Raw genomic sequence first — 72089 nt, 5'->3', positions numbered from 1 at the left:
CAAAGCGTGAGCCTTGGAATATTTTACCTAGGGGATCCCTGCGTGGCTAAGCAGTTTAGTGCCTGCCTTCGACCCAGGGCATGATCCTGGAGTTCTGGGATCGAGTTCTGCATCAGGCTTCTTGCATGGAGCCTGCTTCTCCCTCTGCCTGTGTTTCTTTTTTTTTTTTTTTTTTTTTTTTAATTTTTATTTATTTATGATAGTCACAGAGAGAGAAGGAGAGGCAGAGACACAGGCAGAGGGAGAAGCAGGCTCCATGCACCGGGAGCCCGATGTGGGAATCGATCCTGGGTCTCCAGGATCGCGCCCTAGGCCAAAGACAGGCGCCAAACCGCTGCGCCACCCAGGGATCCCTCTGCCTGTGTTTCTACCCACACCGCCCCCCGCCCACCACTCTTTGTGTCTCTCCTGAATAAATAAAATCTTTTTTTTTTTAAGGAAAATTTTACCTAGCCAAGCTATCTTCAAATATCAAGCTTATGGAAAACCCATGTTGACTATGCAAGAAATCAGAGAATATAATACTCACAATTCATTTCATTGGGCTAGACTATGTATGGTAAACTTCTTCAAATTAAGATCAGATTAAGGAAATACAGACAAAAAGATGGTAAGAATTGAAGACACTTTAATGTAAATTTAAAGTTAATAGTATGTTGGGATAATAGAGAAAGAATGATTGGCAAACCTTAGATGTCCTAATAAATTAGATATAATCCAACGTTGTTTAAACAATGGTAGGCAAAGAAAGCAAGAAAAAGGAAAGTAGAATAAAGTCTTGGATCACAACATGAGAAATATTTGGGATATCATTTAAAGGTGACAAACCAATTGAAGAAGGCACATGGGAGAAAAGAGAAATGAGAGGTAATATAAAGACAACTAGTAGAATGAAAATGCAAAACTTTCTAAATACCAGTAAAATACCAGTAAATCAGACCCACAAAGCAAAAACTATATAGTCAGAAATATAAAAAATATGATAAAATGTATAAGAATATAATATGAAGTAATTGGTCAGAGCTAAAACATAAAACATCATTTAGATCCCTAAATGGAAAAGGGTTAGCTTAAAAAAATCATGAACCCAGTGTCATGAATGGTGAGGAGGATGATACCTAGTTCTCCCTGATGAAAAGTTTTATTGTTCAGATCTGAAAAGTAATTTTCTATAAGCCCTTTCCACTGGCTTGGTGTATAATCTTATTAATTTACTCTTCCCTATTTGTATCACTAGTATCCTTTCATCTTTTCTCTTTGTTAAACACATGATTGAAAAAAGCAAAAAAATAACCTCTTCAAATAAATATCAAGAGTGCCTTCAAAGAACCAATTTAGACATTCCCAAGATAGTTCCTATCTATTCAGAAATAATTACAAGTATTTTAACATTTCTAGTCTTTATTAACAATCTTTAGATCTCATTTGATTAGAAAAGTCCATATTTACCATTAACACAATAAGTAAAACTGCAACCTTTGAAGAATAAGCTCAGTTTACTCTTTTATACTCTTACAATTGACAGATTCAAGATGAAGAAAAAATAGTAAGGTGTCTTTGGATTTATTGAATAAATACAAGTACAGATTTTAAAAACAAAACAATGTTTTTATTAATATTACTGAGATTTGAATATTCATTAATTTGCCATATAAATGCAGAAAATAAAATCTCTACCAGAGCACACATATGAGAAAGCTAAACATACTTTCTTTTTATTTTAAATTATTAACATAAATGATCCTTTATATAATTTACATGTATAATCACATTCATCTGCACAATAAAGCTGTATTTTTGCATGAAAAGTAGGCATTTGAAATCATTCATTCATATATTTGAGTTGAGAATAATTCAAGCACGGGTGTTTGGGTGGCTCAGTTGGTTAAGTGTCTGACTCTTGATTTCATCTCAGGTCTAGATTTCAGGGTTGTGAGTTCAAGCCCCATGTTGGGCTCCATGCTGGATGTACAGCCTATTTAAAAAAAATAAAATAAAATAATTCAAGCAACATGTGTAGCACAAGATATATTTTAAAAATTCTTAACCTTAACTAATTTACAGACTAGTTGTTTTAATCTTCTCTGTGAAGTACATTGTTATGTACAAAGTGTCATTCTGCCATAGTAGTTGACCTTAAGTCTGGGGAGGGGAAGGCATGGAAGGCTTTAGGGAAGAGATATTAAAAATCTCATGTTCTGTAGAAAGTCATTTGTGCACTTGGAATTATAGTAATTCTGTGTCAAGGTCATATTGACCAAATAATTGTTCAATTTATCACTTTATGCCATGAGTGTAACAGAAGCTCAGAACTGCAATATAAGATCTGCAAAACTACAGTGGAGAATGTTGTTAATAATTTTTGTTTCTATTACTTTGCCCCAATTAAGGAAAGATCAGAGAACCAACTATAGTTTGTGACATTTTGCCTGTTTAAATTATATTAATTTTTTTATTGCCTATTTATTACTTTGAGTCCTAAAATTGTTTTTCTCAAATTTCTGAGTTTAGTTTGAAAGAATAAAATATGCCTTTTGTAGATACAGTATTTTTTCTTTAAAGACAAAAATCATTTGTGGCTTGACATCTGTTTAAAAAACTCTTAAAAACTTCAGGCAAGGTTTTAGAAATAATTTATATTAAGACAGGAATTTATTCTATATTTTTATTTTATTCATCAAGGGATGTGTACAATAAATAAAATTACTCCTTCTTTTCATTTAAAAATATTACTTATTATGATTCTAAATTGAAATCCGTTTTATTTTGGCACTCAGCTGCTGATAAATTTTTATACTTTGTGGTATGAGGGCAAATATCCTACTTCATTTTAAACTAAGCCAAAATCTAAGTCAGTATTTCTTAATTTAGGAAAGTAAGTAAATAATCACAAACTAGTAGTATAACATCTGAGAACCTGAAATTTTAAAGGTGTCTAGGTGATTCTCATGGACCTTAAAAATTGAGAATTGAGATCCCTGGGTGGCTCGGTGGTTTAGCGCCTGCCCTCGGCCCAGGGCGTAATCCTGGAGTGTCTGGATTGAGTCCCACATCAGGCTTCCTGCGTGGAGCCTACTTCTCCCTCTGCCTGTGTCTCTGCCTCTCTCTCTCTCTCTTTCTGTGTCTCCCATGTTTAAATAAATAAAATCTTAAAAAAAAAAATCGAGAATCACCAATGTAGAGTAATGTTAGTGTTTATTGAGATTTATAATACAGTCTTTTCAAATGTGTCAAAACATGTGTTCCATGTGGAAATATATTCAATATTTTCCACTTGAATAACAAATATTTATCTAAAGATAACTTAAAAGTTAACTATTTGTTATGTTTTGAATCAACTCAGCATAAGCTATGTTAATTATAGTGAAGAACACAGAGATAAAAAGCATTACCCCATTCCTGAAAGTGAAAGAAATAGTAAATACTAAGATGCATTAATATATTTCTAGCTGAATGACAAAAATCAGTAGGGAAATGTTTAGTACTGGTTAAATTCAAGAAAATGAGAAGTTAATGTGAATTGCCTCAGTTATTGGAGACTCTAAGAAAGATGGTGGATTGTAGAGTTAATTTTTAACTTAGAGAGTACAGAAGAGAGTTTGGACATAAGAATATCTGGAAGGAGGAACTTTAAAAATTGAGGGAAAAGCATATAAACAAGTGTATAACCAAGGGAGACCTTCCAGGAAATTTCATCATGGACCTTGGAAATTTCTGACCTGTTACATTATGATTTTTCATTCTCATGAGAAGAATATAGGATTAACAATGAGATAACAGGGCAGCCTGGGTGGCTCAGTGGTTTAGCACCTGCCTTTGGCTCAGGGTGTGATCCTGGAGACCTGGGATCGAGTCCCACGTCAGGCTCCCTGCATGGAGCCTGCTTCTCCCTCTGCCTGTATCTCTCTGCCCCGCCCCCCTCTCTGTGTCTCTCATGAATGAATAAATAAAAATAAAATAAATAAAATAAAATAAATAAAAAACCCCACAATGAAATAACAGGAACTTATGGGGTGAGGAATACATTAATTATCTTGATTTTGGTGATGTTGTATATATATATATATATATATGTCAATGTAAAGCATATATAGTTTATGATATGCCAACTTTCCCTATGTAAAGATGTTTAAAAAATAATTTTTAAAAATCCATGAGTCCGGGGATCCCTGGGTGGCTCAGCAGGTTGGCGCCTGTCTTTGGCCCAGGGTGCGGTCCTGGAGTCCCGGGATCGAGTCCCACGTCGGGCTCCTGGCATGGAGCCTGCTTCTCCCTCTGCTTGCGTCTCTGCCTCTCTCTCTCTCTCTCTATGTCTATCGTGAATAAATAAATAAAATAAAAAAAATCCATGAGTCCATACTGATATTTAAATGGATAAATATGAAAGAGGTCAAATCTATTCTTCACAGTTAAATGCTGGCTAATAAATCTTGAGGGAAGGATGGAATTAGAAAATCACTATTTGGCAACAACTATAGCAATAATTCTTTCAAGCCAAAATAACAAATGGGTGTTATAGTTTAATGAGAAACAAGATCTTACATAGCATCAAAATGTTCCCTTCAGGACACTTATTAATCACAAAGGTAAAGATCATAACTTTACAATGAAGGAATGTAGAACCACACCACCTTAACCAAATGATCAAGGTCAACGTCACCAGTCATGGGACTAAAAGACAGCATATGCGATCTGATATGATGCACTAAGAAGAAAACAGTTTTATTTCTATGGTATCCCTACCAAAATAATGCATAAAATAAGTCTTATAAGGTATAGGCATCAGAAAAATACATGTTATAAAATATCTGGTCTGTACTCTTGAGATCATGAAATGAAAGTGACTTAGGAATGTACCAGATCTATGAGACATAAATGGCTTAGTGGTTGAGCGTCTGCCTTTGGCTCAGGGCATGATCCCCAAGTCCTGGGATGGAGTCCCACATTGGGCTCCTCTTGGGGAGCCTGCTTCTCCCTATGTCTCTGCCTCTCTCTCTCTGTGTCTTTCATGAATAAATAAATAAATAATAATTTTTTTTTAAAAGGAATGTACCAGATTTAAAGAAACTAAAAAGACATGTCATTAATGTAATATGCAATCTTGGACCAAAAAGAATGGTATATAAGGTATTAGTTGAACAATTGGCAAAAATTGAGCAAGGTCTTAGATTAAGTATTTTATAACTGCCTGATTTTGATTATTGTACTGTCATTTGTAGAAGAAAGTCCTTGGTTTTAGGAAATTTACACTGATGTGTTTAAGGGAAAAGGAATATCATATCTAAATCTTTTTTCTTTTTCTTCTTTTTAAACTACCTTAAGTGCAATGTTGAAATGAAAATAAACATTTATGTGCCACTTCTAAATGTATGTACCATTTACTCTTCTTTATTATGCCATCGTAAAAGCATTTCTAAAAGTTCTGAAACTTGAGTTACTAAAACTAAGTTATGTATCTGAATGATATCTATACTGACAATTAGATTACAGCTGAATATCAAACTAAACAGTGAAAAATGGGTATTTTACAATTATATAGCACAGAATATATCTTAGACATTTCAAAATTTGACTGAAGCATTTTTAGGGACACCTGGGTGGTTCAGTGGCTCAGGTTGTGATGCCGGATTCCTGGGATCAAGTCCCTCATCAAGCTCCCTGCAGGGAGCCTGTTTCTCCCTCTGCTTATGTCTCTGCCTCTCTCTGTGTCTCTAATGAATAAAAATAATTTTTTAAAAAAGGGAGATGTTTTAAAAACACATTCTTTTCTAAATTTCTATGTATTAGTAAATCTTGTCCAAACCAATTCTTTCTTATTTTTTACAGATCTCATGAAAAAGAAACAAGCATATGAGCCCTATTATGGTAGATTGGTTTATGAGAACATATTTAATGAATGGCATATCCTCAGATATATCTATCTTTAAAGATTGGCTGAGAATAGAGCTGTCTTTATGATGTGATATTATTTTTTTTAATAATAAATTTATTTTTTATTGGTGTTCAATTTGCCAACATACAGAATAACACCCAGTGCTCATCCTGTCAAGTGCCCCCCTCGGCCCCCGTCACCCATTCACCCCCACCCCCCGCCCTCCTCCCCTTCCACCACCCCTAGTTCATTTCCCAGAGTTAGCAGTCTTCATGTTCTCTCTCCCTTTCTGATATTTCCTACCCATTTCTTCTCCCTTCCCTTCTATTCCCTTTCACTATTATTTATATTCCCCAAATGAATGAGACCATTTAATGTTTGTCCTTCTTCGATTGACTTACTTCACTCAGCATAATACCCTCCAGTTCCATCCACGTTGAAGCAAATGGTGGGTATTTGTCATTTCTAATGGCTGAGTAATATTCCATTGTATACATAAACCACATCTTCTTTATCCATTCATCTTTCGATGGACACCGAGGCTCCTTCCACAGTTTGGCTATTGTGGACATTGCTGCTATAAAAATTGGGGTGCAGGTGTCCCGGCGTTTCACTGCATCTGTATCTTTGGGGTAAATCCCCAGCAGTGCAATTGCTGGGTCGTAGGGCAGGTCTATTTTTAACTGTTTGAGGAACCTCCACACAGTTTTCCAGAGTGGCTGCACCAGTTCACATTCCCACCAACAGTGTAAGAGGGTTCCCTTTTCTCCACATCCTCTCCAACATTTGTGGTTTCTTGCCTTGTTAATTTTCCCCATTCTCACTGGTGTGAGGTGGTATCTCATTGTGGTTTTGATTTGTATTTCCCTGATGGCAAGTGATGCAGAGCATTTTCTCATATGCGTGTTGGCCGTGTCTGTGTCTTCCTCTGTGAGATTTCTGTTCATGTCTTTTGCCCATTTCATGATTGGATTGTTTGTTTCTTTGGTGTTGAGTTTAATAAGTTCTTTATAGATCTTGGAAACTAGCCCTTTATCTGATATGTCATTTGCAAATATCTTCTCCCATTCTGTAGGTTGTCTTTGAGTTTTGTGGACTATATCCTTTGCAAAAGCTTCTTATCTTGATGAAGTTCCAATAGTTCATTTTTGCTTTTGTTTCTTTTGCCTTCGTGGATGTATCTTGCAAGAAGTTACTGTGACTGAGCTCAAAAAGGGTGTTGCCTGTGTTCTCCTCTAGGATTTTGATGGAGTCTTGTCTCACATTTAGATCTTTCATCCATTTTGAGTTTATCTTTGTGTATGGTGAAAGAAAGTGGTCTAGTTTCATTCTTCTGCATGTGGATGTCCAATTTTCCCAGCACCATTTACTGAAGAGACTGTCTTTCTTCCAGTGGATAGAGTCCTGCATCGGGTTCCCTGCATAGAGTCTGCTTCTCCCTCTGCTTATGTCTCTGCCTCTTTCTCTCTCTCTCTCTCCCTCATGAATAAATACAATCTTAAAGAAAAAAAAAGAATGGTTCAAATGAGAGGAAGATTTATGAAAATTCAAAAGCCAACACCATTGACTAAGATCTTTATTATCCCCTTCTTCCCCCACCCCCAACTGCCCATGATTCTAGCTAGGTATGTCTTTTGCCAAGTATTTATGTAGCTTAGGTTATATGTATAAGTACTGCTATACCTGACACTATAGCTGTGTTAATTCTAATAACTAATTTAAATTTAAATACTTATTTGTTGCATACAAGGTCCCAGATGTTATGCTAGTGGTGAAGATAAGTAGATAAACAAAACATGGTCTCTGTCTTCAGTCTATAGGAAAACTAACATGTCAACCAAGAACTACAATACAATATGTGGAGTGCTGAAGGGGGATATAAACAAAGAATTATAGGAAGCAAGAATTAGGAAGAATATTAGTCTTCTTGGGGAAGTCACTGAAGGTTTTGAAATGGCAATATTAAGCTGCTTTATTAAAGACTGAGTTTACCAGGTGATGAGATGGGAAAATCTACCTCAGCTGAAGTTAGTGGTATATGCAAATGTACTGAAGCATGAAATCACACAGAAGAGGTGAGAAATCTTTAATATTGCTGGAAACTAATGTGCCTGCAGTTGTCTGGGTTGTTAATTATGGAACGAAGTTCTGGGGGAAGATAGGGACAAGAGTTTGCACCCTGTGGGTGATAGATATCCCATCTTTCAATGTACTACATTTATGATAGGCTTGCTGCCTTAGCGTGTGGAGGAATGATAACAAATGGGACTAGGTGACTATTACATTTTTCCATACCAGTAGTATATAAAAGGAAATTCAGTACAGAGGGATTGAATATTGCAATATTAATTATAGAAACAATAACTTTGCTATACTTCCAATTATTTAAGAAACTTAATAAAATGCTTAATTTTAATGTGTGATGAATCTAGAATTGTCTTCAATATAACAGGTTAATTTACAATCATATCAAATAAGGCTATGGATCTATGCATAAAAGGTAAGATAAGTGATTCTAAATATGCATTGCCTTCCCTAACTTTTTAAAAATTTGTTCTCTGAAGATAGAAACCAAAGGGCTGTGCTATTAGTAGATCAAGAATACTGAAGCAATTTATAGCCCCTAAATAAGAATGATTTTGAATTTTCCACCATAGAATTGCTCTTTTAACAAATTGCTATGTATTTTTTAATTTTTTAATTTGTGTATGTTAATTTCAGATAACTTAAAAATTGCCTTAAAAATTTCCTATGTATTGGGCAGCCCTGGTGGCTCAGCGGTTTAGTGCCGCCTTCCGCCCAGGGTGTGATCCTGGAGACCCAGGATTGAGTCCCACGTCAGGCTCCCTGCATGGGGCCTGCTTCTCCCTCTGCCTGTGTCTGTGCCTCTCTCTCTCTCTCTGTGCCTCTCATGAATAAATAAATAAAATATTTTTTAAAAAATTTTCCTATGTATTTATTTTTTCATATTTCTCTGTTTATTATTTAAATAAATAATATTTATTTACTTCTGTGAACTAAAAGTTCACAGAATTTAACAGCAAATAAAATTTAAAAATTTAGTACTGTGCATTAGTTTTAACTATCTCTATTTTACAGTCTATAAGGCTCGTGTTATATAGTTCAGCACCAAGAAGATCTATACAACTGTCCAACCAGTCTTTTTATTCATCCTATATGAATAAAATGTTGTCTTTTAAAGGTGAAAGTCCAAAGTAATGCTTTATAAATTCTACTTCCAGACCTTGGTATGGAATACTCTTTTTGGCTGGTCATACTATATAAAACTAGGGTTGTACTCTTTTGTTTTCAATGAAAAGATACCACCCTCTGTCCCCCCAACACACACACACACACACACACACAAAGAATAAAGAAAAAAAAAAGGAAAAGAGTACTTACACCATGAACTTAGGTTGTCTGTCTTTAGGTTGAATTGTTCAGTGTTATACACTGAAGCTATTTAAAGTAAAATTTATGTCGTTTTAAAGAGAAACTTTTTATTTAATGATCAGAAAGAAATCAAAATGATTTAATTCTGTAGACTTTCTGCCTTTCATTTCAAGATTAACTTCAATTTTATGGGACCTAAGTGGAAGCATTAGAGTATTGCATTATTTCATAAGCCACTCCAAGAAAACACACACTTACGTTTTATTTCTTTTACTGGAATTATAAAAAGGGTTAAAAAAAGAAAACAGGTTTTAAAAAATCACATTGATAAGCAACAATTTGCTTACTTCATTTTTTACTAACATGACTGGAATGAGGGGAAGGGAATTATAAAAAGGTGAAATCCATTGTTTTCATTTGTAATTGTAGGCAACACTTTGTGGTGCATTTTAATCTTTCATTTAATGTCACCTCTATGTAATATCATTTAATGCAACCTACTCACACTCTGCAATTAATATCACTTCTATACCATTCTAAAAGGAAAAAGAAAAAATAAGAAATTATGCAAAACATTATTTTTGATCTTCATAAAATTTTAGATGCACCGTACTTTGCTTTCTTTGCTTTCTGTGCTAATCTGCACATCACCTTTTGTTATGTATTATTTAGGAAGTTGTATGTATGTTGTAAAATCATATAGAGTGAAAGAAGAAAAATAATACAATTTTATATAACTTTGTTTCAAACAAATAATTTATACTGTCCAAAATATATCATTTGAAAAAATTAAAAAATAAATTTAATAACCAACATCATATTGTCATGTATGAGGTAATGGTAATGATTTACACATTGAGGACAACTTGCTTGGAAATGTCACATTTTTCCCTTGTAAAGTTTCTACACCCGATTCAAAATATGCAGATAGTTCATTCAAAAATCACTTCACTCACATATTTTACTTCTTTCATTTCTTGATCTAGTCCATCTATTCTCCATGCTCCCAATAGCATTTTTAAAAATACAAACCATATTTATTGAAAACTAGTGTGTGTGTGTGCAGTGTACTGTGCTGAGAACTTTACATATTTTTTTTAGCCTCATTTTACAAGGGAGCTAAGCTACAAATAAGTTGCCACTTGTTCAAATTTCCAATGATAATGGGATTCAGACACAAGCAGTTTGACCCCCACTTAGTCATTATACAGTAATGCCTCCTCAATGTCTTTTAAAGCAAAATACAGTGTAATTCTTTTATTTTTTTTTAAGATTTTTAAAATTTATTTATTCATGATAGACAGAGAGAGAGAGAGAGGCAGAGACAGAAGCAGAGGCAGAGGGAGAAGCAGGATCCTGAGACTCCAGGATCATGCCCCAGGCTGAAGGTGGCACTAAACTGCTGGGCCACCAGGGCTGCCCCTAATTATTTTCTTCTCTAGCTTTCACTCTAACCATACTGGGAGCCTTTAGTTTATTCATTTGGTTGCAGAATGCTCATCTGTGCCAAGTGCTGGGAATAAACTAGAAAATAAAAGATTTGTACTCATGTAACTCACCACACAGTAAGGGAAGCAAATATGAAGTACAGGTAGTAGGAGTGCTCTAGTAGACATAAGTCTGTTCTGGACTTACATAGAGGCACACGGAAGGAGCATTGTGTGAAGAGTCAGGTAAGGTTTTCTGAGGAAAGTCATGCCAAAGCTGAGTTTTGAAGAATGTGTAGGTGGTAGCTGGTAAAGGACCATCAAGAGGTGAAAGAACATATCAGGCAGCTGTATTTACCTATTTACGGCTGAGAGGTGAAACAGAGCAGGGAGTTTTGTGGACCTGCTAGTATATAAGTAGAGTTGAAACACAGAGTGCACGTTGGAAAACTGAGGCAGACGAACTACGAAGAAAGTAGGAGACATGTGGAAAGGGAAAGGCATGATCATATTTGCACTTTGGACAACTTTGGAAAGACCATTCTAATTACATCAAGAATTGATTGGGAATGGTTTGGGGAGTGCTCTATATTAGCATGAAGAGGATCTGTTAGGAAACCATTATAGTGAACCAGGAGGAGCTGATGATCCCTTTATATCAAGGGAGCTACATGAAGGGTGGATAGAATGGCCAGATCAGAAAGATGTAAAGAATGGATTGGTAAATATAATTTTTGGTGAATGATTGAATTTGGAGGTTAATGAAAAACAAAAATATGGTAGGATATCCAGATTTCCATCTTGTATTATAGGTGGTGGTGAAGATAGGTGGGGATGTCAGTCACTAAGGTATAAGATACTGAAGAATTAGTAGTTTTGAAAGAAAAGCTAGCAAGTTTAGTTTGGGACAGGTTAATTTGAGATTGATAGGAGACAACTGAGGAGCAATTGAGTAGGTATTTGAGTGTGAAATTTGGGAGAAAGATTTAAGGAGAAATCTCTTTAAGAAGGGATCTTTCGGGATGCCTGGGTGGCTCAGTGGCCAAGCATCTGCCTTTGGTCCAGGGCATGATCCCGGGATCCAGGATCGAGTCTCACATCAGGCTCCCCACAGGGAGTCTGCTTTTCCCTCTGCCTGTGTTTCTACCTCTCTCTCTCTCGCTGTGTCTCTCATGAATAAATAAATGAAAATCTTAAAAAAAAAAGAGGGGATCTTTCATTATATTTTTAACTGAAAGTATTTGGCATATAATAGTTGTACAGTCAATGAATATTGGGTGGATGACTCAATAAACATTACATTTTTACTTTGATAAATACTGGAATTTGTATTTATCTTAGGTTAAGGGTAGATTCTATTTATTTATTTATTTATTTATTTATTTATTTATTTATTTATTTATTTATTTTTAAGAGTAGATTTTAAACAGGAATCCTGCAGGTGGTATAAAAATATTCTAGGGCTAATTGTGTAAGGAAGCAAAAGCTTTGCTCTTTATTGACCCAGGCTTGCATCCTCTTTTTGTTCAGTTCATCTCCTCACTTCTCCTACTGCCCTGTGTCTACCTGAATTTTCTCCAGAGACTAAGCCCTAGTAATCAGATGTAGAGTAGATAAGTGAATGAGTAAACAATCTGATGAAACAAAACAAAACAAAACAAATATCTAAATTGTTTAAGATCCCAAGTCACATAAATTTTTGAATTGGAAGATTGTTAAACCAGTCATTCATATATTCATACAGTAAACAAAGATGTGAGCTCTAGGTTAATATTATGCCTTTGGATATTTATATATTGGATATTACATAGTATTCAACAAGCAGAATAGGTATTCTTAGCACAATTAAGGTTTACTCTTGAGATAGCATGTATCCATTTCCTAATATTAAACCAAGGTAGATGTATGTGCATATGCCCACAGACATGTATATAGTCTTCCAGACACTACAATACAGCGCTTACCAAAACAGGTCATGAGCCCTGGCCTCATTGAGCTTAGAATACCCATTAACTAGAGAATGACCCAAAGGAATGAATGCACATAGCTGTGCTTTGAAGGAGAGTCACATGGTCAGAGGAAAGTATATGTTGATGAGAGCTATGACGGAGAAAGCAAAACTAACCTTTCTTTACACCACTACAACTAAGGAATATAGTAAGGGAGGGCTTTGCATTTCAAGATAAACCACACACATGCACATACACACACATGCACATGCACACACACAATAGAATGCTTGTCTAATACTAGTCCCCCAAGTAAACAAAGCCTTGGTCTCCTTTGCAGTAAGTTGCTTATTTCTTCATAAAAACAAATTAATCTCTGTTCTTTTCATTATTAACATATATGGAAATGTTTCCCCTTGCAGATCTTATTATGTGAGGAAACTGATCTTTGGGGAACAATGAGAATAATTAATACACTAAAACTTTTTTCTCTAAATACTTGCTTTATTGTTTTTTATGAAGTCCAGTTCTCCCAATTGTTAAACTCTCTCGTAAGCATTACAAGTCAAAATGTCTTTACCAATATTCATATTAGTATTTGAGGTTTCTTTTTGTATGTAGTAAAAAAAAATGTCAAGGAAATCTTTCTGCCTCAGAGATGATTAAGCTGAGATCTGAACAATAAGTAAAAGTTAACTAGAGAAAAGAGATTGTGGAAAACTTTTGAACAGGCTAAGACATTAAAATTATGATTTAAACTGGACTTGACTTTTTAATACCTGAAAATGTAATGGTTCTAATGTCTAAAAATGATCAGAAAGATATGGATTTAGGAAGAGACATCATCTAGAAACAAGCAAGAAATGGAGATTTGACATAGCATATTTGAAAGCAGATTTGGGAAAAAGATGCTGATCATATTTTAGAATTCACCTTGTTCAATAAGCAAATTTCATAATAATAAAAATTTCTCCTAAATCTAATGGGAAGATCTTATTTACCCCAAAATATTTATACATGCAAATAGAACTATAGTTAAGCAATGTTTAGCTGGATTATTTTGGGACACCAGGTTTATTCCTGAACTTTACCTCTGTTCAGGAATTGAAGAGACTATTTTATTCCGAGTTAAAGACACAGAGGCTATGGGTACAGAGGATTCCATAATCAGCAATATTAGCAAGGCATTTCCTTGCTTTCCTTTCCATATGTATGCAGGATGTATATATGTATACATATATGAATGTAAACAGAAATACAACAATATGTATTATCAAATATACATATTTCATATATAAATATAGCTCTTCACGGGAACTGGTGTGATATTTTCATATTCGTGCACTAGAGTGGCGAAATTGTAACGATGTGCTTTTTTTAAAGCTTATGAAAAATCTAGATTTGCTTCAATATCAATATGAACAAATTATATAATTTTTATATTGCAAAATGGTCCAGTCATGGAAAACTTTAGATAGCAAATTGCATACATTTTTTTAAAAAATGGGATTGAATTTGCAAAAGATTTGTCAAGCATACTTCTTATTATATGAAGCAAAGTGTACTGTCCAGTAAGTAAGAAGCAGTAGGGCCAAAACTGGTTTCTTTATGACATAGAATGGAGAGAATGCATCCATCTAGGTATACTTAATTGCTTTCAGTGGAGGCATTTAAACATGATTTTGTCCTAAACAAAGGTTCAAATGAACATTCAGAAAGATGCTAGTAAATGAATCAGAGTACTGTTTTCTCTTACTGATCAGATTCTCTTATAACCAATTGCCTTGGCTATATCACAACGACTGTGTTAACACACAGTATTTAACTATCATAGAATTTCATGTAATTTACATTTTGTAGAAGCCTCTCTCCTGTTTTGGTGTTTTATTTTGTTCTTAATCATAAATAAAACTATGTTTTAATTACGCAAATTCATGATTATCTGATAATGGAAAATGTTTTTCCTGCATGTTATGCAATAAATTGATTGGTAAAGAATTCTGTAATCAAACTAGATGCTTTTTATAGTCACGTATCTGCTATTACACAGAAAAGGTACAGTAGAGGCTGGATGAATTGTGTTTCACATTTTATTCAGGCACAGGCGGCTTAATATTATTTAATTATTATTATGGAAGTATAGTTGACATATCTTATATTAGCTTCAAGTGTGCAATGTGGTAATTCCACAAATGTATATATTATTCAATGTTCACCACAACTGGAGTCACTATTGGTCACCCATACAACATTATTACAATATTATTCACTATGTTTCAACTATGCTGTACATTTCATCTCTTGTGACTTCCTTATTTTATGACTGGAATTTTATGCTTCTTTATCCTCTTTGCCTATTTCATCCACCTCACCACATCTCTCTCCTCTGGCAACCACCAGTTTGTACTGTATATTCATGAGTTGTTTCTGTTTTTTGTTTTGTTTTGTTTTTAAGATTCCACATATAAGTGAAATCATATGATATTTATCTTTCTCTGTCTGACTTATTTCACTTAACGATTTTTATTTGTACTCTTAGGCACAGGGAGGAATCAGATTCAATACATGGTTCTTAACTTGACTAATTTAGAAATTGTCAAAGTTTCTGTCTTCCACTAGAAAAAACAGATGATGAACTTAAACAACTGTTTAAGTAACTAGTTTCAAACACATTTTTATTGAAGACAAAATGGGTTTAGGCCTGAATGGTCATGTTTACTGCCCTCACTGACTTAAATCACTAAGGTAAAACTCAAAATCCCATTTCATATTTCCTTTCAGTGTATATTGGGAAATGATTGTTGACTTTTGAAATATCATATTATACACATCATATGTCAACAACCAAAATATTCCTAGAACTTTTAATAAAATTCAGTGCTTTAGAAAAATCCATCTTTTAGTGTGGTGATATGTAGTAAATACCTCAGTATGTTCCCCCAAATGTATTTGGTTGAAAATATAATCTATTCAAGGATGACAGTGCAATTAATTGTGGAAACACAGAAGTGTTAAATTTAAGAAGACTCAAGATATAAACAAACATGGAAGCACAGGAGAAACCAAAGAATGTTTTGTTCAAAACATGTATTAATATATATTTTCTTCTAAAAACATATTTTTTAGATTTTATTTATTCATTCATGAGAGACACAGAGAGACAGAGGGAAAAGCAGGCTCCCTGCGAGGAGCCTGATGTGGGACTCGATCCAGGACTATGGGATCACAACCTGAGCCAAAGGCAGATGTTCAACCACTGAGCCATCCAGGTGCCCCCTAAAATATTTTTAAAAGAGAAATGATAGTTTAATTGTATTTGCAGAATTCTACTTAACTATTCACAAAACCTTTTGTTAAAGTCTGTTCTATCTCATTCTCATTCTCTTCTGGTCTGCCTCTTGTTTATTCATCTAAAAATAAGCTCAAGTTCCAAATCTCTAAAATATTCTTCCCTCCTTTCTAAGCTTCTACTTTCCATCCTCTCTCAAGCCTTGAAAGAATATTTTATGTGCATACATTTCCTCCAATTTCTAATCCCAAATAATCTTCTTAACCTCTTCTAGTCTAATTTCTGCTGTCACATTCCACTTTAATTACTCTTTGAAAGTCACAAGGACATTTTAATTAATACAGCTAATTGCTTTTCAGCACTGGTCTTTATTTTTTTGTTGTTTTTATTTTTTTAAGATTTTATTTATTTATTCATGAGAGGCACACAGAGAGAGGCAGAGACAAAGAAGCAGGCTTCACACAGGGAGCCTGATGCTGGACTCGATTCCTAGACCTAGGATCATGTCCTGAGCCAAAGGCAGATGCTCAACTGCTGAGGCACCCAGTTGTCCTGCAGCACTGGTCTTTAAAGACCGTATTTCACATATTCAATCCTTCTCCTCGTGGTTTTCATGCAATGCCCTTTTGGATTTCTTTTTACCACTTGGACTTCTCTGTCATTGTTTCCTTTCCTATTGCCTATCAAATTGACAACAACATGTAAAAATTGATCATGTTTGAATAGTGGCTCTGAGAATCATCATTAATTTTTTATCTCTATACTTATTTTCTAAATGTTCTATATTGTTTACATTAGTTTTACAATCTTACAATAAATGTAGAAACAGTATGGATAGCATTTATGATTTCTTACAAGATGGAAATTTTGTAATGTTAGTATGATTACTGGACAAAATATAATTCAAGAAAGAATTACATATCAGGATTAAGTGTTTGTTTTTTTAAAAAATGGCACCAGATCACTGGAAAGGGATCTACTATTTTTCTCACTTCTCAAGAGAAACATAAACATTATGACTATTATAACCTTATTTGGAAATTTGCCTTTACTTCACTTAGATTTCCAGTACAACCCAGATTTTGTACTGTTTGCAGATTAAACCAATGAAAGAGGTTCTCGAACTGGTCATGCTGTCATAACCCATTCAGACTTGTTTGAGTCCAGCCATCTCCCAAAGGCCAAATCTGCAGAAATTATGAAGCTTTAGATCTTTCTGAGGTCTACCAGTTAGCTAGAGATACTGAAACAAATGTACTCATGGATAATAGCTATTTTTTTACATGGTTCATTATTTTGATATATTTTAGAAGCGATGTGGCTTCACCATTACAGTTGGTGCTTTCATTAAACATGGCAGCCACCTAAAAGGTCTGTTAAGTGCCTTGCCTCTTTAAAGGAATTAGCTTTAAGTAAAATTGAGAAACATATTCAGCAAGAGTATAAAAGAAAGGGGTAATTCTTTCACAGAGTATAATGCTAAATAAGTTGCTTTGACACATTCCCAGGCTGTCTAGCAAGTCCAACTATCAAAGCGACATGAACTCCTAAATATTGGCATCAAATCTTGAGTCAATTACTGCTTAAGCACCTGATTTTGAAGGAATATGTTAGAATAGATAAGATTTTCTCTGCTCCAACAGCACCAAGATGTCTGCCCTGAGATGCTGAAATGGAAAAATTACAATAAAATTCTAAACCGCTTCCTCAGGAAAAATGGGACAAATGAATGGCATTTTAAAACTGAGACTTGCAAAAATATCCAAATGTGGGACTCTATCCCAGGACTCCCAAGATCACACCTTGAGCCTCCTCGGCATCTCAAGAGACATATTTCTAAAGAACCTCAGATCAAGCAGCAGCTTACTTACTATAGACAGATGGTTTCTACTCAAGACCTACATATTAAGATTCTCAAATGCCAAGATCTACTGATACTCTCTAATCTTCTTTTGCTTTCATTTCTCAGATATCTTTTCCCCTTTCTGTTTTCTAATCGCTAAAGCGAGATTCTCAAGATTCCTCCCCTAATTTTATTACTCTTAGTAATTTAGGAATATGAAAAATTATTATGCAGCTTCTTAATATCAAACCACATCTCTTCTCTATAGTTCTGGGTGGGGCGGGATTTATTATCCTAGCTGATCCCAAAAGCAGCAGGACTTAGCTCAGAGGTGTTGTCCAGTGCTTTCTGATAATTCTTATGTTAATACCTTTTTTTAAAAAAGACTTTATTTATTCATTCATTCATGAGAGACACAGAGAGAGACAGGCAGAGACACAGGCAGAGACACAGGCAGAGGAAGAAGCAGGCTCTAAAGCAGGGAGCCCAACATGGGACTCGATCCGGGGTCTCCAGGATCGCACCCTGGGCTGAAGGCGGCGCTAAACCGCTGAGCCACCTGGGCTGCCCTGTTAATACTTTTTGTCTCAATCTTTGTGTGCTATATTTTGTCCACAATCCTAAATATTTTTGTGGAACTACTCACTTGATGAAAGACTAAAGTTATAGTATGAAGACAAAAGTTCTGAGTCTGAGATTAAAATTGCCCCAAGTGATATAGATCTGACTGATATACACTTACAGTCAATCATTGAGACTATTTCTATCCCACCCCTGACCAAAAAGAGGGATATTGAGACATTTTGTAGGACTGAAAAATTTCTACTTGTAATCCTCATGTCATTAGATTCTGTGCCTACTCCTTTCCTACTTCTCTTGATAAAACCCAAATTGCTCAACTAACACTAAACTAAACTTACAAAAACTATTCCTCTCATTTCCAATTACTTTTTTGACTGTTATTCCAGAAAGAGCTGAACTTTGAATGACCTTTCTTACTAAAGTTGTATAATGTTTTCTCTCTTTCTTAACAGGAACACTACTTTGGGGTATTTTCATGACACAGGGATTCTAAATAAATGCTTATGTTTAATGGTGCTCTGGTTAATTTTATTACACAATATGAATTAAATTGGATCTGTCAATTTGATAATTTTCAAACTTTTCTTTTTCTGGTCAAGCATTTTATACCAGCATTTCCCCCCCTCTGTAATCAGTATTTCTGTGTTACTAATCTACAAAAAGAATGAAAGTATATATTGGACAATAACCAAAAATTCACCCTGTGAATTAAATACCACAGTGGTTGACTGTTATAAAAGCTATTAGAGTGATTTTCACAGATTAAATCATTATATAAATGTCAGCTTTCCTTGTGAATTCAATGTGGGAGAAAGGCTACCGAGAAGAGACTGAACTTCAGAGACTAACATACCTAGGTTATAAATAAGAGTCTTCCATAATATGCCTTTGAATTTGGACACGTTTTTTTTTACTTTGAATTAGAATTTTGATAGCATTGAGGTTATGGCGTCCGGGAATGGTGAAATGACTTAAGGCCATAAGCATAGATGATATCAGAAATGGAGTCTCTTAATTATTGGTTTGGTGTTTATTTTTCCCTCTACCTTATAGTCTCCTATACTGCATAGTCTGAAATGACTAAAAGATATAAAGTTGCATAATTCCTTTCAAAAAAAATCTTGATTTTTTGTTTTTATTATCATCAAATCAAAACAATCTATTAGTAAACTTGATGGCTTTTGTCAAAAGATATTCTGAGTAGCCTTTGTCAGAGGGAAATAACAAGTAAAAATTTTTATTTTTTCAACAAACATTTCTTGAGAAGCTACTGTTCTAAGCCATGTGAAAGCAGTGGTGAATAAAAAAAAGGTAAAGTCTCTGCCCTCATAAAGATGACAATCTAGTGGGGAGACAGAAAAAAATGTATTCTATAATGATAATAGGATTAAGTATAATAAAATTATAAATAAAACAAGAAAGAAAAGAGAAAAAAGAAAGAAAAAAGAAATGGAAAGAAAAAAAGAGGAATGAAAGGAAAAGAGAGTGAGGGGATAGAGAGAGATGGAGGTGTTAGTATAGATACAGATTCAAAGAAGACTTCTCTGAGGAGGTGTAATTTAAGTCATTCCCTAGTGAGGTGAAAGAGGGAGCTTATGAACTTCCAGGGGAATGGTGCTACAGGGAGAGAGGTAAGAGCAGTGGAAAGACCCTGTGAGGAAAGCTGCCTTGTGTATTGGAGAAAGTAAACTGAAGAGAAGTAAAGGAGGACATGAGACCAAGAGGGTAGCTAGAGGATAGTTTATGTAGAACCTTATGGGTCATGGTAAGATCTTTAAATTTTCCCTAAGTATGATATTAAGCCTGGAAAAATAATATGTTATTAAGGGTATCACCTCATACCTGTCAGAATGGCTGAAATCGAGAACACAAGAAACAACAGGTGTTGGCAAGGAATGTGGAGACAGGGGAACCCTTGTGCACTGTTGGTGGGAATGCAAACTGGTGCAGTCACTGTGAAAAACAGTATGGAGGCTCCTCAAAAAGTTAAAAATAGAACTATCCTGGGTAGCCTGGGTGGCTCAGTGAGTTAAGCATCTGCCTTTGCCTCAGGTCATAATCCCAGAGTCCTGGGATCAAGTCCCAAATTGGGCTCCCTGCTCATCAAGGAGTCTGCTTCTTCCTCTCCCTCTGCTTCTCCTCCCTTGCATGTGCACTCTCTCTCTCTCTCAAATAAATAAATAAAATCTTAAAAAAATAAAGAACTACCCTATAATCCAACAACTGCACTACTAGGTATTTACACAAAGAATACAAAACAGACTCTTAACTATAGAGAACTGATAGTTACCAGAGGGGCAGTGGGTGGGGGATGGATTAAATAGATAATGGGGATTAAGAAGGACACTTGTGATGAGCACGTGGTGTTGTATGAAAGTGCCGAATCACTATATTGTACACCTGAAACTAATATTACACTGTATTTTAACTAGATGGAATTTAAATAAAAACTTTAAAAAAAAGAGTATTCAGTAAAACATACACCATTCTAGAGTGCTTTGTGGGATGATGTGGTAGTGGTTACCATTTATGATGTATTAGTCATAATAAAGATATTTTAATGATATTATTTAAATAAGCTCTTATTTTAATAAGTTAGGGTACATTTATGTCCTAAGACCCATATGGATTATGGAAATAGAGAACTGAAGATTCAGTTAATTTTTAGTTGTACTCATACAAACAAAAGTTATTCAAATTCTGTTTAGCTTAAATGTAGAGTTGCATTTTAAAATGAATTTATTTATCAAAAGTGATAAGAGGAATGCCTGGGTGGCTCAGCAGTTGAGTGCCTGCCTTTGACTCAGGGTGTGATCCCAGAGTCCCAAGATCGAGTTCCACATCGGGCTCTCTGTATGGACCCTGCTTCTCCCTCTGCTTATGTCTCTGCCTCTCTCTGTGTGTGTCTCTCATGGATAAATAAATAAAGTCTTTTAAAAAAAAGTGATAAGAAATGATATCTGACAAAAAAAAGCAAAGAAAATTAAGAGGTAGAGACTTCAGTTACAAAATAACTAAATCCTGGAGATGAAAAGTGCAACATAGGGAGAATAGTCAATAATGTAATAGAGGCATCCGGGTAGCTCAGTTTAGCATCCAGCTCTTGATATCCACTCAGATCATGATCTCAGGATCCTGAGATCTAGGCCCAAGTTGGGCTCTGTGCTGGCTGTGGAGCCTGCTTAAGATTCTCTCTCTCCCTCTCCGTCTGCCCACTCCACTCCCCCACTCTTTCTCTCTCTCAACTAATAATAATATGGTAATAATGTATGGTGACAGGTGGTGAATACAGTTACATGATAAGCCTTGAGTAATGTATAGAATTCTTGAATGACTATGTTGCATACCTGAAATTAATATAACATATGTGTCATCTATATTCAATAATAAAAAAGAGAGAAGTGATATTTGAGAAACTCTAAAATATTAAATAATGAACTAGAAACTGGAATCTTCTTCCTGTTTCTGTCTACCATTTACTAAATGTGCATATTGGCAATTTATTTAAACTTCCTGAGCTTTAGTTTCCCCATCTTTAGTATACTGACAATAATACTTTCCTCAGGAGATTGACCAGAGAGTCAATGAAGTAATTCTTTTGAAATGTTTAAAACAGTACCCAATATAGGAAGTGCTAAATAACTGTTTATTTTTCTCCAAAATTTATACAGGAAGCCATAGTCATGATCCTTCCACTTTGTTCTAAGAGTAAATGAACTCTTAAATGAAATAAATCTTCTAAAAGAAAGAGTGATTGAAATACAACCTATGTAATTTGAATCATTTGCTAAAACTGTTTTATCAAACAATGACACAATGAACAGTGAAGTAATTGATTTATATCATTATTTATTAAGTTAATTTCCTGGGTATCTTGTGAGCTTGGAAAAAAAATCCTCCAGGATATAGCACAATGAATGCTTAAAAAATAATTGCATAGAGTATAAAATGTTATTGAAATACATTTAATTTAGCTAAAACATATATCATTTTCTTATGCACAAACCATTTTTACAATATATTATTTAATGCTCAGTCCTTTTGTAATAATACCCATATATGGATGAGAAAATGAAGATTTAAAGAAGTTAACAGTTGGTGGATAAAAGAACCTAAATTTGAGTGCTTGTTAGATTTTGTAAAAGATATTCTAATGAAAGTTACAGAAATATACTGAATTTTAAAGATGAAACCTTAGTGATATTGAAAATAAAGTATACTTAGAAGAAATATTAAATTACAAACATAAGTCAGAATTTTTTAAAAGATTTTATTTATTTATTCATGAGAGATAGAGGCAGAGAGAGAGCCAAAGGCAGAGGCTCAACCACTGAGACCCCAGGCGTCCCATAAGTCAGCATTTGAATAAATAAAGAAAAGATGTGATATTTCAATAAGTAAGATCACTTACCAAAATTTTTTTTTCAATTTATTGCAACATAGATTCATAGAGTGTCTGTTATATGGTAGAACCTCTTAGATATTCATAATTGGTTAATAATTCCAGAAAGCTTTGTAAGACTTTTCTAATTTTGAATGAATATCATTTGAGTAAATATTTTACATGACTGTATTTTTTACTCTTACTGGTGCCATATTCATCTGCTTTCTGTGGTGCCTAGCATAAAGTGAAAATAAATGTGATTTATCTTTTTAAGTGAAACCTTAAGGAGCAAGATTTTCAATTAATTATAATTTTAAAAGTCAGAATACTCAAAAATGAACAAGTTCTCAATTTACTTTCATTTATTTCATAAATAAACAATGATTTTAAAAGATTTATTTTTTTAAATCAGGAAAATATAGCATGTTAATTTTTCAAATTGGCTCTTTAAAGAACTGTGGACCTCTTTCTCTCAATACTTTCTTCAGAAAGAAGCTTTGTGGTTTTCCATTCAAAAACAAAGAAACATAAGAAAAAAAGACAGACATCATGAGAGCACTATCATTTGAGGAAATAACTTATGTAAGTCCATTGAATTGCAATAAAGTTATGTTATTTCATTCTCTCCCTCTCTGGGTTAAAAGTTGTGCAAGTCCAAAATCAGGTTTTAACAGCTGGGTCAATGTAATTCATTTATTAAAACATTTTTTTATCTGTGACTATTACGTTTTTATTTTTGTTTTACCATTGTTCCAGAGAACATAATTTAATGGCCTTATATTTCCTTTTTTTCCTTCTACTTCAAAATGATTTCTTAATTTAGAAGCTGTGAAGAAACTTTGATGGGAGTAATAACCTAGGTCAGAGTAGCAATTTTAAAAAGCTACATTCTTGCTAGATTGGAGTAAACCAAAGTCTTCTATATCCAGATTTGAGCAATTTACCAGGAGCTTAAATCAGCTCCATGTTGAGGTCTGATCATTTTAGACCTTCTCTCGTAGGCTTTATGACTCCGCAGTTCATAATTAAAAGTCAGTCTGTCTTTTGCTGGTTCAGTTACCTGCTTCTAGGAGGAGGACACTTAATTCTAGTGTCTTCCATCTGATAGATGTTTTCAATGTGTTTGATCTGATGAAACCTTATTCTTAAAGATAAAAATAAAATGCCCTTGCATATTAAAACTTGATGGTACTCAATTTTATAATTATTTGATCCCATTTGTTTTATGTGTTTACCCTTTCAGTTCGTTTTCAGTATTTTGTTTAAGCAGTGATTTATATATATTCGTAAATATTTTCAATTTTTAAACTTCAGTTTCCAAATTTTGGTAACTTTAGTTCTACTAATTACCCTTTTAAGAAAGAAGTATTTGAAAAAAGATATTTGAAGAGAATACTCAGTTTCTACTGGTACAATTTATGATAATGTCATACTTAATATCACACTTTCAGCATTTGTATTAATGAATATTGGTAAAAGTCTTATTTAAATATGACCTCTCAAGACCACTAAGCCACCCGGTGTTCCTGTGCTGAGACATTTTCCACACAGACATTTAGTATTGTGTTTAGCCCTTAAATTGTTTTTTGAAGGAGGTAAAAATGGCACAGAAATGCCATTGGCACATTGCAACCTTCTAACACAACTCAGTCTGAGCATGTTGGGTGAAATTTTGTCATGTGAAATTTCATTTTGTCATACTGAGACAAAAGAAAGTAGTTAAATGTGACGCAAGTTATTGTTTGTTTTCATATACATTTTTTTCCAGTATTTTGTGTCCGTAGGGAAGTTGTTCATAAGTTAACATGTTTTAGGGATGCCGGGATGGCTCAGCGGTTGAGCACCTGCCTTTGGCTCAGGTCCTGATCCCCAGATCCAGGATCGAGTTCCGCTTCAGACTCCCTGTGAGGAGTCTGTTTCTCCCTCTGCCTCTGTGTGTGTGTGTGTGTGTGTGTGTGGTGTGTGTGTCATGAATAAATAAATAAAATCTTTTTTAAAAAATTAATTAACATGTTTTAGTTTCCTACTAAGTTCTCAGCTTGTTTTTAATATATTTGTATTTTTTTTCCTTTTATCAATCTGTTAGAAATTTACTAATTTTATTAATCTTCTCAAATAGTTTTGGTTTTAATTTCTTTTTTTCTGTTTATTTTCTATTTTATTAGTTTCTGTATTTAACCTTATCATGTTTTCTCTATGTTTTACAGTCGGTTTCTTTGGCCTTTCTTTAGCATCTTAAAGTACAAGCTTGATCATTAATTTGAGAGCTTTCTCTGTTCTAATATAAGCTTTTAGTGCTATATATTTCTTTCTGGGAACTGCTTTCACAGCTTCCAAAACTTTTGGTATGTTTTGTTTTTATTTTTATTCAATTCAAAATAATTTTAATTGTAATTTCTTCTTTGATCTATAGTTATTTAGAAGTGTCTTACTTATATTTCAAACAATTTTTGGATTTTCCAGGTATCTTTCTGATACTCATTTATAGTTCAGTACTATTGTGGTCGGAGAAAATACTTTGTGTTAGTTTAATGCTCTTAAATTTATTGAGTCTTATTTTAGGGCCCAGAATATGGTACATTTTGGAAATATTTCAGTGTGTACTTAAAAGGATATGTAGTCTGCTGTTGTTGATCTGAAATTTTATATGTTAAGTTGGTATATAATGTTGTTCCAGTCTCCTATATCCTACTGAATTTTTATCTACAAATGGCCCTTGATTTATGATGCTTCAACTTTTGATTTTTTTGACTTATGATGGTGCAAATGTGATACATATCCAGTAGAAACTATACTTCAAGTTTTAAATTTTGATCTTTTCCTGGACTAGTGACAGCAGCATGATATTCTCTCATAATACAGGACAACAGCAGCCAGAGCTTCCATTCAGCCATGTGATCACGAGGGTAGACAACTGATAAACAACCCATGCAACTATCTTGTTTTTTCACTTTCAGTACTGTATTTAACAAATGACATGAGATATCCAACACTTTATTGTAAAGTGGGCTTTGTCTTAGATGATTTTGCCAGCTCTAAGCTAATGTAAATGTTCTGAGCATATTGAACAAAGGCTAGGCTAAGTTATGATACTGAGTAGGTTCAGTGTATTAAATGCTTTTTGACTTAGGGTATTTTCAATTTATGCTGGGTTTATAAGAACATAATCCCATTGTAAGTCACTGAAGATCTGTATTTATTCTATCAATTACTGAGAAAAGAGTATTGAAATATCTCACTGTAATTGTGGATTTGTCTTTTTCTTCTTTAGACACAGAAATAATCAGAGATATGTGAAAGGATAAAGTAAAAAGATCTTTTTTAAAAGTAAAAAGATCTAAGATCACAAAGAAAGGAACCAGAGTGCCTAGAAATTTATGGAAAGGAAAGAGAAGGATTATAATAGAAATATGAAAGAAGAATAGAAAAATAAGTGGATAATAGAGCTTTCAAAAGAGTAGTAAGTAAAAGATCATTGAGTGACAATGGTAAGACATTGATCCAAGAACAGAATATGGAGAACTTTCCTCTTATTTTTATGAATTAGAGAAATAGTAAAAAGTTTGCCCATTCTTTACCCCTCACTTTTGGCAACCACCAATCTGTTCACTGTTTCTATCAGTTCTTCCTCATCTCCTTCTCTTTCTCTTTCATCTTCCTCCTCCTCTCCTCTTTCTCCCCCACCTTTGACCCTCTTCTTCTTCTTAAGATTCCACAAAAAAATGAGATCATATGGTATAGTCTGAATTATTTCACTTAGCATAATGCTCTCGATATTCAACTATGTTGTTGCAAATAGCAAGATTTCCTTTTTATGGCTGAAAAATATTCCATTATATATATGTTAATATATTTTCTTTACTAATTCCTCCAACAGTGAACACTTAGATTGTTTTCATATCTTGGCTATTGTAAATAGTTCTGCAATGAAAACAGAGGTTCATATACTTTTCAAGGTCATGTTTTTATTTCCTTCAAATAAATACGAGAAGTGAAATTTCTGGGTCAAATGCCAGTTATATTTTTAATATTTTGAAGAATCTTCATACTCTTTTCCATAGTGGCTGCACCAATTTATGTTCCCATCAACAGGACATGAGGATTTCCTTTTCTCTACCTCCTTGCCAACACTTGTTATCTCTTGTCTTTTTGATAACAGCTACTCTAACAGGAGTCAGGGAATATGTCATTCTGGTTTTAATTTGCATTTCCCTGCTTATTAGTGATGTTGAGCACCTTTTCATGTACATTTGACCATCTGTCTTCTTTGGAAAGATATATATTTTGATACTTGGCCCATTTTTTTAAAAGATTTTATTTATTTATTCATGAGAATACACAGAGGAGAGAGAGAGAGAGAGAGAGAGAGAGAGAGAGAGAGAGAGGCAGAGACACAGGCAGAGGGAGAAGCAGGCTCAAGGCAGGGAGCCCAACTTGGGACTCCATCCCGGGTCTCCAGGATCACACCCCGAGCTGAAGGCAGCGCTAAACTGCTGAGCCACCTGGGCTGCCCTTGGCCTATTTTTAAATCAGATTATTTGTTTTGCTATTGAGTTGTATGAGTTATTTATATATTTTGGATATTAGCCCTTTATCAGGTATATGATTTGCAAATATATTTTTCCCCCACTCAGTAGGCTGCCTTTTCATTTTGCTGATGGTTTTCTTTGGTATGCAGAAGTTTTTAGTTTGATTTCTTTTTCCTTCTGTTGTCTAGCATTATTTTGCTTTTCAATAGGGAAAATTTTGAACAATCTAAATATCCAAAGATATAGAAATGACTTAGTGGAATCTTAAACCAATAACGATGAGATTTATTGAGAGTATGGTAGCAAGAACATTTTTTTTTTTTTTAGCAAGAACATTCTTAATACATAATGGGAGGTGATAAAATTATCCTGAAATCATCCTATTTCTTTTGCTATTGTGTACTGGCCATCTGTGTTTTGTTATTTATGAAGGTAAAACTGGTGAATCACATTATTAAAAATTAGTGTTTCAATGTATGAACCACTTTTTAAAAGGAATTAACCACTTTTTTTTTTAACCACTTTTTTTCTAATTTAAAAATGTATTATATACATAATGGGTAAGGGTAAAAGGAAACACTATTTAGTTATTTTTTCCAGACTTATTGAGCTATAATTAACAAATAAAATTACATATTTAAAGTATACAATGTGATGATTTGATGTATACATACATTGTGAAATAATTTCCACAATCAAGTTAACACATCAATCTCCTCACATAGTTACTTTTGTGTGTATGTAGTAAGAACACTTAAGATTTTTTGTCTTAGCATATTTTCAGTATAAAATACAATATTATTAACTTTAGACACCATGTCGTACAATAAGTCCCCAGAACTTAATTTTAAAACTATTTACTTATTTTGTATTGGGCTAAGGGTACATCTTCAGCCAAAGAGTTTATGTCATCTAGGGCACAGTAAACCTGCCACATTTGCATTATAAAGATGACTAAGCTGATGTCTAGTTGCAGGGTGAGGGTGGGGGAATAGAAGTAGAGAAGTGAATAGAGCACATTTAGCCTGAATGAGGATTGAGTGGAGAACACAAAGTGCGGGTGAAGGCAAACAATGTTGTTTACTTCAACTATGAATTAGGAGAGTCAGGTAATTCTACAAGCAAAAAATGGTTATTCTCTACTTTCTACTCCCGAGTAAAATTTCCACTTCACTCTGCAAAAAGCTCAGGCTTTGGAGTCTGGCTGACTTTTATTTGTACCCCAACTCTGCCACTATTAAACTATACAAAATTGAGCAGGTTAAGTAGCTACTGTGAGCCTTATACCTTCATCTATAAAAGGCTCAAATAATCACTCTAGGATTGTTATAAAGGTTTATTGATGCTATATATGTGAGGCTCTACTCTGAGTGTTTAGTATACACTAAATATCCAATGAAAGTTATATTCATTTCATTTTTGAATTTATATTTTAGCTGTGCCATTTTCTGATGTTAAACAAGTATCTTCTCTAGAAATTTGGGTTCTCTTCTCTCAAAATTTAATATTTTTAAAAAAGATTTTATTCATTTATTTGAGAGAAAGAGAGAGATTGAGAATGCATGATGGGGGTGTAGAAGGAGAGAGAGAGAGAGAAAGAGAGAGACAGAGAGAGAGGGAAGCAGACCTCCTGCTGAGTAGGAAGCCCCACGTAGGGCTTCTTCCCAGGATCCAGAGATCATGACCAGAGCTGAAGGCAGACACCCAACTGACTGAACCACCCAGGCACCCCCTCAAAATTTTATATTTTAAACGTGAACCTTTCATTTCTACTCAATGAATTTCTATCATAATATTTTTTCTAACTAAGAGTATATAGTAAACAAAATAATAATAATTTTTAGACTATTTTAATGACCATTACATCAATTTGAGAATATGGATTATACAGACCAATTAAAAAATCAGAATTTTACTTAAAACCAATAATAAAATAAGTAAGTAATAATAAAATAATTGAAAGTTATGACAATGGATCTGACAAGAAATATTGTTTTCTGTTTTGATCATTATGTGGGAGCACAAACAATATCAGTCAGAGGCAGGTTGTTGTGTTTTTTAATATCCACTTTGGAAACAATCAGATTTTAGTTACATTAAACAAATGGAATGGGAAGCATAATTTCACATCTCAACTTTTGGCAGACAATATTTGTTGATCATTTTATGATAGCTTGTTCAAACTGGCAGGTTTCCAGACTATCAGAGCCAATGTAAAATAGGCAGTAACAATTTTAGGTGGGAAAATAATTTATTAACCCTGAATAAATGTACTATTCATGTACATGAAAGAAGGTTCATTGAAATTCTAATTTGAATTCCAAGGACAATTATTTCTATATCTGCCATAGTCTTTTAAAAACTGAAGTTAAGTATCTGTTCAATAATCTTTAGTGACTGCTTCATAAAACTGCTATCAAATAAATATCAATTATATATCCTCACCAATCCTTTAGTTTCATTAAAAATATAAATGAAATCAAATTACTATATGTAAATATAGATGTAAAAGTATACATGAATATATATTTGTGCATATCTATCTATCTATCTATCTAGTCCCATCAATAAAAAGTTACCTTATAAAAGCTGTACTAATAGAAAAATGTCTCCTTTACTGTTGCAGGGTTTGATGGTTACCCAGAAAAGTAGGGTTTATTGAGTGTTCAAACTATTGTTACTGATCAATTAAAGTGAGTTACAATTAAAGTGAATTTTGCAATCAGACTTCTCACTTCCTATCAGAGTGACTGATATCAAACTTACAAAATTTATAAAACATTTATTTCCTGTCATTGAATGGAAACCAATTCAGAGAAAAAATTCTTGAAAAGAATGTCACAAAGAGGAGAGCTAAATATTCATCTTGGTTCTCCTCCTAGGATATTTTCCAAATTATCAGAATAGAGTCCAAGTAGAAAACAAAAATCTTGCTGAACATAGAAAATGGAAATTGGAGTTCTGGAATAGTAACAAATATCTTGAATATATTTTATCCTGTACATACACAGGTAAAAACTCTAGGCAGCCTATAAGATGCTGGGAGGCTGGAGAGATGAGATTATAGATGTTGCACAGTGCTATGTAAATATTGGAGTTACAGCCAAGTTTGAGTGGCAATATCTTGGTAAATATCTCAGCCTTTTAGGCAAGACCAAATAGAATGCCAACCATAAAATTCAAGCTTCAAAATGATCAAGGTAATGTTCTGAGAATTAATCTGCCTGTAAAAACAATATTCAACACCTTTTAGTGAAATAAGTTAAACCCCAGAGACTCTGCAGTATATCTTCAACAATATAAAGCAGAGGATTAAAAAAAAATACTAGAAATGCAAATAATCAGGAGAAAGAGTGACTAATAGCAAAGAGAAAAAATGGTCAATAGAAGCAGAAATAAAGATAATCCAAATATTATTATTACCAGGTAAGGATTTCATAATTCCTATAATTAATAGGTTAAAGGAAATAAACAGTAAGATGGGCATAATGAATAAAGAAATGGAAAATGTCAACAGGGGGTTAGAATTAATAACAGCGAAATGATTATTTTAGAACTATAAAATAAAATACCTGCAGTTAAGAACATATTGAACAAGGTTAATAGCAAAATTCATATAACAGAAAAAGGGAATAGTAAAGGCAAAGGCAGATCAGTAGAAAGTTCTGAAAATGAAGCACAGAGAATAAAATGTATGAAAACAAATATAACACTGAATAAGAGACATCAGGGAACTACTCAAGATATTTAGCATATATGTCATTAGAAAATCAGAAAAGTAGGAGAAAACTAGGACAATAGCATTCTTTGAAGAAATAATGACCAAGAATTTTCCAGATTTAATGAAAGATGAGAACCCTCAAATTCAAATAGTCTGTAAACTCTTTGTAGGATAAATAAGAAGAAAACTACACCTTAGCACATTCTTATGGTCAAATTTCTGAAAGAAAATAAGTAAAGAGAAAATCCTAAAAGCTGTAAACACATGATATATTGCTTTTATTTTATTTTTTTCTGATATATTGCTTTTAAAGGAGCACTAATATAGAGTTACAGTTAACTTTTTTTTTTTTAAGAATTGTATTCATTTATTCATAAGAGGCACAGAGAGAGAAACAGAGACATAGGCAGAGGGAGAAGCAGGCTCCCCTCAGGGAGCCACATGTGGGACTCCATCCAAGAACTCCAGGATCATGCCCGAGCTGAAAGCAGAGTTTAACCACTGAGCTATCCAGGTGTCCCTGCAGTTAACTTTTCTTAAAAGCAAACATGATAGGTGGAATACAATAGAATGTGGTGAAAAAAAACCTGCCACCCAAGAATTTAATACCCAGTGAAAAGTATTTTTTCAAATGTGAAGGTTTGATAAGAACCTCTTTGTACAAAACAAACAAAATCTCTGAATTAATTCACTGTAAGCAGACTTGCACCAAAAAAACACTAAATTTTTTCATACTAAGGCAGAGTAATCTCAGATGAAAATACAAAACTATAGATAGCAATAAAGAGTACAATAAAGATAAATATAAAATAAAACTGATTATTTAAAGCAAAAAAACAGTATTAACTTTTGTATGATTTATATCACATATATAAGATAATACATATGAAAATAATACCATAGAAGGAAGATACGTAGAGGTGAGCTTTTGTAAGTATCTTGAATTCCTTGGGAAATGGTAAAATTATTAATTTAAGGTAGAAATAAAAATTAAAACAAAAAAATTCATAAATTTGAAAAGAGGTTGAATAATTTCATCCAACTCTAATAGATTTTACCTTCAATCCAAAGAAAAATATTTCCAAAAACTTAAATATTTTTTATTTTATGGCCATTCCAGAAATGAGTTAGGTGAACTCTTGGAATTACTATTCTATTCTACTTTGAATCTCAAGACCATACACATTGAGGATTCAAGCCTCAGTGCTTTTTAGTACACTGCAGTAACTCTGTCTGATCTTAAGATTTTAACCGAACATATTTCAATTTCTAAACACCCAAAAAAGAAATGTGCACTTTATTTAATTTTTTCTCAAAAATTTAAAAATATCTAGTATAATTTATTTGTGGGAGGAACTGCCTATTCCCTGAATAAGGTATTTCTGTTGTTTTGTTTTTTCTTTGTTGCTGCAGTTCTCATAAAAGTAGTGATTTAGTACATAGTAGATAACATTCCTGCTCTTTATTTATTATTATGTCAAAGTGAAAGTAATGTTAAAAAAAAAGTACAGTTATACAAGTTTGTGTAATCAAATAGTATAGCATCGTATCCTCGACAGATGCAAAATTAGTACATTTCCCATGGCATAGATTCTATCATCTCTTCATACTTTTATTCTTAAATGTCTTTCATTTATTCTTTTCATTAGGAGTTGAATTTTGTTGTAAAGTTTATAGGAGGAAAACCATCTGCTCAACTTCTTTAACTTTTTTCTTCACTTGTAAACAATACATTAGTGAAGCTATTATGCAACTCTTCCCTGAGAATTTGGAATTTCGTTTGCTCTCAGTGCTCAATGCTAGACTGAATAACAGCCTCCCAATGGCAACCATGACCTAATTTCAGATGTTACCTCACGGTAAAAGGGCTTTTACAGATATGGTTCAGTAAAGGATCTTGATATTGGGAGCTTAACCTGGAATATCCAGGTAGAGCCATTGTAATCATAAGCCTGTGAGAGGGAGGCAAGAGGAAGAGTTATATACAGAGAAGATGTAAGGTTGGAAGCAGAGGTCAGAGAGGAGACAAGTTGCTACACTGCTGGCTTTCAAGCTGGAGAAAAGGGCCATGAGCCAAGGAAGTAGATGCCCTCTAGAATTTGGAAAATATCAAAAAACAGATTCTTCTTTAGAGCCTCTAAAAGGAACACATAAGTGCTGAAACTTGGTTAGACTTCTGACCTCCAGAACCAAAAACGAATAATTTGTGTCATTTAAGTTATTAAGTTTGCAGTGATTTGTTACGCAAGTAATGAGAAACTAATACTCCCTGTGAGGCTTAAATTACAAAGAAAGCCACAATGGTCAAAGGACAAATAAGCAGAGCTAAAATGGCTCTCAGGTTAGAGTATGGTTAGTCATATTTAGAGCATAAAAAAGTCAGAAAGACAACAGCAGTGCAGCCAAGTACCACATATGACAAGAATTTTACTATTCCAATAACACTGAACCAAATTTAAAAGATAAGATTTTTGAGAAACGTCCTAACTAGATTTGAATCTTGTCTTAATCACTTAATAACTATATACCAGCTTGGGCAGTTATTTAGCCTCTCTGAAAACCAGTTTTTACTTCTATCTAGTAACTATGTATTATTAGGCTGGTATTAACTGTTCAGCCTTCTTGATTCTATGACCCCTGAACTACTCTCAGATTAAAACTTAAATTCCAAAGTAGATTTCTCTATAGGTAAAAAATATACTGACTAGAGGATTTGAGTATCTCTTCTTCTCAGCCACTAAATGTATCATTGTGAATTAATGCATTTGCAGTATTTTAAATAGGATTGACCTTTATATAATTGGCTAAGTAGAAAATATCAGGTTTTCATGCCTCTGAAGAATAAGACCAAGATATAGCTACCAATATGATGTCATCTACATCAATTTTCTAACAGTATGCCACCCCTATTTCACAAACATCAGTTTTTACAATGTGTAAGAGACAATGCTTCTCATAATTTTACAAACATCATCATTTTTCCTCTAGTCAGTTTAATGAAATTTTATCAAGCATCCATTACCTTAATGTAGCTATTTTTTCTTTTTTTAAAAGAGATTATATAGGGAATCCCTGGGTGGCTCAGTGGTTTAGCATCTGCCTTCAGCCCAGGGTATGATCCTGGAGTCCTGGGATCTAGTCCCACGTCAGGCTCCCTGCATGGAGCCTGCTTCTCCCTCTGCCTGTGTCTCTGCCTCTCTCTCTCTCTTTCTTTCATGAATAAATAAATAAAATCTTAAAAAAAAAGAGATTTTATAATTAATAGTAAAAATAGTGGGCATTTGGCAGTCATTATGTCAAGCTTGCTGTTAATAACATCATTTATTAGATGAGGAACTTGAGATTTGCAGGAGTGACATGACTTGTCCAAGACTACACAGCTAGACTCAGAGCTAGAGTACAAACTTGGTTCTCTGCCTTCCCTAGGACCTGAACTATCATCATTGTCTTATGCTACTTCCCTAATTCTATCAACTACACAGTAGTAAACTCAGGTAATTGTTTCTGCCTATTCCCTGATAAATTACATTGTACATTGTATTGTATTTTAGTAAATCATAACTCAGTAAATCATTTGCAAGAAGAAAACATTTATTTTATTTCAAGAGGAAAAAATACCAGTTAGTCATAGCTCTTATTATAGTCAGGCTTGATGAGAAAATTGAAACGAAAGCACTTGAATTTTCTTAATATGTGAATTTAAGCTTTTGTACCCAGAGGTATTTTAGAATAAATTTTAAGAAGTCAGAGATAGTGGGGTGTCTGGGTAGCTCAGCCGAGTAAGCATCTAACTCTTGGTTTCGACTCAGGTCATGATCTTGGAGTCCTGAGATCAAGCCCCTTGGGCACTGTGCTCAGAGCAGAGTCTCCTTAAGACCCTCTCTCTCCCTCTCCTTCTGCCCCTACCTCCACTCATATTTATTTTCTCTTTCTCTCTCTGAATAAATAAAATCTTAAAAAATAAAGAAGTCAGAGATAGTGGGTTATAATTTACAGAACATAAATTTAAGAGGACTATCAGCAAATCCATCATCATCTTTTCATGGTCACGAGCACAAGATAAGTGTTAAATTGAACAGGAAGAAATCTTTACCCCAACAGAAATGAAGATTTCTATTCTTTGTCTTTTTAAAGCAATTTTCTTCAACAGAGCCCCAAACCTGTTATCCAAATTTAATAGATAGGAATGGCTAGCTCAGGGCTTTGTACTTCTCAAAGCACCTGTGACAACAGGTGTACAGGATTCTTCATTAACCATTGCTTTAAAAAGCATGAAATCCTTGTTATTTCTAAGTGTGTTCTGTGGGCCAGCTGCTGGTATCACCTGGGAGCTTGTTAGAGATGCAAATCTCAGTCCCCGCCCACACATTTGGAAGCAGAATCTGTATCTTTTTTTAAACTCTGGCAATTGGCATGCATCTTAAAATTTGAGATTTCAGCCTCTGATTTTAATTTGCTCTCTAGCTAGGGGTACATTTAAATTTATTAGAGGAGGTATGATATCATTTTTAAAAATTATTTAAAAATTTGTACTTCATTTTAGGAAATAGAAAATGTGAAGAGAAGGCCAAGAGAATTCTTATAAAACTAGCAAACAATTGCCACGGGAAGAACACTCAAGCAGTATCAAAAAGCACTGAAATACTTCTTTCTCTTCTATCAAATTTAGAATCATCTGAATTATTTGTGTTGATGCTGCAGGAAGAATTGCATTTCGGTGGTCACGTTTCATTCCATTCAGATGTGACTCAGGATCACTCCATTTGGCAAGTGATTCACTGGGAAGGAAATCAGCTCTCTCTCATCCCCTAAAAGAAAAAAAAATACATTTATTTCTTCTAGAAATTGTTGCAGAGTATAGAAACCTGACCTCCATAGCAGAGTTCACTGAGTGCTCATAGCACAGTTTTCAAAAGTGGAAAGATATAGAAAATAAAAATAAATTAGTAGTATGAGGCTATAATTGTCCTTCGATGCTCAGTTAGTCCATCTGAACTCACAGTCAGGGAATTGCATATTGGTAGGGGATGGTCTCCTCTTTTGAAGCTAAAAGGGACAAGTTTTTTCTGTGCTCCCTTGCCTCTAAAGGCACAGAAGTTAACACATTCTGCCATTCAAATGTACCCTCTTCAGAATTATTCTCAGGAGTTGGGGACACAAAGAGGCAGAAAGTGTGTTGACTTGAGCTCCTGGAACAAAGGTGATAGCAGTGAAAACCAGTGTCTATGCTCAGTAGTGGTGGCAGTGGTTTCTTTATAAAATGGTGCTATACAGCAGTTCGAGTCTTTCATTATACCCAGAATAATTAGCCTCAAGTCTTTTTGCCAGCTTCTCTCAAATTTCTGTCCTTTCAACTGGCCTAAGAAAGCTTCTACAGACAGATGCTGTGGTTGTATTTGAACTAAACATGTTAAATAGTGTACACCCTCATTTTACCCTGTCATATCTGCTTGGACCAACTGTAGTTTCTTGGCTTTGGGGCAGTTTCCCTGCTGTGGAGAGCGTCATCTCATCCCTTCTGCCTAAAAGTGTGAATTTTCCTGAGGTGAGATGCTTATGCCTCAGAACCTGTCTTCCATTTCCAGCTGTTGAGCCTGATATGACTAATGGTGTATTAACACTTGATAAAATTCTAAGCTTGTATAATAGGTCTTTTGCTACAGCGAGAGGGGAAAAAAAGAGGAGGGGAAGGGTCTCATGATGGTGTTCAGAATTGCAAAAAAACATTCCTCTCTTTAAGATAATGTTGAATGTGCTTTTTTCTAATTGACGCCAGTGCCTATCACTTCACTTTAAAAATGATAGTGTTATTTATAGTTGAGAGCTTTAAATGCTCTTTTATAGATTTGAAAGCCTCTCCCATTTTATTTCATCACGTACCTCATTAATGATTTTATCTGAAAGGATCAATTCTATAGTAAAAAAGATACAGATCAGGTCTTTGGCTTTGAAAATTACAGAGAATCAGGAAATAGCATATTGATATGAAGTCATGGTATCATCAACATTACATGCTATCTTTGCTCAAAATATTTCCTTGTCAAATGTCACACCAAATACAGTGAAGCATTAAATAGCTCAATATAAAACAACAATATTTGGAAAGCTTGTTTAATATTAAAGATTGCTGTTAAATACTACAAACCCTTATGCCAGAATTTCTCATTGAATTGTAAGCTCTGCAAAAGCAAGAATTTTGGTCTGTTTTGTTCATAGCTATATACAAAACAAAATATTAATGACAGGCACTCAAAAATATTTGTTGAATGAGTTTGCTGCTGTCAAAAATATTGATCACTGAGACTGATGCATGACTTTCTAAATCAGAATCTCCGTGGGTAGGGCTGGATAATCTGCAGTTTTTCACAGTCCTTGAAACAGACTCTGTCAAAACGTGAAAATGGCTCTGCTGAAATTCATTCAATACTTGTTATCTAAAGAAAACAATTCACTGAACATTAAAGTAACTAGGCTTTTCACATTTGTAAGGTTATAGCTACACCACCATTACTATACCATTCTATTGCAAAAGGAGTATTTTGACACAAATTAAATTAATTGGGGGGAATGTTTCCAGTTGGTGAAAGCTCTGTGTCATTGCTCTAGGTTTGAGGAAAGCAAATCATGATAGCAGAGGAGTGGCTTAGTTTCCTCTCCAACGTTAAGCATTCTTTATTTCTCCATTTATTCTCATCAACACAGATGAGTTTAGTGCTCACTGTGTGCCTGGCACAGACTGTGTGTAAATGAAAACAGATTCTAGTATTAACAGCAGGAGTTACAGGTAGAAATGAGAAGATAAACAAGAAATACTGCGATGTGTAACCAAACAAACTTAAGCTGAAAATGTGAACTCCTTTGAAAATTTCTCACAAATTTGACAGTGAGGTGGGAAATTATTAACAAAGAATCTGAGAAGTGGAGAGAAAGAAGAAAGTGAAATTGAATTTTGAATATATTTTGTGATAGAGGAAATCTAATACCTGAAGAATAAAAGAGGGCACAAGGACAGCATTTCGTAAAAGCAAGTAAGCAGAAGGGGAAAATCAGAGTGCAAATTTTGTCCTGTTCCCAATGCTACCGTATAAATGCCTGGGGGCACTCACCTGGCCCCCCTGAGCTTCCCACAATCTCCCTTTTCCAAACTATAACATTTTATGCCTGGACCACCCCTTGTGGTTCTTATTATGATTCCATGGCCCTTCAGCAACAATCAGAAAACTGAAAATATAAATGTTTATAATTACCAGACCTGGAAATCACACAGTACACCTGGGACCACAGAACACGGTGGAGGGGGGAGGGGAGCATGCATGCGCTGGAGGTTCTGCTTTTAGTCTAGGACTTCTTGAGCTCACTCTTTACAGGTGAATTTATAACATTTAAGCAGGAATTTAAAGCACAGGGAAGAGGGACACCTGGGTGGCTCCACAGTTGAGCATCTGCCTTTGGCTCAGGGTGTGATCCCGGAGTCCCACATTGGGCTTCCTGAATGGAGCCTGCTTCTCCCTCTGCATATGTCTGCCTGTTTTTCTGTGTCTTTCATGAATAAATAAAATCTTTTTTAAAAAAGTGCAGGGAAGAGAAAAGGCGAGTGGTCCAAATGGTCAGTTGTTGAAATCAACCAAGGTCTCTAAAACAAAGGAAACTTAGTGGGGTGTATGGCCTACTCTATCCAGTCCTGTGGCTGGCAATGTATTCATGGGAAATGGACCTCTTCACAGTGGATGCCTCTTTGAAATGGATGCCTTACAACCAAAGCTTACTGTCCAGGTGTACACTGCATCATAATAAAGTTCTTTATTTTGAATGATTGTTACTTGATCTAAAAGTGAAATGAGGGCCTAGCTTTTCAATTCCTTCATTGTTAATCATTGTCCTAACATAGTTTTTTTTAATTATTTCCCCATTTATTTGATTTTTTTTAAAGATTTTATTTATTTATTCATGAGAGACACACAGAGAGAGACAGAGAGACAGAAAGAGAGGCAGAGACACAGGCAGAGGGAGAAGCAAGCTCCATGCAGGGAGCCCGATGTGGGACTGGATCCCGGGACTCCAGGATCATGCCCTGGGCTGAAGGCAGGTGCTAAACTGCTGGGCCACCCAGGGATCCCCTTCCCCATTTATTTGAAATACCATTGCATATCATATACTATACTAATGTCTCATTGGAAAGTCACTCAGTAGCTGCATTCTGCAGTAAGTTATTCTGTGGATGATATCACCTTCACAAAAGTATTGCTTTAACTTTTTTATTTTTTATTTTTTTGTATTTTATTTTAAGTATTGCTTTAATTTAAAAATCTTATATGTTAAGTCACTTCTCTTTAATTTTCATGATTATATTTATCTTAGTTATTTTCCTATGCTAATTTTTATAGATTAATTTAGAATTATTTTCAAATACCTCTGGGGTGCTGATTGGTGTAACATTAAAACTTACTCACTGAACATAATTTCATTGAATGAACTTATTCATTCATTAATCACTCATTGGTGCTCGTTCAAAACGTATTTTTCTATTATTTGAAGTTTTTTCTTCCAATGATAAGAAGTCTTTACATTTATTTGGGTATTTAAAAATTACATCATTAGAGGGTAATGTTTCATAGACATAGATCACTAGCATGTCATGATATATTTATTATTATATATTTTATGTTTATAATCATCAATCTATTTCAATTATATTTTCCCAAGTTGTTATTATTCTTATATAGAAATACATTGATTTTGGATGTTAATTTTATACTCTGCTACGTAACTTATTCAGCCTTATATTTCTGAGATTCATCCCATATTGCAAGTAACTATAGTCTGTTAATTTTCATTGTTATGTGGAAGCTCATTACAAGATTATAACACTCTGTTTATGAATTCTACAGTCGTTGGGCTTTTGTTCCTACCATGTTTTGGCTTTTTAAACAATGCTGCTATATACATATATAACTTACATATATATGTATATATAACTTACATTATATATGTAAGAGTTTTTTAAGGATATTATACCTATGGATGGAATTCCTGCAATTACAGTGCTTTTCCTTTAAAGTCCATAAAACCAAACTGTCTTATGATTCAATTTGGAATCAACCACCAATTTGTTCAAATTTCCTTTGCTATAAAGCCTTGCCAAGATTTGATAGTATCAGCCTTCTAAATTTCTGTCCATTGTGGGTATGCAGTGATATCTGCAGTGATATCTCATCTTGGTTTGTATGTTCATTTACTTTATTATTAGTGAAGCTGAGCACTGTTTCATATTTTTATTGGCCATTTAGGATATTCTTTTCTAGGAAGTACTGATTCAAAAAATTTAGCTCATTTTTATTAGTTTCTTTAGTATTAGTAGGGATTCTTTTAATATTCTTATATTAAACCTTTGTATATAATACAAATTGTAAATCTTGTATGCCTTACCTTTCTTCTCTTTTATTCATGTCATGTGGAAAAATTTTTAATTTTAACATAATTCAATTTATCAATCATTTGATTTATGGAAGAAAGAGTTAGGTTTTCTATTTTGTTAAGGAAATGTTCCTAACTTCAAATTCTATGTATTATTTTAAATCCTGTATACTTTTGCCCTTCATTTTTTATCTTTGATTTATTTTATTTTATTTTCATATATAGTATAAAGTAGGGATCTAATTTCATTTTGTTTCCTATATAGATATCCAATGATTTTGGCATCATTTCTTGAAAATTCTCTCCTCCCTATCTGCTTTATTAACTCTGACATGTAACAATTGCTCAAATATTCCTGGGTTTGGTTTCTTTCCTGGGTCTCCCTATATGGGTTCCCCTGGTCTTTTTATCTTTGTACCAATGCACACAGTCTTGATTATTAGAGGCTTATGATTAATTTTGATATTTGGTAGAGTAACTCTACATGTTCTTTTTGTTTATTGTATCTTGATTATTCTTGGCCCTTGGCATTTCCATGTAAATTTTGAATTACAATTAGAATATATGCCTGCTTGTATATGTTAATTTATGTAGAATTAACATTTAAAAAATATTGAATCTTTGAAATTATGGTCATAATATATCTCTCCAAGTGAATACTTCCTTTTTAAATAATTCTTAATATTTTATAATTTTTTGAGGTATTTTATACATCTTCACATTATTTGTTACTTTTATAAATGCTGTATTTCTTTAAAGATTTTATTTATTTATTCATGAGAGAGGCAGAGAGACACAGGCAGAGGGAGAAGCAGGCTCCCTGCAGGAAGCCCGATGTGGGACTGGATCCTGAAATCCTGGGATCACGCCCTGAGCCAAAGGCAGATGCTCAACTACTAAGCTACCTAGGCATCCCTAAGTGCTGTATTTCTGAATTTCACTTTCTAAAATTGTCAATGCTATAAAGTAACAGTTTGTTTTATAGATAGTTTTTTTTTAATGTTTTGCTAAGCTTTTTTATTCTATTATGTATAGACACTTCAGGATATTCACATACAATTATCTTAAAATAATGGCAGCTTTATTCCTTTTCTATCCTTATATTACTTACAGTTGTCTAATTTCATTGTATATACAATGTTAAATAGCAGTGGTAATAAAGGGTTTTCTTTCTTCCTTTCTTTCTCTCCTTCTTTCAAGTTCAGCTTTTTCTTGAACATGTTACAAAATAAGTTTTGTCAAAAAGGTCAAAGCTCATGTCATCATCATACTCCTCAGATTCTTCTTTGTATCTAGAGATGTTTACAAAACTCAAGAAAACACCATACTGACTAGATTAACAGTTTATTTTACAAGGATGTAACTCAGGAACAGCCAGATGGAAAAGATGCATAGGGCAAAGATGTGGGAAGGGGTGCAGAGATTTTTTGTTCCTTCCAGGTGGGCCACCCTCCCATTCGGTAACCAACCCAGAAACTCTTTCATTATCTTATTTATAATCTCAAAAGAACATTTTTTAACATTTGTATGGTATTTATGGGAATGTTTTTTTAAAAGAGACTTTCCTTCATTTCTGTTTTTATGCTTTTTAAGTAAATACTTGTATGCTTTTTCTACATTTATTGTTGTCAAATAGTTTTTCTATTAGTTAATGTAGTGAATTATATTATTTGATTTTCTAAATTATATCAACTTTGTCTTTTTTTTTTAAGATTTTATTTATGTATTCATGAGACACACAGAGAGAGGCAGAGACCTAGGAATAGGGATAAGCAGGATCCTCGCAGGAAGCTCAATGTAGGACTGGATCCCTGCACCTGGGATCACACCCTGAGCTGGAGGCAGAGGCTCAACGCTGAGCACCTAGGCATCCCCAGCTTTGTCTCTCTGGATTAAAATCTAATGGCTATATTTACATATATAAACACAAACAAATGGATTCAGTGTGCTAAAATTCTGTTGAGGACTTATCTGTTTATGTTAATGAGGAAAATATATTTTCACTCCCCTATAGTCCTTGCTATATTTTAATATTAAAGTTAAGCTAGATCATAATGGATTGGAGACTGTGTCCTAGTTTTTTTATTCTCTGAAAGAGATGATGTTAAACAATGTTTTGTAGAATTTACTGGAAGCTTTCTGACATTGGAAGGTTTTTTTTTTGAAAGGTGATATTTGTACATATTAATATGAGGAAATATATGAACTACATCGGTAGATTTTTCTAATGGAAACAATCCTTACCTTCTTGAAATTAATGCCGCTTGACCATGAGTGTTTGATCAGGGAAGCAGAACAATTATGAATGACAAAGCATAAAGGAATTATTATAAGGAATAGGAAGGGAGAACTGAAGAACTAGAGGACTGGAAGGAGATAGTTGGAGGATCAGATAAAAGTTACTTATCAGGGATCTTAAAATAGAGAGCTAGTAGAGGAGTCCATAGAATGCTAGACTTCTGTGTCAGGCAATAGGCCAGAATCTCCATATATTGACATGCTGACAGTCTAGAAGTAAATCAGGCAAGAGTTGGGATGAATTGCAATCCATGAGTACAGGCCAAATCTTTCATTCACCATCTTTAACCTTGATTATGAAGTGATATGGTAAAAAAGCTTCATTTGGCCCAGGATGCATAATCTGCCAGATATCTAGTTGGATATAAGGTGCTGCAGGCCCAGTTGCTGCTGATTGGCAGCAAATAAACCAGTGGATGACACATGGGATGCAGTGGCTCCTAGATCCCTACTCTGACTTTCAGAAGGTAATGATTGCTGCTTTACTTCTGCTTCCCAGATTTAATGCAAATTTTTCTTGTGCCACATACCTGGCCCAGAACCATACATGGGAGTGAATTATGGGAAATGCAGTTCTCATTTAATTAATTAATAATATAAAACCACAACTACAATTAACTTGAAAAATACATGTCTCCCTCTGCCTCTCTCTCTCTCATGAGTAAATAAATAAAAAATCTAAAAAAAAAATACATGTAAAAATGTTTCACTTATAAATTTTAATTTATATTTAGCAGTTATATTTGAGTGTGATCTTAGAAGGGCCTTTTTTCCAGGTTTATTATCAATATATGCTATTTTTACAAAGAAAAAGGCTAGTTTATTTCATCATGAGTCTCCAAATTAATTTTGCAAAATCATGCCAAGTTATCTATGCTCCGTGAAGATATGAAATCACTGCTGAAACAAAAGAAGAAAATTGGCAGAGGATGGTGTTTTCTTTTTTGAGGAGTAGTTATTTGGCAGCATTCTCAATTTTTAAAATTATTTCATTGGCGTTTTGATAATCCATTTAGTTCTTAACTTTGTTAATTTATATTTTCCCTAAAAATCAGCCATGCCATCTAGATTCCAGATTAGCCTGGTAATAACAAATTTAAAGTAATCTTTTATATCTTTGCTAATATAATATTCTCTTCTTAATTTAATTATCTTTTTTTCTAGATTAAACTAGAAGTAAACAATCTCTTTTATTGATATTTTTAAGGTACCAGTTCTTAGATTTGTCTAAATCAATTTTTATATTTTTCTAGGTCATGAATTTTCATGTTAATTTGTTCCTTTTGTTTTCTGTATTTTTATTTGAAATTGAGGAAGAAGACTGATGTTCTTTTATTACAGTCTTATAGGTTATGTTAGTTTAGTTGATTTGTTTTTATATAATAATTTTTTTATCTTTCACCAATCTCTACATCTCATAAATTATTAAATGTAATATGCTCATGAATTTATGTCCTTTCTAAATATTGTGAACCTACTAATATTGCCATTCTTCTTTATCCAAAAATGACCCTTGCTAATCCAAATATTATAGTAATGTATTTATAAAATGTATTGACAGTACTATTTCTGATTTTTTAAAAATTCATGGTACAACTAGGTTTAGTTTTTGATGTATTATTTTATATCCTAAATTTTAAAATACTACAATTTTGTATCGAGGTATAATGTATGTGCGAAGTACACAAATTGTCAACATACAGCTTCATACAATTTTTAAAATATGCATACAATGTGTAACCATCCTCCAAATAAGCGTATAGAAAATTTCCAGTATCCCAGGTTTTTCATGCCCTATTCCAGACAATAACTCCCACTTCTGCAAAAAAAGTAGTCCACTCTGAATTCTGTTCCTGCATATTAATTTAATCTATTCTTGAGCTTCCTATAGAAAGAATCACAGCATCTACTTTTTAAAATCTAAATTGTATCTTATGTATTCTTCTGATTTTGGCCTTACTTCCTTTAACACTTACCTTTGTTGTTGCCTTTGGTCATAGTTTGTCCTGATTATATTACTAAATGGTATTTCATTTATACAATATACAATTTATTAATCTACTTTAGGATTAATAGGTATTTGAATTGTTAAGTATTTAGCTATTATGAACAAAGCTGAAAATAGTGTTACTATGCATGTTTTTGTTTTTTTTTTTTGCGGGGGGGGAGCACATGTATTAATATGTTTTAGTTCTATACCTAAGAGAGGCATTTCTATCACAGGCTAGAAGTATGTTTCACCTTAGTAGATACCACCAAATTGTTTCCGAAATGGTTGTACCAATATATGCTCCCAGCTGCAGTATGTCAGGTTTCTGGTTGCTGCATATCATCAACAAAACTTGGTATTGTTCATCCAATATTTTTTGGTGCTTACTATGTGACAGGTATTTTAGTAAATGCACTTTTATTAATGAATTTCCACCCAAAGCAGTATCATAGAGTAGTTATTGTTCTGCACAGAATTTACTTTTTGTTCTTGTTTTGGTGATATTTTATTGAAATACAACTTACGTGGAGTTATATTAAATATGTTTTTTACATATAAAATGTATTTTCTCTATCAAGATAGAGAAAATTTTGTCACCTGGAATTCTTTCTTGTGCTATGGCCCCAACCAGTCAGTACCAAATTAACCCAGCAAGCACAATGATTATTCTGATTTCTATTGCTAAAGATGGATTTGGCCCACTTATAACCTTATATAAATGGAATCATACAGTATATACTCTTGTGCCTGAAGTCTTTCACTAAAACTTATGTCTGTGAGATTCAACAATGTTGCTGAGCTCATTCTCTTATAGTGTGCCTAGTAGTTCATTCTTTTTTATGCTATTTCACTGTATGAATATTATTCCACAGTTTATTTACCTATTCCATGTTGAGGGGAACTTGGGTTTATTACATTATGAAGCCATTGCCAACAAAATTGTTATGAATGTATTGATCATGCCTTCTGGTCAACATCATTACTTACTTCAGGGAGGATATACTCAGCAGTACAGTTGCTGAGTAAGGACATATGTATGTTTAGTTGTAGTAGATAAAACCAAAGTGTAATACCCTGCTTTTTATTTCTTTGTTTTAACATTAGTTTCAGAAAGAATATTTGCTACCTAGAATTTACAGTCTCTATTTCATGGCAACACTGGATAATGGCTTTGTGAAATTGAAAAAAAATTTGGAGCAACTGTAATCAGAAATGCCAAATTATTGATGGTTATTGTTGCTGCTTCAAATATGTATTGAATTAATGTGTAAGAAAGCCCATTCTTTCATGTTAAATACTTGGGAGGGAGGAGAGGAGGGGGTCCCTTTCTTAAATGAAAATTTCTTAAATGAAAATAATTACTGCGATTTTAAAATTTCTTCATCATTGAATGTGAGACCCTTCTAACACGATTTAAGAAGCTGTACAAGTATAGGCAGAGTTATTTTCCTGTTTACATTTTTTTTGGTTTGTTTTGGGAAAGAATTGGTAGGTGTCTAATTACTGTTTACTTCATTATTATATTGCAGTAAAAGTTTTAAAACCACCACCACCAAAAAAAAAAAAAAAAAAGAGTTTTCAATATGGGTTAATTCAGTTTTCACTACCATTGACAAAGACTTCCAATTTTTCCAAGTCTTTGCCAACACTTGTTATTACTTGAAATTACTTTTTAATTTTAGTAATTCTGGTGGATGCATGATGGTATCACACTGTAGGTAGTTTGATTTTCATTTTTTCTGATGACTAATGTTATTTACTGTGCATATGTTGACTTGCCATTTTGGTATTTTCATAAATGCCTGTTCAAGTTTTCTGCCAATTCTTTTTTATTTAAATTCAGTTTGCTAACATGATAGCATGTTAGGATAGCATCCAGTGCTCATCCCATCAAGTGCCCTCTTTTGCGCCTGTCACCCAGTCACCCCATGCCCCCACCCACCTCTCCTTCTGCAACCCTTTGTTTCCCAGAGTTAGGGGTCTCTCATGGTTTGTCTTCCTCTCTAATTTTTCCCCAGTCGGTTTCCCTCCTTTCCCATATAGTCCCTTTCACTATTTCTTATATTCCAAATATGAGTGAAACCATATGATGATTGTCTTTCTCAGATTGACTTATTTCACTCATCATGACACCTTCCAGTTCCATCCATGTCAAAGCAAATGGTAGGTATTCATCCTTTCTGATGGCTGATTAGTATTCCAGATATATATATATCACATCTTCATCTGTTCAACATCATGGCTCCTTCCACAAAGTTTTCTGCTGAATTTTAAGCTGAGTTGCCTTGTGTTGTGAATCTCTGCTTTCATTTTGTTGCTTATCTTATTGCTATCTTGATTTTTATGAAATGTAGTTTACCAGTCTTTTCTTTTATGGTTAGTTCTTTTCATATCCTATTTAAGGAAACTTTATATTTGTGAAGATATGTTCCTATGTTTTTCTTCTAGAACTTTTAGTATTTTATCATATGTCTTTAAGTGTATCATGCCTTCTGAGTTAATTTTTAATGTGTAGTATAAAAAGGAGATCTAGTATCATTTTTTTTTCTGTATAATAATCCAGCTATTCCTGCACCATTTATAAAACAACTCTTTCCTTACTGAACTGTAGTGGCTTCTTCTTGTAAATTAAGAACATGTATTTGTATTGGTATTTTCCAACACTATTCCATTCCATTAGTGTATTGTAATAATCTCATAGCAATATCATACTGGCTTTACTACTGTAATTTCACAGTAAGTTTGGTAGCATGATTCTCCAACTTGTTACTCAAGATTTTATCTATTATTCTTGACTATTTCCATAATTATTTTAGTGTAAGCTTGGCAATTTCATAAATAAATAGACAGATAAATATGAAATTTAAAAGCAAAATAAATTAACAAGATAAAACAAAATTCAACTTGGATTTTATTTTTTAAATATTTTATTTATTCATGAGAGACACAGAGTGAGGCAGAGACATAGGCAGAGGGAGAAACCGACTCCCTGCAGGGAGCCCGATGGTCATGACCTGAGCCAAAGGCAGACACTCAACCACTGAGCTACCCAGGTGCCCCTCAACTTGGATTTTAAATGGAATTGCATAATCTGTATCTGTAGATCAGCTTTGGGAAAATTGATATCTTAACATTACAGAGCCTTCCAATCCATTGGAATGTTATACTTCTCAATTTATTTAGGTTCTCTTAAAAAGTATTCATCTTTTGTAGTTTTAAATGCAGAAGTATTGCATTTTTTTAGATTTATTCTTAACTATAGAATTATGCTAAAGGATTATTACTTTTTACTATTGTAAATGTTTATGTTTTCCTTTTCTATTTTTTCTTTTATATGTAAATACAATTAGATTTTGTACATCAATATTCTAGTCTATGATCTTGCTCTACTCATTATTCCTAGTAACCTGTTTAAAGATTCATTTTGATTTTTAAAATACAAAATCATTACTCTTCCTTTCCAATCTTTCTAATTTTTATATCTCATTTTTTTTCCTCATTGTGCTGGTTAGGACTTCCAATACATTTTTGAGTAAATGTGGTGATAGTAGAAAACTTAGTAATGTTCCACAAAAACTTGAAAAATTATGTATTCTACAGTTGTTGGTATAAATTAGATTAAGTTGGTTAAAATATGCTATGCAAATTTTTATGTTTACTGACTTTTATATCTGCTTATTTATTTTGTGCGAGAGAGCTATATTATTAAACTCTAACTATAATGGAAGATTTGCCTATTTCTCTTTTTTATCTACCTTTTTTTTCTTCATCAGATGAAAAAATAAATACATAAGGATGGGGTGTCAGGCTGAGATTAAGCCTTTACAGCTTCACCTCTTGGGCTTCAGTGGTCTATTGATCTAAGATAGGAGAAAGGCATCAGGAATTGAAGTCTTTATTTTGCAATATGCTCAGATACCAGCACACTTATACCAGCAACATTTCTCTAAACAGGGGAATGTTAGTATTGTTTCTAGAATATTTTAAAAATATCTGATGAGGCATTTGACTGAATGTCAAAATATATTCATCTTTGAAAAATAATAGAGGGGAGAAGCATTAGTGTTATCTGTTAGGAAGTGATTGCCAGTAGTCAGTCAAAAAAATGATACTATTTAGTCTGTGATGGTGGCAGTGAAGAAAGAAAGAAATAGTTTTAGTATAATTTGGATATGGCAGAGAGAGCATTTTATAATGCATATAAAGTAAAGGCCAAATGGGTGAGAACATTTAGAAATAAGAAATGAGTCCTTATTTGAGGCATGAACTTTAAGAATTTAGGTTCTTTTTCAGTTTACTCTGATCTTCTCTTTGCTTTTAAAACCCCACTAAGGGAACAACAAACAATCTTAAGGACATCTGCATAAGTTTGGAAAGTTAATTCAAAATTTATTATTTCAGTGTATTCAATATAATTATACCACAAATCTTTTGATATCCAATTATGTGAATGACACGTAATAGGACTATTTTTGACAATATTAGCCACTAAAATTTTTTTAGGTGCACTAATAAATGAAAGTTGATTATTTATACTGTGATATACACTGATACTCGCAACACTAACAAAAGCACTTCCAGATTTAAATTACATTACTTTTAAATTTTTAAATCTTTCATTCAAATGAGGATCTTGTTTACATTATGAAATAATGCTGATTTGAAAATGTGCTTAATTACTTAGGACTTCAAACCAAGTACTGAAGAGTTGATAATGATGCACAAAGTTAATTAGAAAACATATCATTAAAGGTCAGGTTAGAAAGTAAAGCTTTAACATTTTAATATTTAGATGAAAGATGTGGAAGCACAGAGTAATGATTTATTTGAACTAAGATATGAATGAATGGATTTGCCCTATCATCAGGCATCAGGATGGATATCAATAATTGTAATGTTTAATACTGGTTGTGGTTAAAGATAGAGGCTGAATAGTTGCTTTGACTAGTCCCTCAAATACCTGTTTTCAAAATCTTTTAACCACTAACATTCTTAATATATGCCATTTTTATCTGAATCCATGATGTACTATTCCATTAAACGGCTTGAAATGACAAATGTAAGTGCTACCTGACTAGTTAAAATGAATCCTAATACGTACATTTTTTTAAATAAGTGATCTCAGTAGCATGAGCATCATGTATTAAACATGTTCCCTATTCAAAATGTCCATCATGCCAAGATGTTAATGAGTAGTTTTTGTCTTTTTATAGAATGTATTGATTCAAGGCACTTTTAGAATGATTTTTCTTAATCCTCCTTTCAAATATGCTAGTTAACATAACTTACTCTACCCTGACATCCACTTATCCAGAAGGAAGTCATATCAAGGCTGAGTGACCATTCATTTATTTCATAAACATTTGTTGAGCATCCACCATGTTGAAAAAAAGGATAAGTTATGACCCTGTTTTAAGGAACTCCAGGTCAAATGAAGAGTCGAGTAAAAAGGGGGAAAAACAGTCATGATGAAAGTGACAAGTATACAAACAGAGATAAAATGAAATGAAAGCCCAAAAGAAGGAGTTTGGAGGACTTAGCAGAGATATCCTAGAACAGGAGATATTTGAGTTGTATCTTGAAGGAGGAAAATACATTTGGCAAGCCAACAAATTAAGGAAAAGCATTTTTGACAGAATAATCGACTTGATAATGGATATATGTGGTTTGAATGCTTACTATGAGGCTAGATTAAAAAGTGACCTTTCTTCCTCATGGGAATCTTTTAATTACCATTAATATTTCCACACTCCAGATTAAGAAATTGAGTCTCAGAACCGTCTTTTAGCTAGCAAAGGATAGAGCTGGGATTCAGACTCAGCTGGTCTATGTCTAAACTCCATACCCTTCATTGCCATGTGCCACTTAGATGACACTAGAAAAGATGGAGATGGAGAGTGAAAGCACTTAAGAGGCTTTGGTAATGAAGTTTTAAGGTCCCCAAGGCCAATTTTAAACACCAGAGATCACAATTCCAAGTGTGCCCTATGCCAAAAGTACAAATACCTTTTATGTGCGTGTATTTTTTAATGGCCAGGTGATTCAGAACTTAAACTTATGGATTTATTCTACTGACAAAAAATGGAGTGCCTGGACCAAAAACTATAGTCTTCTCCAAAATTTTCCAAACTGACCTTCTTCCTCTTTATCTTATTATAATAGCCTTGGAAAGAAATAATCATAAATATGCCTCTGGTGGTCTTTTTACCTCTTAAAATATATGTAGCTTTTTCTTTTTTTCTTAAGAGAAAAGATTGTTTAGGATTCTTAGCAACTCTTTCTCACCTTTAATAGTGTATATTTAACTAGTGTTTGCTTATAACCAAGTCTACCTGGGTTTTTGTTGTTGTTGTTGTTGTTTTGTTTTTTTGTTTTACTCTGAGAGAAGTTTTGGAGATAAGTCCTGAAAAACTAATAATGGTCCTGAGGCAGGACGGTGCATCCAAAATAACATTCCAGCTGGCTTGGTGTTTGTTTGTTTTACAGGAATGTTCTGCTTTAGAAATGCCCGCTATATAACCCCTAATTTGAATATATATTTAGGACAGTAGTTGGTACTGTCACATAATAATTGACTGCAAACTTTATTCATGAAGAGGTGTTTCTAAGCCAAGCACGAAAACTGTCAAGGGGTAGAGGGAAAACTAAATGCAAAGCAGCAGTACAAGGGCAGTTGATGACACTCACCTAATTAAAATCCTTTCTACTTATTCTTCCTTGTCAACAGGAGAGTAAATATAGATGATAATAAAGAAAAATTGGATTTAGTGCTCATATCACCTGTGATCATTGCTAAGGATCTCCTAAATTTCTTTTCATGTGGTACCATGGGATGAAAACAATTACAACTGTCCCGGGTTGGAAATTTCTCCTCCAGTTTAAACCCCATTCAAACACTCATAAGGACTGTTTACCGTAGCTCCTGCATAATCCACTCATAATATTATCTATAGCTTTTTCTTCTTTACCTAAATTAGAGCCCCTAAGTTATAGATGTATATGTTTGTGGCAGGCAGCCTCTCAGATGGCCCCTAGTAATGGTTCCAAACTCAAGGTTCTCATGCCCTCATACCATTCCCTCCCTTTGTATTTGAGCTGAGTTAACTGACTGCCAGTGAATATGATACAACAGAAGTATTTAGATGTTACTTTTGAGATTAAATTACAAAAAGAATGTGGCTTTCATTTTGAGTATACTTACTCATTCCCTAATTCTAAAGGAAGGAAGCCAGCTGCCATCTTGTGAACTGCCCTATATTCATTTGATAGGGCCACCAATAACAAAATATCATAGAACAGCTGGTTTAAAGAACAGAAATTGGTTTTCTCACAAGTCCAAGATCAGGGTGTCAGCAGGGTTGGATTCCCTTGAGGCCTTTCTCTTGCTATGTCATTACATGGTTGTCTCCTGGTGTCTCTTTTTGTGTTCAAAGTTCCTTTTCTTATAAGGACATCAGTCAGATTGATTTAGGGCTTATCCCAATAGTCCAATTTTAACTTAATCACCTTTTTAAAGATGTTGTTTCCAAATACAGTCACATTCTGAGATAATGTGGGTTAGGGTTTGAGCATATGAATTTGATCGAGGACACAATCTATATGGCAAGGAACTGAGGGAGATCTCAGCCCAACAATCTGTGAAGAACTGAATAGTGCCAACAGTCATGTGAATGAGCTTGAATGTGAATCTTCCCCAAGGAGAGCCTTCAGATGAAATCATAGTCTTGGCCAACGGCCTGATTGTAGTAGCCTCCTAAGTAAAGTTGAGTCAGAGGCACCAAGGTGTGCTGCAACCACTGACATGAATGACCAGCAAAAACTGTGAGATAATAAATGTCTATGTTTTCAGGCAAGTTGTTATACAGCAAGAGATAACTAAAGACAGTGTCTAAACTATCACATGAAAATTTTTTTGTTTGATGGATCTATTTTAGAGCAGAAGGAAGTCATTTTTAAGAAGTCAGGACCAGTGTGTATGGTCAGTGCCATGCCCAATCACCTAGGCTCCCAATCAAATCTTAAGCACTCATCCCCAGCTACTGAGAATGTTGGTTACTGATAGCATACAGTTGCACCCTCTCAAAAATTACATTCACTTGAATGGCAGTTTTTCTGATGATTCAAATCCTGTTTGTCTTCATAGAGATTTTGACTTTCCAGAGTTTCCCAAAGGGTCCTCATAAATAGGACTACATCTAAGGAAAATATGGTCATAAGTTGAATCTCCTCTTTTCTTGGTGCTCTATACCCCCACTTGGGATTCAATTCCTTGCTTATCCTTCAGCATGTATCTAAGAGTTGGGGGAAAAGGCAGAAAAGCTACTTCTAGGAGAGATGACTATTATCTCTTGCTCTACCTAGGATAAAATACCCAAACTTCTTTATTTTTTTTTAATTTTTAAATTTTTATTTATTTATGATAGAGAGAGAGAGAGAGAGAGAGAGAGAGAGAGAGAGAGGCAGAGACACAGGCAGAGGAAGAAGCAGGCTCCATGCACCGGGAGCCCGATGTGGGATTCGATCCTGAGTCTCCAGGATCATGCCCTGGGCCAAAGGCAGGCGCCAAACAGCTGCCAGGGATCCCCCCAGACTTCTTTATAGTAAACTCAGGAATTTCTCTGCTTGGAGCTTTGAAGAGTGTTTCACCTGCCTTGTGGAGAGCTTTAGAGAACAGCAAGATAATGGGGTGCTTTTCTTGATCATCCCTTGTGAGCACATTTTTCAAAACAGGTAAAAGCAATTGAAACTGGATCACTGGCATCCATCTCAATGATGACCACCTTAATTTGGATTCTCCTACCCTAAAGTAAAATAACAATAACAATAAAATAAAACAACAAAACTTCAAAAACAATTTTAAAAAATCAACGCATTATCTTTTATTTGACTGGAAAGAAACAGACTTTTTTCAAAAAGTGCCATAAGAAATTGAGAAGTGAAGTCGTGTTATCTATGTTGTCAGAAAAGCTGGACCCTTTGAAATCCACAATTACTTTTATTCATGAGTTCTATGTTCATGACTGTAAATACTCCACAGTCTCCCTATTAGAAATGTCAAGGTAGTGTTCACATATTAGAGCTGAATTGCCAACACTTAGCTGCATCAGTGATCTGTAATCAAACCAGGAAAACTGATTTTTAATAACATGATCACCTAATAGTGTAATAGATTGATATTGTCTGAGAAGGTCATCAAAGAGTGCTAAATACTTCGGTGCTAATTTAGGGGATCTGCTGGAATGTTGATAAAAGCACTCAAAATAACTAGGTATTTGGATAAGAAAAAAGAGTATGTTTAATATATGTACAACACAAAACAAAATGCAATGCAACTCTGAAACTCCTCTCTTTTATTCATATTTTTTAAAAAAATATTTTTATTTATTTTTATTTTTTTAAAGATTGTATTTATTTATTCATGATAGACATAGAGAGAGAGAGAGGCAGAGACACAGGCAGAGGGAGAATCAGGCTCCATGCTGGGAGCCCGACGTGGGACTGGATCCTGGGACTCCAGGATCACACCCTGGGCCGAAGGCGGCGCTAAACCACTGAGCCACCCAGGGATCCCCTAAAAATTTTTAAAAAGATTTTATTTATTTATTCATGAAAGTCACACACAGAGAGAGAAAGAGAGAGAGAGAAGCAGAGACACAGGCAGAGGGAGAAGCAGGCTCCACACAGGGAGCCTGATGTGGGACTCAATCCCGGGACTCCAGGATCACACCCTAGGCCAAAGGCAAACACTCAACCGCTGAGCCACCCAGGGATCCCCTTTAATTCATATTTTAGATGCTTATAACATTTATCTTAACTGATCTACAAATGGGTTTCAAACTCTGTGTAGTCACCAACTTTCTGTGCAGTTTTTATTAAGTCAAAATGAATTATAAGCAATCTGAAAGTCTTCTCTATTTCTTACTAGAAAGTTATTTATTAAGTACCTAGGTAATTCATGGCATAATTTAACTGAATACATTTTTTGGAATTAAGTTTGAAGCTGGGGGTGATATTAATGATCATGTGGTATGTGTGTGTGGGAGGGGTGGTGACTGATTGAGAGGCAAAGATGAAATTATTTATCAGTATAAAAATCACTGAATAGAGGATGATCTTTTTAACTCTGCCATAAACTAGCTATATAACTTCACTTCTTTGTATCTTTGCCTTTTATTTGTAAATTGAAGTAATTGGAAAAATTTCAAGTCATTCCTGTTTTAATATTCTATATTTTCTGTTTTAGACAAAATAATGATAAGTTGATTAAATATTTTGTTAATTTAACTAGGGCATGGGTTCAGATAGACAAATCATGGGCAACGTGATAGAATTTAAAGACCACATACTCAGGGATCCCTGGGTGGCGCAGCGGTTTAGCGCCTGCCTTTGGCCCAGGGCGCGATCCTGGAGACCCGGGATCGAATCCCACGTCGGGCTCCCGGTGCATGGAGCCTGCTTCTCCCTCTGCCTACGTCTCTGCCTCTCCCTCTCTCTCTCTGTGTGACTATCATAAATAAATTTAAAAAAAATTAAAAAAAAAAAAGACCACATACTCAGTTGTCAAATAAATTCCACTTTATATGTTAAGAAAACTGATACTAAAACAATCTTGTGTTGGTTCAACTTGTAGTTTAAATAATGAGTAGATGTAACACATTATATTGGGAAAGTTTCCATGGAATTATTTAGATGGTATATCCTCAGATATCCCTTGTGTTTATAATCTTTTAAGACAAGGATCATAAATCTACCCAAGAATTATCCCTGAATATAGCAGCAGTCTATTGGATTTTTTTCTTGGCTCTCATAACCATGCAAATACACACTAAAACCTATTAAATTTATGTAGAAAGTCAGGGACTGGACATATTTCCTCTTAGGCCAGAGTGCAGGTTTACATTTTAAATAGAAGTTAGAAGAAAGCTTCCTGATGCTCAAGAAAAGGACAGAGTGGACAATCAGACTAAAAGTAAGAAATGCATTACAAATTATTCACTATATTAAATATGGGTGGTAGAAATATAGTCTTAAGTTATGTTTTTCCCTCAACTCTAAATCAAAGTGTATCCAATGAATTAGATAGATTTGTACTAACTGATGCTCAGTTTAGCAAAACAGTCCTCTGAAATGGATTTCTCAGGCAAAGGGACTTAGGGTTCAAAGCTACATTAAAAAGTCAGAGAAAAAAATTAAAAAGCAACATAGCCATCTCTTCTGCCTCTGGTAGGAAAGCAGATATTTTAAGGCTAAAAATGATTAATCTTGATATATTAAATGCAGTTTTAAATGTTCAATTTATTTCAAGAAATTTTGAGCAATGTGCTGTACTATGCAAGATGCTGCACTGTGGGAAACAGAAAGAATGAAATAGCATTCTGACAAGTTGCTCGCAATATTGTAGGATAAATTACACAAATGTTAAGAACCATAATGCAAGACAATGTGTTCTCAAAGCTCTAATACAGGCAAGAACCCAGGAAACTCAGGTAATAGATGTTATTTCAATTTCAGCAAAAGCCTCTTCATCTTTTAGTTGAAAACACTAGATGGAATAAGTAACATTTGCTCAGCATCAAAGTGATATTATAAAGTTCTTACACTGTGCCCTGGGATACATGTACGAGAACATTTATAGCAGCTTTGCTTGTAACTCCAAGCTGGAACAGCCCGGATACGTATTGTCAGGAAGAGATATAAATACCTTGTGAACTATTACATAATAGAATACTTGATATCATTAGAAACGTATAAATCACAGCTACACATGTGAACACAGGTGAATATTAGAAATGAAATTTGCATAAAAGTTGCAAAAAACCTATATGGCACAGTACTATTTTTTTTTTTATAAAGTCCAAGAGCAAGAGAAAAGCTAAAAAATGTATTCATTAGAAATACATACTGAGGGTAGCCAGGGTGGCTCAGGGGTTTAGTGCCGCCTTCAGCCCGGGGCCTGATCCTGGAGACCCTGGATCGAGTCCCACGTCAGGCTCCCTGCATGGAGCCTGTTTCTCCCTCTGCCTGCGTCTCTGCCTCTCTCTCTTTCTCTCTCTCCCTCTCGGTGTCTCTCATGAATAAATAAATAAAATCTTTTTTTAAAAAAAAAGTACATACTGATGTTAGTAGGTAAAACACAAAGAAACCCAAGAGAAAGTTTAAAATATGTGATCCAGGAGTGTGAGTACTTCTGATGAAGAAATAACAGGATAGGATAAGGGGTGAAATAAATGAAAGCCTGGGTCATAGTGTGTTCTCCCGCAAGTGTTTATAAATATTACACAATATTCTAACAGAATATGGAGGTGTGGAGATGTCTGAGACCAGTAAAATACTGGTATTTTTAAAAATATGAACTGCTTTGGAAGCCTGAATGTTGGTGGCCCATCTTCATCTTCTATGATAGTCACACATATGTCCGGCTACTAGTTTGTTTTCATGAATTTTCTGGTTCTCGTTGCATCTTTCATTTTGGCAAATCAAGCCTTTCCTTAGTTCAGGTATTGTTTCTGCCTTTTCCTCTGCTTGTGACACTTACTCTCCACCCAGTCTATCCTCCACTCTCCTCAGCTAGAAAATTCTGCTCATGAAGACCATTCAAATAGCAGTGCAGCTTCCTTCCTGCCCCAAGTCTTGGTGAGTCCCCCATGCCATGCTAGTACTAGCATGTAGGAATCTTCCATGGCACTGACTCCAGATAAGCTTGTACCTTCTTTTGAACAATTATTAAATTATTTCTGTCAGTAGTCATTAAATTAAATGGACAATGGCCATGGAATTTTTGGACACTATTTTGTTTCCTGTGTCTAACATGTGCTGGATGAAATGAATTTATTAATTTTTTATTCTTCATTTGTGCATGCTCTCTCTCTCTCTGTCTTCCAATTCCAATTGCAAATAGATTCTCTTAAGACTGTTTTAAGGTTCTTTTTTTTTTTAAGATTTTATTTACTTATTCATGATAGACACACACACAAAGAGAGGCAGAGACACAGGCAGAGGGAGGAGCGGGCTCCATGCAGGGAGTCCTACATGGGACTCGATTTTGGGACCCCAGGATCATGCCCTGGGAGGAAGGCAGGTGCTTAAACCGCTGAGCCACCCAGGCTGCCCTGGTTTCTTTTTTTTTTTTTAAGAATTTATTTATTTATTTATTTATTTATTTATTTATTTATTTATTTATTATTTATTCATGAAAGGGAAAATCAGGCTCCCCATTGAGCAGGGAACCTGATGTGGGACTCGATCTCAGTACCCTGGGATCATGACCTACCTGAGCTGAAGGCAGACTAACTGACTGAGACAACCAAGCCCCATCCCTTTTCCCCCTCTTATTTCTTTTTTGTTTTCACTTCTTTTCAAGGAGTCAATGTTATCATATAGGTTTTTTTAAGTCTTTATTTAAATTCCTATTAGTTAACATACAGTGTAATATTAGTTTCAGTACAATATAGTGATTCATAATCACCCTGTGCACGTCACAACATCTGCACTCCTAAATCCCCATCACCTATTTAACCCATGCCCCCATCAGTTTTTCTCCATAGACAAGAGTCTGTTTCTTGATTTGTCTCTCTGTTTTCTCTTTGCTCATTTGTTTTGTTTCGTACGTGCCACATATGAGTGAAATCATATGGCATTTGTCTTTTCCTGGCTAACTTATTTCATTTAGATAATACTCTCTAGCTCCATCTAAGTCATTTCAAATGATAAAATTTCATTCTTTTTTGTGGCTAATGTTCCATTTAATATATAAAAACATATGTAAACATATACATCAACCCTTCTTTATTCATTCATTAGTCAATGGACATTTGGGCTGTTTCTATAATTTGACCATTGTAGATAATGTTTCTATAAATATCAGGGTGCATGTATTCCTTTGAATTAGTATTTTTGTATTCCTTGTATAAATACCTAGTATTGCAATTGCTGGATTATAGGCTAGTTCTATTTTTAACTTTTTAAGGAAACTCCATACTGTTTTCCAGAGAAGCTGCACCAGTTTGCATTCCCACCAGTTGTGCAAGAAGGTTCTCCATTCTTCACATTTTCATCACACTTGTAGTTTTTTGTGTTGCTGGCTTTAGCCATTCTGACAGGTATGAGGTGATATCTCATTGTAGTTTTGATTTGTATCTCCTTGATGATCAGTGATGTTAAACATTTTTTCATGTGTCTGTTGACCACCTGTATGTTTTTTTTTTTTTTTTTTTGGAAAAAATATCTATTCATGTCTTCTGCAATTTTTAAAATTGGATTATTTTTTGAGTGTTGAGTTTTACAAGTTCCTTATATATTTTGAATACTGACACTTTATCAGATACGCCAATTGAAAATATCTTTTCCCATTCCAAAGGTTGCCTTTTTATTGTGTTGATTGTTTCCTTCATTGTACAGGAGATTTTTATTATTATTTTTATTTTTTAAAAGATTTTTTAATTTATTCATGATAGAGAGAGAGAGAGAGAGAGAGGCAGAGACACAGGCCGAGGGAGAAGCAGGCTCCATGCAAGGAGCCCAATGCGGGACTCGATCCCAGGACTCCAGGATCACGCCCTGGGCTGAAGGCAGGTACTAAACTGCTGAGCCACCCAGGAATCCCCAGGAGATTTTTATTTTGATAAAGTTCCAGTAGTTTATTTTTACTTTTGTTTTCCTTTTTGCTTTTCTCCCCTCAGGAGACATATCTAGAAAAATGTTGCCATGACCAGTGTCAAAGAAGTTACTATCTGTGTTCTCTAGGATTTTTGTGTATGAGGTAAGAAAGTGGCCCAGTTCCATTCTTTTGCATGTGGCTGTCCAGTTTTCCCAATACCATTTATTAAAGAGACTGTCTTTTGTCAATTGGATAGTCTTTCCTCCTTTGTCAAAGACTAATTGACCATATAGTTTGGGTTTATTTCCAGGTTTTCTATTCTGTTCCATTGATCTCTGTGTCTGTTTTTGTGCCAGTATCATACTGTCTTGATGACTACAGCTTTTTAATATAACTTGAAGTCTGTAATTGTGATGCCTCCACCTTTGTTTTTCTTTTTTTTCAAGGTTGCTTTAGCTATTCAGGGTCTTTTGAAGTTCTATACAAATTTTAGAATTGTTTGTTCTAGCCCTGTGAAAAATGCTGTTGGTATTTTGTTAGAGACTGTATTGAATGTATAGATTACTTTGGGTAGTATAGACATCTTAATAATATTTGTTTTTCCTATTCATGAACATGGAATATCTTTCCATTTCTTTGTGTTATCTTCAATTTGTTTCATCTGTGTTTTATAGTTTTTAGAGTACAGGTCCCTCACCTCTTGATTATGTCTTACTGTTTTTGGTGCAATTATAAATGGGGTTAATTCCTTAATTTATCTTTCTGCTGCTTCATTATTGCTGTATGGAAATACAACATATTTCTCTATGTTGATTTTGTATCCTGCAACTTTGCTGAATTCATTTATCAGTTCTGGCAGTTTTTTGGTGAAGTGTTTGGTTTTTCTATATGGAGAATTATATCATCTGCAAATAGTGAAAGTTTTACTTCCTCCTCCTGATTTGAATGCCTTTATTTCTGTGTTGGTCTGATTACTGTGGCTAGGACTTCTAGTACTATGTTAAATAACAACAGTGAGAGTGGACATCCCTATCTTATTCCTGACTAAAGGGGAAAAACTGAGTTTTTCCCCACTGAGGTTGATATTACCTGCAGGTTTTTCATATATGGCCTTTTATAATCAGAAAGGGGACAATCCAATAAGAATATATAATAATTGTAAATATTTATGTGCCCAACATGGGAGCACTTAAATATATAAAATAATTAATAACAAACAGAAAGGAACTAATTCATAACACAATAATAGTAGGGGACTTTAACATCCCACTTACATCTAGGAACAGATCATCTAAACAGAAAATAAACAAACAATGTTTTGGGATGACACACTAGAGCAGATAGACTTAACAGATGTATTCAGAATAGTCGATCCTAAAAAAACAGAATACACATTCTTTTCAAGTATACATGGGATATTCAGAGAAGATCACATATTAGGTCACAAAACAGGCCTTAACAAATACAAAAAGATTGAAATCATATCACATACTTTTTCTGACCATACTATGGAACTGGAAGCCAACCACAAGAAAAAATTTAGGAAGACACAAATACATAGAGTTTAAATAACATGCTACTAAACAATGAATGGGTGAGCCAAGAAATCAAAGAAAAAAGTTTTTTTAAATGCATAGTAAAAAATGCAAATGAAAACACAATGGTCCAAACCTTTGGATATAGCAAAAGTGATTTTAAGAGGGAAGTATATAGTAATACAGGCCTACCTTAAGAGTCAAGAAAAACCTCTAATAAACAACCTAACCTTATATGTAATGGAACTAGAAAAAGAACAACAAATGATGCCAAAAGCCAACAGAGGGAAGGATATAATAGATAATAGAGCAGAAATAAATGATGTAGAAATGAAAAAATAATAAAACAGATCAATGAGACCAGGCACTAGTTCTTTGAGAAAATTAATAAAATTTGTAAACCTGTAGCCAGACTTACCAAAAGAAAAGTGAAAGGATCCAAATAAATATAATCACAAATGAAAGAGGAGAAATAACAACCAACACCACAGAAATACAAACAATTATAGGAGAATATTATGAAAAACTATATGCCAACAAATTGAACCACTTGGAAGAAATGGATAAATTCCTACAAACATATAAACTACTAAAACTTAAACAGGAAGAAATTGAAAACTTGAACAGACATAACCATCAAATAAATTGAATCAGTAATCAAAAAACTCCTGACAAATGTGCAAGGCTTCACAGGTGAATTCTACTAAGCATTTAAAGAAAAGCTAATGCCTTTTCTTCTCAAACTACTTCAAAAAAATAGAAAAGGAAGAAAAACGTCCAAATTCATTCTATGAGGCCAGCATTACCTGGATACTAAAACCAGATAAAGGCTCTTTTAAAAAGGAGGACTACAGGCCAATATCCCTGATGTACATGGATGCAAAAATTTTCAATTAAATACTAGCAAACTAGATCCAACAATACATTTTTTTAAAAAAATCATTCACTGATCAAGTGGGATTTATTCCTGGGTTGCATGGGTGATTCAATATCAGCAAAGCAATCAGTGTGGTATACCTCATTAATAAAAGAAAGGATAAGAACCACAATATAATTTCAATAGATGTGGGAAAAGCATTTGACAAAGTAACAACATCCATTCATGATAAAAATCCTCAAGAAAGTAGAGGTAGAAGGAAGTTACCTCAATATAGTTTTTAAATTATTATTGTTATTCCTTCATATTGGCTCTTATAACTATATTATCTATTTAGGTTTTCATTACCTTTTTATTTTTTATTTATGATTAAAGAAGAAGGCTTACACTTGCCTGGCTCCAAAAGTTGAGACTCAGTCATTCAAAATGAACCAGTCTGGGGGAGATAGTTTTCTCTCTACAACAAGGAAAGGAAAAATAAAAGTGAGACACTTTTCTGCCTCTGCAATGTGACTCATGGGCCAAAAATATTTATAGCTACTGTTCTATGCATCTCAATTCAAATGTCCTTGTGAATTCAGCCTCAGTCATGAGTAGAAAGAATGAATTTTAGAAGTCTTCTTTTTAATCATAAATTATATGGTTTCTCAAGTAACTTATGATTTTTGAGTGTGGGTAAAACATTTGGGATATTTTTAGTAAAGATTTTAATTTTGAAATATTCCAACTCACAGACAGTACTTTTCTAAATGTTCCTTATTTCCCAATTTCTTCTGATACTGGAGGAGCATATTTTTACTTTTTTTAAAAGTGTTTTAACCAGTAACTCAGTAAATATTTTTCCCTAGAGAAGAGGCAGAATTTTGGTCCTAATAATGTGAGTTATTATAGACTGCATATGATACCAATTCATGCCAGGAATAAAATACCATCACTTTCTTTAAATAAACCATGAATGCTTTAATATTTCAGCTTATCAATAGTAAAACACTCTGAAAATCAACAAAGGAGGCACCTGGGTGATCAATTAAGTCAGTTAAGTCAGTCAGTTAAGTCTCTGACTCTTGGTTTTGGCTCAGGTCATGACCTCACAGTTGTGTTATTGAGCCCCCAAACCGGCTCCATGCTCAGTGTGGTGTCTGCCTAGGATTCTCTCCTCCTCTCTCTATGCTCATCCACCCTGTGCACTCTCTGTCTCTCTCTCTCTCTAACATAATAAGTAAATCTTTTTTAAAAATCAACAAAGGCCACTAATTAGAGATGTCAACTGATTTAAAGTTTAAGGAATACTTCTTTGGAAACAAAAAACGAAAATGTGCAACAAAAAACATACGGATTTGATTTCCTAATATTCTATTTAGTTCAGCACACGAATCACATTTGTACATTCAAGCTGTTCTTTTCTTTGTTCTTTTGATGCTTTGACTTTCAATTAACAATACATAAGTATTGCTGTATCTGCATATTAAGTAGGGCTACTATAGCTTTCTCCCAATGATATTTATAAAAGTAAAAGATAAGACAGCAAATATTTATTGAGATAGAAAGAGGGAGAAAGACTGAAAGCCAGTGTGTCCTTACCCTAGGAATAAAAACATCCCTTAAAATCTTCACAGACCTAGAAATGGATAAAGCTGGCTATAATTACATGTATTGTGAAGATTCTCTATGATTACATTGTAATACTTCAGTGTCCACCTAAGTGTCCTCTGTGTCAAAGACCTTATATTGTTTATCTTTGTAACTCAAGGCCTGACATGGCATCTAGTACACATAAAAATCTTGATAAATGTTTCTTTTTAAAAATATTTTATTTATTTATTCATGAGAGACACAGACTGAGAGAGAGAGAGAGAGGCAGAGACACAGGCAGAGGGGGAAGCAGGCTCCATGCAGGGCGCCCAATATGGGACGCGATCCCGGGACCCCAAGGTCACACCCTGGGTCCAAGTCAGGCACTAAACTAAACCGCTGAGCCACCCAGGGATCCCCATTGATAAATGTTTCTGATATCCCTCTAGTTTCTAATTTGACTTAGAAATTCCAAGATGACCTCCAAGATTCCTGTCTCCTGCTGTACTGCTCTGTGTATTATCCTTGCCCCTTAAGTATATGTAGCACTTGTGAATATGAGAGGACAGTCGCATCTGGGATTTCATTACATTATGTAAGATCCTGCTCTGACAAGCTTAAAGAGATTCTGCAGTTGGACTTTAATTAGGAAGAAGGTTGCCATGTTGTAAAAGGCCCACATGTAGAGGACTTGGGCATTGCTTCTAGAAACTGAGAACCACCATAATTAGCAGCCAGCAAGAAAATGAAGGTCTCTATTGTACAACTTTAAGGATTTGAATTCTGCCAACAACCTGAATAAGCTTGGGAAAAGACCCCACACTACAGATAAAAACACATTTTAGCTTACACTTTAATTTTAGCCTCGTAAGATCCTGAGCAGAGAACCCAGCTATGCCCTCCTTGACTTCTGACCAATGGAAACTGAGATAATAAATATATATTCTTTTCAGCTGCTAAGTTTATGGTAATAAATATGTTACACAGCAATACAAAAAGAATATAAAGTTTTTTGAGTAAGGTGTGTTCCTTAAAGTGTATTGAATGGCTTGTGCATAGTGAAAATGACTAATGAGTATTTACATCAAATATTCTGATTCCTTAGTTACTGAGTGTGATTTGCTATAAAGTAGGATGGTTCATACTAAGAGCAATAAAGGGTTAGGAAAATGATAGAGTTGTCCATATTGAGTAAGCCCAAACTGTCCATGTATGTATTGTTCATACCCTGGAAGATCATGGTTCAATGAATATTAATAATAAAATAGGATAGAAATATAGAAGAAAGTAACAGATTAAATTTATGACTAAATTAATTTATATTAAAATATAATACTACAGCATTTACTAAATAAAGAAAAGAACCCTTGTTGACTTTAAAATTCTCTTAATTAAAGTATGTTGAAATTAACATTTGGAATAATGTTAAAAATAACAATTAAATGGGATTGTTTTGGAAAATAGCATAGTTCAATGCCAGGCCCATCAGAGCCACCCAAAAAATTGTAGCTTCTAATAATGTTTCATCATATATCTTAATGTAACAATACATCCTGATCCTTTGTTGTTTTCTGAAAGTGTGGATGCCATATCCAAAGGTTAAATTATTTCATAAGTATCAGAAAATTATTCTATCTAGTTCTGCTCTTTGTTAAACAACTTACAGTATCAAATTAAAACACTTTGTTTCTGAAGTAAGTTTAATATTGATATTATTTGCATGGAAAAGATTTGATTCTAGCTTTAAGCATCTGAATAATGAATAACACTTTTCTGATACAAAGTGATATGATTCCACACTAATGTAATAGGTCTACACTTCCACTGAGCAGTTTGTTGAATTCGCTGTATTTAAACTTAAAATGGATAACATGAAAATAAGAATAATCTAATGCAAATAAATGAATCAAAGAGTTTGTTTTAATTGCCTTGGGTTGTTATAAGCAATAATTATACCTTAAAATTTGCCTCATTTATAATCCCCAAAAAGTAGTTATGTTGAAAGAAATAATAAATTGATATGCTGTATAATGGGACAGCTCATAAACATATAGTTATATATAATGACTGTCTATACAGTGAAAAATTTGTTTGTTTGACTAAGTTAAACAGTTACCTTGTTATCTTTTCCTCTTTTTAAAATATGCAAGTAAAGTAATTCTCCAAAATGGATATAGCTCACAATAGAAATTAAATGAATTTATTTTATTTTTTATTTTTAGATTTTATTTATTCATGAGAGACACAGAGAGAGAGAGGCAGAGACACAGGCAGAGGGAAAAGCAGGCCTCATTCAGGGAGCCCAACGTGGGACTCAATCCGGGGTCTCCAGGTTCAAGGTCCTGGGCTGAAGGCAGCACTAAACCACTGAGCCACCCCGGCTGCCTGAAATGAAAGGAATTTTAGTAGGAGTTTTGCTTTTGATTTTGAATCATATACTTGGTTATATAATATTTATGGGGTTATATAATATTTATGGGGTTATACCTAAATGAAATGACACAAAGTGCACTTCGGTAGAAAACAACAAACAGTCAACTTGTTCTATCTCTGGAAATTGAGCATTTTCTGGAAATTGAATTCAGGGTAAGTAATAGAATGAGGAATCAGTAATAGGAAATATCACAGGAGAAGAGTCTATAAAGCAAAGCAAGTTTTCCCAGAAGAGAAGGATGGAAGCAAACTAAGAAAGAGCCAGGAGTCCAAATCTGGAAAGTAAAGGATTCTAAAATTTTTGGCAGTAATATAAAACTGAATTTGAAAATAGGTGCTCAACTTTTCAAACATGAAGTTGTTTCATTTATCATGAAGTTCATGTAGTCATGCTACTACTTACTTTAGTACTACCTACTTTAGAAAATGTTCTCTTTGGGATGCCTGGGTGCTCAGTGGTTGAGCATTGGCCTTTGACTCAGAGTGTGATCCCAGGGTTCAGAATCCAGTCCCACATCAGGCTCCTGTGGAAAGCCTGCTTCTTCCTCTGCCTGTGTCTCTGCCTCTTTCTCTCTCTGTCTCTCATGAATGAATAAATAAAATCTTTTTTTTTAAAAAAGAAAGAAAATTTTCTCTTTGTCTCACTGTTATGTCAGCCTATTTTGTCCTTATCAATTCAAGTCACACTATGTTGCATAAAATGGATGCGTGGAGGCATAATTTTAGCACCACCATGGCCTCAAGATTATAGTTGGGAGAGTATCCAGATACATTAATATTTTCAATCTTAAGTAGTTGGCACAATATTTGATTCTTGAAACTTAAAACAAGAAAACCCTAAACTTGAAGGATCTTATACAAAGTATATCACTTAGGCAAAGAATCTCAACTATTAAAGACTGTATGAGACATTACATCTTTTCCTCAAATTCATTCTTGAGAAAATTGCCAGCCCTGAATTATGAATGAACTTTCCAGACTTAATTCATGAATGTAAAGGAGTAATTCTGGGCCTATGACAACAGTGAGATAATGGGACATCATTAACACACAGACTTGGTGATTGGCAGTCTCATCACAAGTGAGGAACTGAGAGATGCTACTCATGCATTTTTTAAAAGAGCTACAATTTTTAATGGACTATTTGTAAATATCAACTTTATATTTCAAAAAGTGTCAACTTTTTTTTCAAAAAGTAAAGAAATAAGACATTAATTCAAAGCATGCATTAAATTTTAGGACTTACCTTTCTACTTCATCTAAACTTTAAAAAATTATATAGTCTTCCTTAATAATTTATACATTGTAGAAATCTTTGCTTATCCCACAACCATGGCAGGACTTGCTGTGAATTTCTGAACTCTTCAGTGTTTTAAATTATTTCGTTTATCTTTTGTAGTTTATAAAATGCATTCAAATAAGTTAATTCATTCTAATAATGTTTATACATGTTGGTTGTTCAATTTCCGGGGTCATTAGAGCTATAACCTTCTTGCATTCTATCTTCAGTTGAAAATGGAACTGAAAAGTAATGACCCTGAACCTGACAATTATGTGAAAGCTCTGTGCTCTTTTTAATGTATTTTTACCCACCATAATAGACCTTCCCTCTTCCTCTCAGGGTTTCTCAGAATGGGTTCTGTACACATGCAGTGCTGTATAAGGTAATGGCAGGTAGTCCACTGATAATCACTTATACCTATAATGATTATATATTTAAAAATAATTTTAGAAAAACAGTATATTGAATCTATGACTTCAAAGACATCAGAGCTTGGGATCCCTGGGTGGCTCAGTGGTTTAGCACCTGCCTTCAGACCAGGGCGTGATCCTGGAGTCCCGGGATCGAGTCCCACATCGGGCTCCCTGCATGGAGCCTGCTTCTCCCTCTGCCTGTGTCTCTGCCTCTCTCTGTGTGTCTCTCATGAATAATTAAATAAAAAATCTTAAAAAAAAAAGACATCAGAGCTTAAACAAAATTTTAAAATGTGTAACTGTAATATTGAATTAAACTTCATAAATAACATAATTGTTATGTGTTATGACATAATTCTACATAAATATGACATAATTCTATATAAATAAAAGTGCAAGTGGTATTTATTTATGGAAGCAAGATCATATAAATTGTAGGAGAATAAAGACTGAGAAACACTATTCTACATGTCTGAACTGTTGCAAGCTCTCTAATTTGTGGTCACCCACTAGGTTACCTCTTTAGAAGCTGACAAAAGACACTACCATTCTAATTCTTAAGCATAATTTGGAAAGCCGAATGGTAAATATGGAAAGAGGTCTCGATTATAATTCCAGCTCTAAGAGCTGTAAGATGCATGTAGAATTGAAAGGCCATTAATGCTATCAGAGCAATTCTTACAAATCTAATAAACCAAATATATACATGGAATAAATCAGCTTGTTTTGAAGTACTCAACTACTGCATACCAATAATCAAATTATTTAATAACTTACAAGTTAAAATATCATGTCTTGAATCAATTATATATTTCAAAATGAAATCACCAGTTTTATAGGAAAAAAATATATACCTTTGGAAGACCCCCCTCCAGATTATCTAAATCAACTCTTCGATTGTCTTTGAGCTGTTTTATTTTGTAATGCAGTACATCGCAGGTAACCACTATGCTCTCTTTGTGTCCCCCTGCCTCAAATTCATATGTTGAAACCTCACTCCCAAGGTGATGGTATTATGAAATGGGGCCTTTATGAGGTGATTAGGACATAAGGGTAGAATCTTCATGAATGGAATTAGTGCCCTTCTAAAAGCAGCCTGGCAAGATGTCATTGCCTTTTCCTCAATGTGGAGTTACAAAGAAAAGATGGTGATCTAGGTAGCTGGTGCCTTGATATTGGATTTCCTAGACTCCAGTACTGTGAAAAATAAATTTCTGTTGTTTATAAGCCACCCAGTTTATGGTCTATTTGTTATAGAAGTGCAAATAGACCAAGATAGTAGCTGATAGAAATGACAAATAATGCAAATTCTGTTCTGCCTGTAGAGGTTCAATTGTCTTCCCTCCTTCCCTGGATAAAACAGTTTTTACATATTTCTTATCTATAAACTAATTATAACATCTGCCTGGTCCCCTCATGATTAAGGATTAGAATAAAATCTTTAACGTGTGCATTTTTATATCTGTCTGTATGAGAGAGCTGGTTTCATCTATGTTTTGAAAATGGTCTTTTAGCTAGTTATTGTCTGCTTCATCCTCAAAATCACAGAGATTATCCCCATGAATCCAAAATTTATTCTCAGAAATGAAGCAAAATATTTAAACAGTGGCTTAAATCAGTGTTGTCAGATGTTAGTGTGTTTGAGAATTATTGAGATGTATATGGGCATATACAAATAAGAATATGGGGCTTAATTCTCCTTATTCAAAATAATAGAAGAGATTTCTCTCCCCCTCCCTTCTCTAAGAGCATTTACTTTAGAAAAACCTGTAAGTTCTTTCTCTGTCCTTTTTAAGTATATGTACAATCTTTTTAAAAAGCTGGATAGACCTCTTGCTAACTTTAAGATCAGGAATGTCTTTCCTTGAGCTATCTCTTCGAAATGTAACTATCAAGAAAGATGGCATCCTGTCTCCCAGTTTCCATGAAAGAGCCTAACTTTAGGTAGGAGCCTAGATCTAAAACTTTCACTTGTCATTAAAAAAAAAAAAAAAAAAGTGAGTTTATTGGTTCTTTTGTTTGTATTAAACATTCTATCATGTCCATGGGGTTTCCTTAAGTTCATGCCTATTTTGCTTTTACTTGTGCAAACCAGTTTTTGTGAACCAGCCTAACTCAGTTAGGAAACCTGTAACTGTTAAGGCCTCTTTCCCCTCCTCCTCCATCCTCTTCCCCTTCTCCTTTTCTCCCTCCTCTTTCCTCTTCCTTTTTATTCTTCCTTCCACTATCACTACTAGCTTCTAATGGGAACAGGCCTCAGAATAAACTCTGAAACACAGTATTTGTTAACTAGCCAGCAAAAAACCAAAAACAAACTGCTGTACAATCTATCTAGCAAGAAACGGGTGAGGACCTAGTTCTCCATCATTTCTGAATTATTGGAAAGCCTTGCATGAAAGGTTTATCTGAGGCAAATACGACAATGGTCTGGTAATAAGATTCTGGTAGCCAGTTATTGGAGTGAGAGCCTCCTGATCAGCAATGGGTACCCAAATTTAGTTAAATAAAAGCACACCAATTTTGCCAATGAGTGTTCCTATCTAAAAAGCCTCTATGCTGGTGGATAAGTCATACCAATGGATTAAAGCATTATAACTTTGCTTATGTTAATTAGTGTATCTTCAGGTGTCCATGGAAGATCAAGAGAGCTGAAACACCTGTAGGAGCCACCTTTGGAGGTGGCCTTTTATATTAAAGGGTAGAGGATCACCCCCAGAGTGTGAATTTTTAATTAGGGCAAATGCTGCCTCTAGGCCTCAAGTAAATTTCTTACATCGTAACACCAGTTCATCATACTCCCTCTGGGCATTTTTAAGAATTTCACCATTACCCAATTTTTATCCCTTTTCCAACTTTTAATTTCCTGATTTGGAAAAGGTGATATTAAATGTTCCTTAGTTGTGAAGTAGCTAATTTTCTACTCAATTCTTTACTATTTTATCAGCACACCCCCTCTGCCCCCTTCTCCCCCACCATTTATTTACCTCTTTGGCCATGACTATTGATCTCACTTAGCCACTTAACTCTTAAAGGACACTTGCTTTGGCCTCTATAAGTATTTGATTTCATCACTTCAGTAATTCTTATCACTGGCTACAGTTAAAAATCTATATTGCAGAGGCTTGTGTTTACAGAATAGGTTTTCTGAAGTGATAAAAGGGGAAAAAATGAGATCACTAGTAATTTAGTGTAAAGGCAAAGGTATCAACAGAAAGTGGGAGTCAGAAATGGAGGTGAAAACAGGCTGAAGAAGGTGGTGTGATAGAGCCAAGAGTTCAGGTGGCAGATGACAAAAATAATTTTACCTATTAAAGAAATTGCTGACAGCTGCTTCTAGATTCACATTTCAATTAGGGATATAATTTTTTTTAAAGTAAAAGCAGGAGGAAGAAATTAAATAAGCAATGATAATTTCAGAGAAGTAGCATACTAATAGGTTTATATCATGATTATACAATTATGTTATTACTCTCAAATTGTATTTGATGCCCGGTGAAATAGAATTATTTTGTGGGTAATGGCTATCTGCCGCACACAGGGATAGATATTCCAAACTTTTCCTGTTTTTTTTTTATATGCATGCTAAAATGTATTATTTACTATAACATATTTTTCAAAGAAGACAAAAATGATAAAAGGGCTAACCTTTGTTCACTTATGCAAATAATTGTAACTAATTTAAAGGTCCTTTGTATAAAGAAATTACACGCTATGCAGAGAGCAATTCTAATCAAAATTAATGTAATTTTTACTAATTTCTCAGTTTTATAAGTTAGCGTTCTTACTGAAAAATATATATGGCAAGCTCAGCTTTTACAGACCTAAATAAATACAATTATTTATTAATGGGAAAATAATATCCTTGTGGTACTTTGTTGAAATTAAAAGAGAGCTGAATGCTGATTTTTCTCTTTTGTTTTGTCACTGATTAAAACAGAACCACCATTTTCCCCTCTAATTATATAACAGCCACTTTTAGTATCAGGTGACTAAAACCTGACAAAAGAAAATGAGTGTTTCATAACCCATTCTATTAGAAGATAGCTTTTTGTTGGGAAATAAAAATGAAAATCATGGAAAGTATGAAAGTAGGACTTTATACAGACTGAAGCTAAAGCCTAAAACCCTGGAATTTTCATTAATGGGGGGAAACCTCTTAAATCAAGTTGTCCAAGACTCCATTGTTTTTATCTAGGGCTCTTCCTCCAATAAACAAACAAAAATAATGGTCAATTTATCTTTTTATTCTAATAGCTATGATGACACATATTCCTGATAAAAGATACTATATAATAATAAGCATTTTTACTTTTTCCGGCATCCTGGGCAGATAATACAATGACAAATAGTTGATTTGCATTATTAGCCCTGAAGTAATATGGAAAGACTCATTAAAGATAATGAGTTCAAAGGGATAGGTAGTTCAATAGAATGATGCTAATTTAACTAGGGATTGATTTTCTAAATTATAAAAGAAATAATTACACTTTATAGAAAATTAACAGCATCAAAAGTATAAAAGAACCCCAAAAGTTAACATGAATCTAAAACATATGTATAAGCACTAATGATACTTTTACATATTTTCTCTTCATATGAGTATCTGTAGAATGTGTGTATAAACAAAATCATATCACATATGATTATATATGTATGCAAGCTTAAAAATAAATCTTCAAAACCATAATTT

At 34.0% G+C, this 72089-nt stretch overlaps 1 long non-coding RNA gene across 2 annotated transcripts; it reads right to left on the bottom strand.

The window, feature by feature from the left end:
• Positions 1-34559: 34559 nt before the first annotated feature.
• LOC140617280 (uncharacterized) lies at positions 34560-68404 on the bottom strand. Of its 2 annotated transcripts, none has more exons than XR_012017522.1 (3): positions 68254-68404; positions 62093-62156; positions 34560-35797 (listed from the first exon to the last, which is right to left on the bottom strand). It is a non-coding gene; the product is annotated as an uncharacterized lncRNA (long non-coding RNA). The 2 variants fall into 2 exon arrangements; XR_012017523.1 differs by lacking the exon at positions 34560-35797 and adding an exon at positions 53118-53492.
• Positions 68405-72089: the final 3685 nt, after the last annotated feature.

Source organism: Canis lupus, chromosome 25 (assembly GCF_048164855.1).
Source record: "Canis lupus baileyi chromosome 25, mCanLup2.hap1, whole genome shotgun sequence".
Lineage (NCBI taxonomy): Eukaryota > Metazoa > Chordata > Mammalia > Carnivora > Canidae > Canis > Canis lupus.
Note: the sequence above shows the minus strand (reverse complement) of the source record. Positions and strands in the feature narration are given on the sequence as shown.